At 43.7% G+C, this 72,089-nt stretch overlaps 3 protein-coding genes across 4 annotated transcripts; all 3 read right to left on the reverse strand.

Annotated features, from left to right (window-relative positions):
- Nucleotides 1-2,512: 2,512 nt before the first annotated feature.
- LOC121531654 (aurora kinase B) lies at nt 2,513-9,846 on the reverse strand. The gene is made up of 9 exons (XM_041837009.2): nt 9,732-9,846; nt 9,435-9,473; nt 5,933-6,017; nt 5,749-5,797; nt 5,401-5,589; nt 4,982-5,120; nt 4,579-4,727; nt 4,072-4,246; nt 2,513-3,870 (listed from the first exon to the last, which is right to left on the reverse strand). The coding sequence occupies exons 1-9, from the start codon at nt 9,738-9,740 to the stop codon at nt 3,697-3,699; spliced, it is 1,008 nt and encodes a 335-aa protein (XP_041692943.2). The 5' UTR covers nt 9,741-9,846; the 3' UTR covers nt 2,513-3,696.
- Nucleotides 9,847-16,002: 6,156 nt separating this feature from the next.
- On the reverse strand, nt 16,003-51,010 carry LOC121531288 (alpha-1,3-mannosyl-glycoprotein 4-beta-N-acetylglucosaminyltransferase C-like). 2 transcript variants are annotated; one of them, XM_041836528.2, is made up of 6 exons: nt 50,823-51,010; nt 47,675-47,747; nt 45,865-45,973; nt 19,364-19,503; nt 19,137-19,284; nt 16,003-17,412 (listed from the first exon to the last, which is right to left on the reverse strand). In XM_041836528.2, exons 4-6 carry the CDS (start codon nt 19,487-19,489, stop codon nt 16,226-16,228), a joined length of 1,461 nt encoding a protein of 486 aa, XP_041692462.2. In that variant the 5' UTR covers nt 19,490-19,503; nt 45,865-45,973; nt 47,675-47,747; nt 50,823-51,010; the 3' UTR covers nt 16,003-16,225. The 2 variants fall into 2 exon arrangements, with proteins under 2 accessions (XP_041692462.2, XP_041692461.2); XM_041836527.2 differs by having other exon boundaries at nt 50,819-51,010.
- Nucleotides 51,011-65,353: 14,343 nt separating this feature from the next.
- LOC121531655 (BLOC-1-related complex subunit 5) lies at nt 65,354-69,517 on the reverse strand. The gene is made up of 5 exons (XM_041837010.2): nt 69,307-69,517; nt 69,077-69,177; nt 67,107-67,250; nt 66,768-66,925; nt 65,354-66,496 (listed from the first exon to the last, which is right to left on the reverse strand). Exons 2-5 carry the CDS (start codon nt 69,132-69,134, stop codon nt 66,263-66,265), a joined length of 594 nt encoding a protein of 197 aa, XP_041692944.1. The 5' UTR covers nt 69,135-69,177; nt 69,307-69,517; the 3' UTR covers nt 65,354-66,262.
- Nucleotides 69,518-72,089: the final 2,572 nt, after the last annotated feature.

Raw genomic sequence — 72,089 nt, forward strand, 5'->3', positions numbered from 1 at the left:
TCAGTGCCCTTTACTAAGCATTCTGCCACACACTCAAACCCTGCAGATGCTAACCAGGGGAAGAAGTGAACACAGATACAGGCCGGCCAATGGATATCATGGGGATTGTCAGTTATTCATGTGAACAAAGAACACATAGCAATTCTGTCATCTGTAAGAAGAAGAAGTGAACCCAACTACGGAGCCAATGGATATTATGGGCTGTGTCAGTTCGCTTTTAATGTGTGGTATCAACAAAAAACAAAATAATTTTTCTCTTTCAGTAATAAACACCTACTGGTTAATACTCAGTAGAGCTGATGAAACAAATAACCCTCTCACAAACCCAGAGACATTTAAGACTTTAGGGCGGTTCATGATGTCATGATTGCCACAGCAGTCAGGCATACGTTGGTAATGGACAGGAGGTGGCTGGTGTGGTGTTTCCAGTCTATATAACTCAGCAGGGCACCTCCACAACATCAGTCCTCCTCATAATGCTATTGACCCCTGTGTGACCCTATGTTCTGCTTCAGTAGGAACCATATTAATCCTGATAGCATTCCATCACTGCCAGTAGCAGGTTTTGTCAACCTTATAGGACAAGCTCTTCTAGACAACACACTTTATTACTGAGAGCTCAGTTTGTGGTGTCCAATTCACAGAACTAGAATGAGATTATATTTATATGGTCCAATCCCCCCCAGAAACACATTTAGTTGCTTATTTGTTTACCAACAACCCCGCAATCTTCTACAAATCTCTCCCTTCCCGTCACCAATGGATGACCTCCCCAGTGGAATCTCCTGTATCATCTCAGCCACAGCGAATACACCCATAGACATACATGTTTATATACATCATTGGAATACACGCTGGAGGTCTATCTGTCCTTGGGCCAGGCAATGGTTTCCTTTATTACCCCCATCAGAGCAATATGGCCTCTGTGCATTGACTGCACGGCCCAGCAGAGTACAGCCCTCATCTGTAATTTAAAATGTAATTTCACAGTCCGCTGCTGCCTCACTTCACCTGTAGCGGAGACATCTGTAGGGAGAATTACATCTGACATTATCTCCCATGATGTAGCCTCCTTGCTACAATGCTGCAGCCACAGCTCAGCTCAAGGACCATTTCCTCCTGTTTTGTTAAGTGTTCTTTTTACTTGATGGTTGGACCACTGGATGACTGTGATTGTGTAGCTGTGTGACTGTGATAGTGACGGTATATGTGACTGTGATAGTGATGGTATAGCTGTGTGACTGTGAGAGTGATGGTGTGTGACTGTGAGAGTGAGCTTCAGACCCACTGACAGGATGAGTGATTACTGTGTACGTACTCAGAGTCTCTAAAGCTCCCAGCAGAGGTAATGAGACCCAGGAGGCATTGGGACTTCATTTATCTTCTATTTGCCCCTCTCCTCACACATACACACAAACCGAGCAAACGGTCTTGCTGAAAACTGGGAGGCAGACACACACGACTAGACTTATTGAGGTTAGTCATCATTGGATAAAAGGTAGCACACTTGAGTTGTACCAACTCATTTGGGCCACTCCCATTGTAGTAAAAGAGAGCGAATACATGAAGGTACTCCTAAAGCTATGTTAACTTCATATTCAAGCATGTAATACAAATGGGAATTGTTATTCTGAATAGAAATAAAAAGACGGATCTGCATACATTTCTATTGAGCTTATAAGGTTGGTAATTTCCTCTAGATCAAATTCTGGTTCCGAGGCGTAACCCATTTTCATCACAAACTACAAATCATTATTTTTTAGTTTCACACTGTATCACGGCTCATTTACAGATGACTGCATGATGCATTGCCACACTTTCAGCTAGTTAAAGACTGAGGCTGTGGTCATTCAGCCAATGTGGTACTATTCATTACATATAAATTGGGCAGAAATATTGTACCTCAGATCAAAAATGTAAAGTAATGTCAGTTTTATGAAAGCTTTGGATATAAAGTCAATCTAGATGATATTTCACCAAAATAATTACTGCAAACGTCACCATGTAGGCTTTGAGTTTAAGTTTAAAAGAGGGCCTTGTTAGAGAGCTGAGAGTCCTCCAGACCACAAGTATGGATGGGAAAAGACATCAGCAGAGGTCTTTCCTCCAGCTATAGAAAAATAACTTGCACACCCATTGGATTACCAGGTGCACGGAGAGAACTGATTTTTCCTATAGACATACAATAACAACAGAACGGTGTAATAGGTCAAGCTAAAAAATAAAGAAAACATGGGTCCATTCATAAGGTATAGAACGTGCCAGTGGCACTCTGGGGTTGCTTTTAATTGAATCTCCCAAATGGCCTTTTCTTTTTTTTAACACAGCAGCCAACTGAATACACACATGACCTCTCACTGGGTACTGACTGGGGGATGAAGTGTGTTTGTGCTTTGGTTGGGGTGTGAATAAAATAAAGGCTGTTTCAATGAGCATTGCTTTCACTTCATAGTCTCCGTATTCACCAATCTCTGCATTATTCTGTTATCGTGACAGCCAGACTGTGTTACCAGACAGTATAATTACTCACAGCCCTGAGTGTTTTTATTACAGTCACAGCCATGCTTTACAATGTATTACAGGTATCCTTATCTTCTGTCAGTGTTCCAGGCTGCGTATGAAATGGCACCCTATTCCCTATAGACAGCACTCCTTTTGACCACGGCTGTGGCCATTTCAGATGCACCCCAGAGACAACAGCCCAGGGAAAAACTGTCACCCCATGACAGGAGTAATTTGCAGGACTGAGGATAATGCTACTCCCAGTGGACCACAGAACACCACTGACATCAGCTGGCACAAGGGGGTAAGACATGGAATTTCACCCGCTACATTCATAACCTCAATTGATCCTTGCCACCCTTTTCCATAAATTAATTTGGCATCATCCTGTGAAGCACCCGATGCCATTTTTATTTCAAAACCGTTGCAAAAGGAACACAGATACAGAATAAGCTTTGTAGAGGATCTTTCATGCAGGCTGTACAAAAAGGTGCTTTGAAAACAGAAGATAGGAAAGCAAAGACAAAGTAAATACATTTATAAAATCTATTTAAGAAACGCAAGAAATAAGGAATCATCTTTCTCACAGTAGAGGGCGCCCTTGAATTGTTCTGGGAATGAATGGAAATAAAAATGACAGTAATCTATAGTCGTTTGGTTGTCCCAGCTTAACAGATCTGGAGATCCATCTATATCTGCGGGTGAAACTAAAAGTTTGTGGATGAAGATTGTCCGGATAACTAAGAAATGTGAAAATCCCTGAAAGTGGGAAAATCAAAAACACGTATCTCCACAGTCCCTCCCAATCAGCAGGGTAAGAGTCAGTCCTCCACCCAGGTAGAAGGCAGGCTGGAACAGACTTGGTGGTTTTCAATTATTTATAATCATGAATATTCAATTATTTATAAACATATGAATATGTATGTCTATGGTGGTTTTGGGGTTTCTTGGCAGCGTAGACAGGCTGGAACATTGGACAGTTAGGGTTTCTTAGAAGCGTAGACAGGCTGGAACATTGGACAGTTAGGGTTTCTTAGAAGCGTAGACGGCTGGAACATTGGACAGTTAGGGTTTCTTAGAAGCGTAGACAGGCTGGAACATTGGACAGTTAGGGTTTCTTAGAAGCGTAGACAGGCTGGAACATTGGACAGTTAGGGTTTCTTAGAAGCGTAGACAGGCTGGAACATTGGACAGTTAGGGTTTCTTGGGAGCGAAGGCGGGAGGTAGGACCCGTCGGGAGTTGCTTTTCACCCAGGGGTGGTTGATGACGCCCTGCAGCGGGAGCCGCATAGAGGGACTGTGGCGGAGCAGCTTAGAGACCAGGTCCCGAGCACCATCAGACACCACCTTGGGGAACTGCAGGTCAACCTGAGAGATGGGAGGGAGGTCATTCATCACTGTTTAAAGCTGTGCCTTGGTTGAATATCTAGCTACTACATGTATGCCTATTCCATTGAATTAACAGATGTCAGTCAGAAATCACAATGGAACTACTCAAGCGATTACACTTGAATTAGGGATAATATTACTACTGGATACACAAGTAATTGATGATAAAAAAATGCAAACCTTTGTGATGCGCTTGTACGTGTCGGAGTGGCTGGCAGTTTCAAACGGGGGGTTTCCAACAAGGCACTCATAGCAGAGCACCCCGATGGACCACAGGTCCACCTTCTCATCGTGGATCTTCCCCTCAATCATCTCTGGGGGCAGGTAGTCCAGTGTTCCACACATTGTACGGCGCCTAGAGGGGGTAAGACAGCAACTAGATTGGTGACAGGGTTTTTAACGGCAACATACCTACAAATAGACAGTCAAGATGAAGAGGAAGGGAAAACACCGTGAATTCGTGACCTTCAGGAGATCCGTTTGAGCAAGGCAGGGTGCAGAATCTCTAATCTTGTTCACATAAACAAGTCGTTATTTGGGATGCAACAAGGTGATTTGTAGATCTGTGATTCTGTACAATCTGATGGTAAATGTAGTCAATCTCAAAACATACAAATTGACTTCACAGTATTTATTTGTGAAGCAAACATATGAGGCTGTAGAGGGTTCAGTTCAGGGTTCGCTCACCTTAGGGATGGTGCATGGACAGACCAGCCGAAGTCTGCTATCTTCAGCTCCCCACGGAGCCCCAGCAACAGGTTCTCAGGCTTGATGTCCCGGTGGATCACCTTCTTCTCATGGCAATACTGCAGCGCATCAGCCAACTCCTCCATGTACTAACAAAGGACATACAGATACTAGATATGACAAATTTGCACAATGGAATTCAAATGCAAAGAAAGTAATGGCAACTTAAATCTCAATGCCAAAACGTAGCTACCATTATCAGACCAAATTATTTATATTAGCGGCTATCTAACAACCAAATGTTATGATTGGAGATCATGGGTAAAAGAAGCAAAGGATTCTGATTATTCAGAATAGATTAATCAGCTTGTCTATACAACAATAAAATGCCAACTTCTCTTACCGTAGCAGTGCGCTGGTCATCGAAGCGACCACATTTCTGCAGCTCTTTGTACATCTCACCCCGGGGGGCGTACTCCAGGATCAGGAAGACCCTGGTGCGGTCATGGAAGTAGTTGTGAAAGCGGAGGATGTTGGGGTGTCTAAAGGAACGGGAGGGAGGAATGATTGATTTAAATCTCCTACCTTCCCCAATCTGAGAAAAGAATGCACCCTGAATTATAAAGGGAATACTGGTCAGTTTCAAACGCCAGCTGAAATCCGCTCACTGAAGTATATTTCATGATGTTGGTGTTAACCAGCATGTCAAATCATTTCCCGCAGAGAAATCATAATATTAAGGCAACGTCAACCAATACCCCCCCCCTAGGTTAGGCTAGATTCTAAAAGTTGAGGAAAAGTCCAAATCAGGGTACTACTGACCTAAGATGGGACTGAATCTCAATCTCTCTTCGGAGCTGGTGCTCCACACCTTCCTTCTCCATCTGAGACTTGAAGAGCACTTTCAGCGCCACAATGAACTTCAGCTTCTTATCCCGCGCAAGGTACACATTCCCAAACTTGCCCTTGCCCAGGGGCCGCCCGATGTCAAAGTCGTTGATGGTGAATTTCCTGATGAGGAGAGACGTAGGAGGTTGTAAAACCACACATTCATGACACATCTAGTTGATAAACCCTAGAAATGTTAACGCCATTGACCCTTTTTCTTAAACAAATTCCAAATGCACAACGTCAGGGTCAAGTGACGATATTACTGGACAGAATACTTACTTTGCTTGAGCTGCACTGGATGAAGATGTCGCAGGCTCTCTCCCAGGACCTGTAGTGAGATCATGGTGATTCAGAATTGAGCAAAAAACATTTGGTATATTGTTTACACCATTAAAGTGGTGTGATGTACCATTTGAAAGTGTATAGAAACACCACAGGCAGAATGGTAGCTATAGAAACGTACCTGTAATTGCGTTTTTGTCTGTAGCCTCTGGGGCAGAGGGCATTTGAACTCTCTGAGGACCCACAGAAGCCATTGAAGTTGCCATCTATCAGGTAGAAAAACATCCTGGATCAAACCTAATTGCCTCCATGTCCCCAGTACTGGTTCAAAGTTATGAATTCAAAAATGGTACCAAGCTAGATAGACAGCCAAATGGGCAACTTTCTTTTATGGGCACCTAGCTAGCTAGGAATGGAGTAGATGCCATCTACTAGATGGGTTTCTCAACTCCATGATGTACATATCAGAGGAGTTGGGTTGCGACGACTGTGGGCGGAGTGTACCTCTGACTACATCGAGTTGCTGTCAGTCGATACGAGGAAACAGTTGGTGGTTGTATTTGATTAACGCTTTATTATAAAGTACGGATTTCAGCAAACAAAAAAGCTACTGAGGACAAACATTAGGTACACGGTAAGGGTTGTACTTTTTTTTTTTTACAATTTACATTTTAGAAGTATCGACCGACAGCGACTCGATGTAGTCGGAGATACAGGGTTGTCACTAGTTACCACAAAGTCGTAATTATGGCTAAACCTCGACTTATTCTACAATGTCTCTTCTTAAACATTTCAAAATTGTCATGAAAAGTAGATGTCCTAACCGACTTTGTTAACTAGAAATTTGTGGAGTGGTTGAAAAACGAGTTTTAATGACTTCAACTGTATGTTTGTGTGTGTTGATGTTAGGGTGGTGCTGGAGATGATGTATATGGAGTTCAACAATTTTGAAATGTCCCTTTAAGAAGAGACACACACAATAACAATCATTCTCAAACCTGACTCAGTTACACCAGCTCTGTCAGGAGGAATGGGCCAAAAGTCACCCAACTTATTGTGGGAAGCTTGTGGAAGGCTACCCGAAATGTTTGACCCAAGTTAAACAATTAAAAGGCAATGCTACCAAATACTAATTGAGTGTATCTAAACTTCTGACCCACTGGGAATGTGATGAAAGAAATAAAATCTGAAATAAATCATTCTCTCTACTATTATTCTGACATTTCACATTCTTAAAATAAAGTGGTGATCCTAACTGACCTAAGACAGGGAATTTTTTTACTAGGATTAAATGTCAGGAATTGTGAAAAACTGAGTTTAGATGTATTTGGCTAAGGTGTATGTAAACTTCCGACTTCAACTGTATGTGGACACCCCTTCAAATGAGTGGATTCGGCTATTTCAGCCACACACGTTGCTGACAGGTGTATAAAAACGAGAACACAGCCATGCAATCTCCATAGACAAACACTGGCAGTAGAATGGCCTTACTGAAGAGCTCAGTGACGTTCAACATGGCACTGTCATAGGATGCCACCTTTCCAACAAGTCAGTTCATCAAATTTCTGCTAGAGCTGCCCTGGTCAACTGTAAGTGCTGTTATTGTGAAGTGGAAATGTCTAGGAGCAACAATGGCTCAGCCACGAAGTGGTAGGCCACACAAGCTCACAGAACAGGACCGCCAAGTACTGAAGCGCGTAAAAATCGTCTAACACTCACTACCGAGTTCCAAACTGCCTCTGGCAGCAACGTCAGAACAAGAACGGTTCATCTGGAGCTTCATGAAATGGGTTTCCATAGCCGAGCAGCCGCACACAAGCCTATGATCACCATGCGCAATGCCAAGCATCGGCTGGAGTGGTGTAAAGCTCGCCACCATTGGACATTGGAGCAGTGGAATCATGCTTCACCATCTGGCAGTCCGACGGATGATTCTGGGTTTGGTGGATGCCAGGAGAACGCAACCTGCCCCAATGCATAGTGCCAACTGTAAAGTTTGGTGTAGGGGGAATAATGGTCTGTTGTTCCTGGTTCGGGTTAGGCCCCTTAGTTCCAGTGAAGGGAAATCTTAACGCTACAGCATACAGTGACATTCTAGACGATTCTGTGCTTCCAACTTTGTGGCAACAGTTTGTTTCAGCATGACAATGCCCCCGTGCACAAAGCGAGGTCCATACAGAAATGGTTTGTCGAGATCGGCGTGGAAGAACTTGACTGGCCTGCACATAGCCCTGACCTCAACCCCATCGAACACCTTTGGGATGAATTGGAACACTGACTGCAAGCCAGGCTTAATCGCCCAACATCAGTGCCCGACCTCACTAATGCTCGTAGCTGAATGGAAGCAAGTCCCCGCAACAATGTTCCAACATCTAGTGGAAAGCCTTCCCCAGAAGAGCAGAGGCTGTTATAGCAGCAAAGCGGAGACCAACTCCATATGAATACCCATGATTTTGGAATGATGTTCGACGAGCAGGTGTCCACATACGCTACAAAAACCAAAAGTATGTTGATGTTGGGGTGGTGTTAGAGATGAATATGACGCTGAAAAGTTTTGAAATTTGATTTTAAACCTAACCACACTGCTAACCTTATGCCGAACCCTGCCCTAGCTTGTGGGTTAGAGATCTAACGCCCAGGAAGCGCCGATTCAAACTCCCAACATTAGACAGCTCTGCAAGCATTTTCATGTCAAAATAAGTTAGTTACTCACCAAATAATAAGGTCTGTGGTAAACACAGGCTTAGGTGATCTTATACATTTTATTCTATGAGAATCTTCAACAGAAGCATTTATATACACTTTTCATGTTAACTGACTGATATCTCATAGAACAAAACATATAAGATCTCCTAAGCCTGTGTTAACCTCAGACCTTATTTTCTGCATTTATCCCAAAACCCTATTCTTTCCCCATAGGGATAGCTGAACGAAACAGACCAAGATGCCCATTTACAGGTTTTAGGACAAGCTGGGGCGCTCCGAGTGATTTACATTGGAGGTGCCGGTAGCTTGTACATTTTTATTTAGACCTTTTCTGGAAGTACACTGAACAAAAATAAACACAACATGTAAAGTGTTGGTCCCATGTTTTACGAACTGAAATAAAAGATTAGACATTTTCCTTACACACAAAAAGCGTATTTCTATAAAACTTTGTGCACAAATGTGTTTACACACGTTAGTGAGCATTTCTCCTTTGCCAAGGTAATCCATTCACTTGACAGGTGTGGCATATCAAGAAGTTGATTAAACAGCACGATCATTACACAGCTGTGCCTTGTCCTGGGGACAATAAAAGGCCACTCTAAAATGTACATTTTTGTCATTTAGCAGACGCTCTTATCCAGAGCGACTTACAGTTAGTGAGTGCATATTTTTTTAATAATGTGCAGTTGTCTCACAACACAATGCCACAGATGTCTCAAGTTGAGGGAGCATGCAATTGGCATGCTGACAGCAGGAATGTCCACCAGAGTTGCCAGAGGATTAAAATGTTCATTTTCCACCATAAGCAAGTTCACATCTTGACTGACTGTGGTAACTAGTGACACCCGTAGTCCACACGCTCGTCTTCACTCAACTCCATTGATGTGATGTAACTTCACCGTGGAGTTGAGAAAAACTCGACTAGGACAGGAGGGAATTATAAAGAGAAAAGGGACGAGTGTGGCGAAACCTACCGGTCTTTGTAGGCCTTTAGGATCACAATTCTCCTTATTCTGCAAAGAGATTTAATAGTTTAACAAGCTAAACTGGCTAACGTCACCATTGGCACTGCTCAGAAGTTGACGTTAGCCATAGATAATATTTGTGTTAGCTGCCTTAGCTAACTAGCTAGCAACTTTGCTAACGTTAGCTAGCCAAAGCCATTTTTCAAACAAAGTTAACGCTAGCTATTAGCTACAGTGTTAGTTAGCTAGAGACATCAGTAATGTAGGACGAAACTTGACTAATTTAATTAACAATTAAACTCTTACCTGCATCATACTAACGTATTTAGCTATATGTGACGTACAATAACTTTAAAATCAAACGGCACCCTATTCTTTGCGCTTCGACCGCCAATCTTTCGAAGCCACTGTTGTTGTGTGTGATTGGCTAGACCAAACGTACAACTCCTTGTCGATTAGTCAGCTCAGCAGTGACGCGCTTCCGTTTTACTTCCTATTTGCGTGTGTTTTTCTGTTGTTGATGTTTGTTTGTGGTGTCGAGGTACCTAGCTAGTTGTTGTGGTGAATTCTACACAAAAAGGCGAATATGATGACCAATGTAAAAACAATATTTAGATAAATGACGCGAGGGATCCTCTGATTATTGTTGAGTCCCCTTTTGCTCTGTCTCGGCAAGCAACAACTCAATGATGTATAGTACCAGTCTAAAGTTTGGACACACCTACTCATTCCAGGGTTTTTCATTATTTTTTAGTATTTTCTACATTGTAGAATAGTGAAGACATCAAAACTGTCATCAAGGCAAAGGGTGGCTATTTGAAGAATCTCAAATGTAAAATATATTTGGATTTGTTGAACACTTTTTTGTTTACTACATGATTCCATATGTGTTATTTCATATGTTTGATGTCTTCACTGTTATTCTACAATGTAGAAAATAGTAAAAATAAAGAAAAACCCTTGAATGAGTAGGTGTGTCCAAACTTTTGACTGGTAGTGTATATAAACCCTGGATTGCTTCTTCTTCTTCGATGAGGTTTAACGGCGGTTGGCATCCAATAAATGTTGCATTACCGCCACCTACTGGACTGGAGTATAACTCCCTTATACTTTGCTTTAAAAAATACCACAAATACCGTACCATCTAACACTACACTCACAAAAAAACAAGTAATAATAATAATAACTACCATACTCCACTATTTAAATCTATTTATTCCTACTTCAGGCCAACAGCCTGAAAGGATGGAACACCACCACTTAACGCCCCCTTCCCTGGTAAGAAGCAGTTGGAGTCTGCAGTGCTGCACTGCCTGTCTCTGCTGGACCTGGCCCTGCAGAAGACCTGGCCCTCCACTGCATTCTCCCGAGTGGCGCAGTGGTCTAAGGCACTGCATCGCAGTGCTAGCTGTGCCACTAGAGATCCTGGTTCATATCCAGGCTCTGTCGTAGCTGTCCGTGACCGGGAGACCCATGGGGCGGCGCACAATTGGCCGGCAGGGATGTAGCTCAGTTGGTAGAGCATGGCGTTTGCAACGCCAGGGTTGTGGGTTCGATTCCCACGGGGGGCTAGTATGAAAAATAAAAAAATTTATGTATGCACTCACTAACTGTAAGTCGCTCTGGATAAGAGCGTCTGCTAAATGACTAAAATGTAAATGTAAATGTTAACACACCCTGTAACTCTTCTGATGTCAAGACTGGCACACCCAAATACCTCTCTACAGCTGCCACCACAACCTCTATTTTCTGCGACTTACGTTCCATCTCTGCAGTACAGTTGATTACCATTGCTATAAATGAAAAAATTTAATCTGACTGAAACATATATCACTTGTTGGTTTATCCCTCTGTACTGGTACAGATCTACTCCTCCCACCATTCCTCTCAGGATCCCTCCCCCTTGACCCATCCTCCTCTACTTTCTTCACTGCCTCCGCATATGACAACTTCTGCACTACTCTAACCCTGGAAACCTCAACCTGCCTCTCTCGCACCGGACATTTCGTATCCCCAGCCACATGGTCACCCATAAAATTAACACATACCACTACTTTCCCCAATGCTCCACATTCCTTCGTCTCATGCCATTCTGCACACTTCTCACACCTAGTAACCTCCCTCCTATACTCTGCTGCCACATGCCCATAACATGCCCATAAGCTTGACACCTGTAACAACGTAATGTATTCGGCACAAAAGCTCGTACCGGAAAACTTATATATCCTAACATCACTTTGTCGGGCAAAGACTCAACATCAAAACTCAAAAGAACAGACAATGACTCTTCTGTTTCTCCACTCACGCCACCCTGTCTGCGTCGCACCAAACGACAAGCATCACAAACACCGGGAATCTTCCCCTTCAGTTGGTCAGCTTTCACATTTACCGCTACCCCAGTAATCACACCTTTCAATGGCACCCTTTTCTTGAGAGCAAAACAATTCACATCTCTTGCCCCCATTCGTTTAACACGGAGCGCCTGCTCCCTCTGACCAGCAGAAACACAAACAATTATCACCAGACCACTTCTGGTTACCCTCACCGATTCCACAGCACCCAACTCTGTTTTCACCCACCCTGAAACCACAAATGGATCAGCCAAAATGCAAGGGTCCACTTTTTCATCATGGGCATTAATATGGAGATGCTGAAATAGCCAAATCCACTAATTTGTAGATGTTGTAACATTGCTGCGGGGACTTGCTTCTATTCAGCCACAACAGCATTAGTGAGGTCGGGCACTGATGTTGGGCGATTAGGCCTGGCTCACAGTCGGCGTTCCAATTCATCCCAAAGGTGTTTGAAGGGGTTGAGGTCAGGGCTCTGTGCAAGCCAGTCAAGTTCTTCCACACCGATCTCGACAAACCATTTCTGTATGGACCTCGCTTTGTGCACGGGGGCATTGTCATGCTGAAACAGGAAAGGGCCTTCCCCAAACTGTTGCCACAAAGTTGGAAGCACAGAATCGTCTAGAATGTCATTGTATGCTGTAGCTTTGAGATTTCCCTTCACTGGAACTAAGGGGCCTAGATCGAACCAAGAAAAACAGCCCCAGACCATTATTCCCCCTCCACCAAACTTTATAGTTGGCACAATGCATTGGGGCAGGTAGCGTTCTCTGGCATCCACCAAATCCAGAATCATCCATCGGAATGCCAGATGGTGAAGCGTGATTTATCACTCCAGAGAACGTATTTCCAATGCTCTATTATCCAATGGCGGCGAGCTTTTCACCACTCCAGCCGACGCTTGGCATTGCGCATGGTGATCTTAGGCGTGTGTGCAGCTGCTTGGCCATGGAAACCCATTTCATGAAGCTCCCGACTAACAGTTCTTGTGCTGACGTTGCTTCAAGAAGCAGTTTGTAACTCGGTAGTGAGTGTTGCAACTGAGGACAGACAGTTTTTACACGCTACGCGCTTCAGCACTCGGTGGTCCCGTTCTGTGAGCTTGTGTGGCCTACCACTTCGCAGCTGAGCCGTTGTTGCTCCTAGACGTTTCCACTTCACAATAACAGCACTTACAGTTGACCAGGGCAGCTCTTGCAGGGCAGACATTTTTATGAACTGACTTGTTGGAAAGGTGGCCACGTTGAAGGTCACTGAGCTCTTCAGTAAGGCCATTCTACTGCCATTGTTTGTCTATGGAGATTGCATGGCTGTGTGCTCGATTTCATACACTTGTCAGCAACAGGTGTGGCTGAAATAGCCGAATCCACTAATTTGAAGGGGTGTCCACATACTTTTGTATATATATAGTGTAATTTAAAAGTATGCATCAAGGTGTCTGTAATAGAATACAAATGTTTTTTTGTTTTTTTATGAATCACTATAGCTTCCAAAATATTTTTTACAACTGAGGAGGAGTGCCCCTTGTCAGTCATCCAGGGTTTATACACATCATTGGTACAACTCCACGGTTAATTTTCACACTCCCTGTAGATGAAGAAGTCAGGAAAAAGTGGCTCGTCAAAATAAAAAGAAAGAAGTTCACTAAACACCATAAAGTATGCAGCACTCATTTTGGTGACCGCAGTAGGGGAACGTAGACGCCTCAAGAAAGGTGTTCTTCCTACCTTGTTCCATTGGAATTGTATCATTCCGGCCAAGCAGAGACCTGCGTGAGAAAGGGTAGAGAGACCCCCTTCCCCTAGACCTCCTTCCCCTAGACCTCCTTCCCCTAGACCTCCTTCCCCTAGACCTCCTTCCTCTAGACCTCCTTCCTCTAGACCTCCTTCCCCTAGACCTCCTTCCTCTAGACCCCCTTCCCCTAGACCTCCTTCCTCTAGACCCCCTTCCCCTAGACCTCCTTCCCCTCCCCCTGCAGTCGAAGTGAAGCAGGAGGATACTTCCAACTGATGTGTCCAGATTTGTCTTCTCCTCCTTCTGTAGATTTGCAAGCTACAAGCACCTGATGGCCTTCTGGCATTTGACTTAACCAGCAGCAACAACAAAGTCAGAGTCAACAACGCTAAAACATCTACGGCTAGCCTACCTGGAAGAAAAGCTGTAAGTGACTACTCACTTGAGTATAGTACAGTATAGTACATATTGTATGTTATGATGATCCAGTCTGGCCCCAGATCTGTTTGGGCTCTTGCCAACTCCATTGCTGTCATTGTCAAGCCAAACATTATTTGGCATGATAGTACACACACAATGGCACTGCTAATGAGGCAAGTGCTTTCAGGCTATTAATGATCCAGGAGGTCATATAGCGTAATCAGGAAGTCTTGAGGAAGTAATGCTGCCATTGAACCCATTTTCCCAACAATGAAACAACATTTCTGCTAATGATAAACATAATGTTGATTACTACTGATTTCAAGAGTTACGTAAATTAAGGTAAATCTTTTTGACTACCAATATGTTTTGCTTTGTGTTCAATAGACCCTGCCACAGATGGATGAGTGTTTCCTGTTCATGACTCGTCTTGCACTGGGCCTGAAGCAGAGGGACCTGGCCAATCGCTTCAGTGTCTGCCAATCCACCGTGAGCTGCATCATCACTTCCTGGGCCAACTTCCTGACCTGCCTGCTTGGCTCCGCCTCCATCTGGATGTCACCAGAGAGCTTCAGTGCCCACCTGCCCACGGAGTTCAAGGACTACGCAGACACTAAGGTTCTGGTAGACTTCACAGAGCTCCGCTGCCGCTCACCGTACTCCTATCAGCGGTACAGTGAAGAGTCTTCCTACACCTTCAAGGTAATGGTGGGGATGACACCACACGGCACAGTCACGTCTGTATCTGCACTCTATCCTGGAGCTGTAAGTGTCGAGGAGATATTCCTGCAGTGTGGCATCGTTGCTCTAATCACCACAGACACGGCCATTATGGTGGATAAGGGCCTCCGTGTGGACGACCTTGTAAGGTCAACTTCCTGGTCAAAGGACACACAGATTCCAGCATGGCGCAATATGAAGGAGGATGAGACACAGATCATTGCAAAACTGAGGGGACCGGTAGAAAGGACAATGCATAGAGTCAAAGACCTCAAACTCTTTCAGACAGTGATGCCCCTGTACCTGTCAGATACAATCATTCAACTGTTCACAGTGGCATGCCTGCTGGTCAACTGCCAACATGAACAACTACCAGCAATTAAAGTACCAAGGCGCAGGCGGAAATGAAGTGAGGGGGAGTTGGGCCTCTTGCTATGTCTACTCCTATCTGGCCAGATACTGTACTGCTGGGATGGGTTTTGAAGAACCAGTAGGGGGCACTACTCTCCTCTCCTTGGTCTAAGTAGCACACAATACACCCACAAATGATACAGTTCTTCAAAGAGATGTTCAACCAGTGGAGGCTGGTGGGACGAGCTATAGGAGTGGTCGGGCTCATTGTAATGGCTGGAATGGAATTAATGGAATGGTATCAAACACATTAAAACATATGGAAACCACACGTTTGACTCCGTTCCATTTATTCCATTCCAGCCATTTCAATGTGCCCGTCCTCCTATAGCTCCTCCCAACAGCCTCCACTGTGTTCAACCAATGCTCAAGTGCTTCACTAAGTTGTTGTTGTTGGGTTGTTGTTGTTTTTTACACGCATTTGTGTACTGCACTTTCTGTAAAATTCTTTGTCTGAATTCACCTTTCCTTTCCTGAGAACACGTTTTGATATCATTTTGTTGAAGGGTTGTTAAAAGAGAAAATGTTTAATGTAATTCTAGGAAGAGAGGACCAAACATCACCTAATTCACTGTATGTGCAGAGAAAGAAAGCTCTACCTCATTCCTCTGAGTGTATTGGACTGTATCACAGCTCCTCTGAAGATGGGCAAAAACAAGTGTTTTGTTCTCCACTTGACAATAAAATAACACAGTAATCTTAAAACACTCTTGTGTCAGTATAATTGCTGCAACATTAAACACGTGGTTGCTATATATCGGCTATTGAGGAAACATATGAAGAAAAGGCAATCACAGGTCATTCCTCTGCAAATTAGATATTGACTGGTTTATGAACAGTTTGTTATGATAGAGATAGTGTTTTTCACAGTTGTGCTCTTTTAGAAACAGAAACACATTTTGTCTGCATTTTATTTTACAACAAAAATACAACGTTGACAACCCAATTAACTTTCAAATTCTCAAAAATGTGCTGTGTCAAATATAATGGATAATCAAGATGTGGTTGTCCCACTGGCTATCCTAAGTTGAATGCACCAATTTGTATGTCGCTCTGGATAAGAGCGTCTGCTAAATGACTTGAATGTAAATGTAATAATAAAATAAACCATAGAGCATCCAACATATAATCAATATAAATTAATAGGCACATTAATAAAAAACTTTAGTCCAAACGGTATGGTCCCTCAGTGTACCATTGACTGAGTGGTTGTGTAGTCCACAGACTTATAGTCATAATGATCAGCCATTCTTTCTGACTGGCAGTCACCACAATACGAACACACTCAATGTCAAAGGCAATCTTGTGGTCCACGTCTTGAACCACAATGTTGCCATATTTAAACTCCCCTAAAGTGATGTAGGAAGAACACTGCCTTCCTCTCTTTGTCCCCACCAGCTTCTCTCCTACTTCCAGAGCTCCATGGTGCAGGATATCGTTCTGACGATCTTCCGTTCCTGTCACGATTTTGATTTTGCTTATTTTAGTTGATTTGTTAAAGACGATGACAAAGAAGTCTCCGGTAGAAGGGGGTTTCCCCCAAAAGTATTCGTCCACACTGCTGTAAGCCTTGGTGGTGTCATAGTTTTCAAATACATTAATGCTTGTGTACAGGCTGGCAGGAGGGTTGTCAGGGATATCAATGGAGTCTTCTTCAAAGTCATCATCCTTCAACTTGTTCTCTGCCCCCTTATATGAGGAGTAGTGGCCCATGTGCTGGAACAAGGAGGGCTTGAAGCGTATCACGTCTTTCTGGGCAAGTAGGTCCCGGAAGTGAATGAGGAGCCAGTCACAGGGCATTTCCTGGTAGAACATGAGCAGGAAGTGGGCCAGGCGCGGCAGGTCTCTTGAGTGGTAGAGCTTCCCTATGTAGCCAAGCTTGGAGAACTCCAGCATCACCCAGTAGGAGCCTTCCCTGGAGGTGACCACCTTCTTCAGGGATGTCAGAAAGTTCCGTGAGCAGCGCACATCGTCCTCCAGCATCATGTAGAAATCAGAGAGGTTGGTGCAGAAGTTGAGGAGAAAGGCGTAGTCCACATTCTGCTTGGAACGGAAGCGTACCCTGTCATCTGGGTCATTGTAGTTCCTTTTTAGCCCAACCAGTGATGGATAGTACTCCTCAGGGGCATGGATCACCAGGAGACGCCCAGCGATGATGTGGTGGGCAAACTTCCTGGAGATGTCCTGCACCAGGTTTTCACACCAGGCCAGGTCAAAGTCCGCCAGGTGGACCACCACCACAATCTCTTTCAGCTCCTCATAACTGGACTGGTCAAAAATGGATTTGATCGTCTCCATAAGGTAATTCCCTCTTTTTCTTTTCACAGATGACAACCCAATGGTTAGATATTCTAGAAACAAAAACATTGATATGATTATACATAAAATAAAATAAAGACAAATAAATGACTTTCAGGATGAAATACATTTGTATCTACATACAGTGGGGGAAAAAAGTATTTAGTCAGCCACCAATTGTGCAAGTTCTCCCACTTAAAAAGATGAGAGAGGCCTGTAATTTTCATCATAGGTACACGTCAACTATGACAGACAAAATGAGATTTATTTTCTCCAGAAAATCACATTGTAGGATTTTTAATGAATTTATTTGCAAATTATGGTGGAAAATAAGTATTTGGTCAATAACAAAAGTTTCTCAATACTTTGTTATATACCCTTTGTTGGCAATGACACAGGTCAAACATTTTCTGTAAGTCTTCACAAGGTTTTCACACACTGTTGCTGGTATTTTGGCCCATTCCTCCATGCAGATCTCCTCTAGAGCAGTGATGTTTTGGGGCTGTCGCTGGGCAACACGGACTTTCAACTCCCTCCAAAGATTTTCTATGGGGTTGAGATCTGGAGACTGGCTAGGCCACTCCAGGACCTTGAAATGCTTCTTACGAAGCCACTCCTTCGTTGCCGGGCGGTGTGTTTGGGATCATTGTCATGCTGAAAGACCCAGCCACATTTCATCTTCAATGCCCTTGCTGATGGAAGGAGGTTTTCACTCAAAATCTCACGATACATGGCCCCATTCATTCTTTCCTTTACACGGATCAGTCGTCCTGGTCCCTTTGCAGAAAAACAGCCCCAAAGCATGATGTTTCCACCCCCATGCTTCACAGTAGGTATGGTGTTCTTTGGATGCAACTCAGCATTATTTGTCCTCAAAACACGACGAGTTGAGTTTTTACCAAAAAGTTATATTTTGGTTTCATCTGACCATATGACATTCTCCCAATCCTCTTCTGGATCATCCAAATGCACTCTAGAAAACTTCAGATGGGCCTGGACATGTACTGGCTTAAGCAGGGGGACACGTCTGGCACTGCAAGATTTGAGTCCCTGGCGGCGTAGTGTGTTACTGATGGTAGGCTTTGTTACTTTGGTCCCAGCTCTCTGCAGGTCATTCACTAGGTCCCCCCGTGTGGTTCTGGGATTTTTGCTCACCATTCTTGTGATCATTTTGACCCCACGGGGTGAGATCTTGCGTGGAGCCCCAGATCGAGGGAGATTATCAGTGGTCTTGTATTTCTTCCATTTCCTAATAATTGCTCCCACAGTTGATTTCTTCAAACCAAGCTGCTTACCTATTGCAGATTCAGTCTTCCCAGCCTGGTGCAGGTCTACAATTGTGTTTCTGGTGTCCTTTGACAGCTCTTTGGTCTTGGCCATAGTGGAGTTTGGAGTGTGACTGTTTGAGGTTGTGGACAGGTGTCTTTTATACTGATAACAAGTTCAAACAGGTGCCATTAATACAGGTAACGAGTGGAGGACAGAGGAGCCTCTTAAAGAAGAAGTTACAGGTCTGTGAGAGCCAGAAATCTTGCTTGTTTGTAGGTGACCAAATACTTATTTTCCACCATAATTTGCAAATAAATTCATTAAAGATCCTACAATGTGATTTTCTGGATTTTTTTTTCTCATTTTGTCTGTCATAGTTGACGTGTACCTATGATGAAAATTACAGGCCTCTCTCATCTTTTTAAGTGGGAGAAGTTGTACAATTGGTGGCTGACTAAATACTTTTTTCCCCCACTGTATCTACAGGTATATTAAAAGGTATATTTACTCTTTCGGGGCAGTGGGGTCCCAGCGAGGTAACGATATGTGACGTTTATGGTTCCAGAGAAATTAGTGAGGTCTCTGAAGGTGTGAACATATCTCTCAGAGTTTGAAGGTTGCATTGATGTCTCTCTCAGCGGTCTTTTACCCGCCTCCTAAAAAACGACAGCATTGTTACTCAAATGTAAAATACAAATATGACATCATAGGAAGGAAGATCCAAAGACAGCCTACCAACATGTATCCATCCTCCATGTAGAGATTGAGGAAGAGTAGACAGGTGATCAGGACCCCCAGGAAGGGGATGGTGGAGCGTTTACGGAAACACATCTTGTCCAGGGACTTCCACACCAGCCTCATGATGGTGACACTCACTAGAGGAAGAGAAACGACAACATTAAAACAGAGCCAAATCAGTTAAAGCAAAGGATATCATTGATGCACACCGATTTCCTGTAGAGCTCACTGGAAGATTTGTATTTAATCCCCTAAAGCAAATTGTTTGAAAAAATTCGCAAAATACTGTCTGTGTACGCAGGCGAATTCGATCTACATCCCCCAAAGTCAATCCAGTTTTGTTGAATGTACAGTATGTCTGTGCGAGTGTGTATACTGTGTACACAGAACTGCCTTTACCATGTTTGTTGATGTGCTTGTTTGAAGTCAGCAGTGCACGTATGCATATGTAAGGTATGTACAGTGGGGAGAACAAGTATTTGATACACTGCCGATTTTGCAGGTTTTCCTACTTACAAAGCGTGTAGAGGTCTGTAATTTTTATCATAGGTACACTTCAACTGTGAGAGACGGAATCTAAAACAAAAATCCAGAAAATCACATTGTATGATTTTTAAGTAATTAATTTGCATTTTATTGCATGACATAAGTATTTGATACATCAGAAAAGCAGAGCTTAATATTTGGTACAGAAACCTTTGTTTGCAATTACAGAGATCATAGGTTTCCTGTAGGTCTTGACCAGGTTTGCACACACTGCAGCAGGGATTTTGGCCCACTCCTCCATACAGACCTTCTCCAGATCCTTCAGGTTTCGGGGCTGTCGCTGGGCAATACGGACTTTCAGCTCCCCTCCAAAGATTTTCTATTGGGTTCAGGTCTGGAGACTGGCTAGGCCACTCCAGGACCTTGAGATGCTTCTTACGGAGCCACTCCTTAGTTGCCCTGGCTGTGTGTTTCGGGTCGTTGTCATGCTGGAAGACCCAGCCACGACCCATCTTCAATGCTCTTACTGAGGGAAGGAGGTTGTTGGTCAAGATCTCGCGATACATGGCCCCATCCATCCTCCCCTCAATACGGTGCAGTCGTCCTGTCCCCTTTGCAGAAAAGCATCCCCAAAGAATGATGTTTCCACCTCCATACTTCACGGTTGGGATGGTGTTCTTGGGGTTGTACTCATCCTTCTTCTTCCTCCAAACACGGCGAGTGGAGTTTAGACCAAAAAGCTATATTTTTGTCTCATCAGACCACATGACCTTCTCCCATTCCTCCTCTGGATCATCCAGATGGTCATTGGCAAACTTCAGACGGCCTGGACATGCGCTGGCTTGAGCAGGGGGACCTTGCGTGCGCTGCAGGATTTTAATCCATGACGGCGTAGTGTGTTACTAATGGTTTTGTTTGAGACTGTGGTCCCAGCTCTCTTCGGGTCATTGACCAGGTCCTGCCGTGTAGTTCTGGGCTGATCCCTCACCTTCCTCATGATCATTGATGCCCCACGAGGTGAGATCTTGCATGGAGCCCCAGACCGAGGGTGATTGACCGTCATCTTGAACTTCTTCCATTTTCTAATAATTGCGCCAACAGTTGTTGCCTTCTCACCAAGCTGCTTGCCTATTGTCCTGTAGCCCATCCCAGCCTTGTGCAGGTCTACAATTTTATCCCTGATGTCCTTACACAGCTCTCTGGTCTTGGCCATTGTGGAGAGGTTGGAGTCTGTTTGATTGAGTGTGTGGACAGGTGTCTTTTATACAGGTAACGAGTTCAAACAGGTGCAGTTAATACAGGCAATGAGTGGAGAACAGGAGGGCTTCTTAAAGAAAAAACTAACAGGTCTGTGAGAGCCGGAATTCTTACTGGTTGGTAGGTGATCAAATACTTATGTCATGCAATAAAATGCAAATTAATTACTTAAAAATCATACAATGTGATTTTCTGGATTTTTGTTGTAGATTCCGTCTCTCACAGTTGAAGTGTACCTATGATAAAAATTACAGACCTCTACATGCTTTGTAAGTAGGAAAACCTGCAAAATCGGCAGTGTATCAAATACTTGTTCTCCCCACTGTACAGTTGAAGTCAGAAGTTTACATACACCTTAGCCAAATACATTTAAACTCAGTTTTTCACAATTCCTGACATTTAATCCTAGTAAAGATTCCCTGTCTTAGGTCAGTTAGGATCACCACTTTATTTTAAGAATGTGAAATGTCAGAATAATAGTAGAGAAAATGAATTATTTCAGCTTTCATTTATTTCATCAAATTCCCAGTGGGTCAGAATTTTATATACACTCAATTAGTATTTGGTAGCATTGCCTTTAAATTGTTTAACTTGGGTCTAACGTTTCAGGTAGCCTTCCACAAGCTTCCCACAATAAGTTGGGTGAATTTTGGCCCATTCCTCCTGACAGAGCTGGTGTAACTGAGTCAGGTTTGTAGGCCTGCTTGCTCGCACACGCTTTTTCAGTTCTGCCCACACATTTTCTATAGGATTGAGGTCAGGGCTTTGTGATGGCCACTCCAATACCTTGACTTTGTTGTCCTTAAGCCATTTTGTCACAACTTTGGTCATTGTCCATTTGGAAGACCCATTTGCGACAAAGCTTTAACTTCCTGACTGATGTCTTGATATGTTGCTTCAATATATCCACATAATTTTCCTTCCTCATGATGCCATCTATTTTGTGAAGTGCACCAGTCCCTCCTGCAGCAAATCACCCCCACAGCACGATGCTGCCACCCCCGTGCTTCACGGTTGTGATGGTGTTCTTTGGCTTGCAAGTAACCCCCTTTTTCCTCCAAACATAACGATGGTCATTATGGCCAAACAGTTCTATTTTCGTTTCATCAGACCAGAGGACATTTCTCCAAAAAGTACGATCTTTGTCCCCATGTGCAGTTGCAAACCGTAGTCTGGCTTTTTTATGGCGGTATTGGAGTAGTGGCTTCTTCCTTGCTGAGCGGCCTTGCAGGTTATGTCGATATAGGACTCGTTTTACTGTGGATATAGATACTTTTGTACCTGTTTCCTCCAGCATCTTCACAAGGTTCACAAGGCTGTTGTTCTGGGATTGATTTGCACTTTCGCACCAAAGTACATTAATTTTTAGGAGACAGAACGCGTCTCCTTCCTGAGCGGTATGACGGCTGCGTGGTCCCATGGTGTTTATACTTGCGTACTATTGTTTGTACAGATGAACGTGGTACCTTCAGGCGTTTGGAAATTGCTCCCAAGGATGAACCAGACTTGTGGAGGTCTACAATTTCTTTTCTGAGGTCTTAGCTGATTTCTTTTGATTTTCCCATGACGTCAAGCAAAGAGGCACTGACTTTGAAGGTAGGCCTTGAAATACATCCACAGGTACACCTTCAATTGACTAAAATTATGTCAATTAGCCTATCAGAAGCTTCTAAAGCCATGACATACTTTTCTGGAATTTTCCAAGCTGTTTAAAGGCACAGTCAACTTAGTGTATGTAAACTTCTGACCCACTGGAATTGTGATACAGTGAATTATAAATTATAAACTTACACACACTTGTACAGTGTGTTGTACGGCCCTCCATCTCCAGCCCTCCCCAGTGGGCCTCTGGTGGAGCGCTAATCTGGGTCAAAGTGCAAGCTGCTGAGAAGGGCCTGAGAGAGGCTCGCTCACACATGAATCATTCCTCCCGCCTCCCGTCCTCATTACGCTCGCCACTGATGGAACCACAAAGCCTTTCATGTTTCCTTCTGATCTTAAAGGTAAATATCCAGAGAGCTTTCACTCTGGAAGCAGCCTGGATCAAAATCCTTATTCAATAGGAGCATATTGTTCCCCTATAGCACAGAAGTAAGAGAGAGGTTGGTGTACCTGGAAGTGTTGCTGAGAGACTTGCACTATATTTGTATCAATATGAGGTGTGCTATTGCAGGGTTCTCTGATTGCAAATTAACATTTTATGTCATGTATAAACAGCCTCTGAGATGGATTTATGTTGACAGGAATGAATTGATTGTACTCTGCCCATAAAAAACATATTATTGAAGAGGTGAACATTTTCTTTACAGACAGATAACTGGTCTCTTTTCAGCGTGTGCCTGGCACTGCCTGCACACCAGCCGAGTTCCACCCTTGGCTCACTTCCTAACAATTTCCAAGCTTCCTGTAAAATGAATATGAATATGCATCGCTGTTCAAGTGAATCCATTTGCAAGACAGAATGATAATGAAGAGAAAGTCCTTTCATAAAAGCCAATTCATTTTATGTGAAACGGCTGCTCAATGCGGCTAATGAGATGCCATTTTAATAAGCGGGTGTGTTGTACAACAAAGCCATTTGGTAAACACTGCTGTTCATTTGTTTGATGACAACATACAGGTATCATGCAGCCTAGCTTTCTGCATCAGCCAACTTGTTGTTGCCTTGTCAAACATGGGGACCAGTGAGTCGAGTTTAAAGTTCTCCAAGCTTTGTACCGGCCTCTTCAAATATTAATGCCCAACACTGTGTGTTCAGTCTTCAGCACATTAAGTTAATGTAGGCTATCCCTCGCCACTGATACAGTGGGGGCTGAAGCACTGCAACCAGCCAGGCACAAAATAGCTTCACTGCTCTTAAACCTACAATTTCATCAAATCCATCACTAAAAATTATACTACAAATGACAGTCACATTTACCCTGTAACAATGACAAGTAGCCAATACATGACACCATGTGACACCAATCTCTTCAACCAGCCCAGTCAGCTACTTGATCTATGAGGCCCTTACTGGATGTATGATGACTGCGTTATTGTCCATAGTCTTAAAATATTCAACCTATGATCATAAAATAGGATAATGTTGTACATAAAGCTACGCCATTTATTCACTCAGCTGTAGCAGTCACATCTCTCTCCTTCCAAATGGCAGTGATGCTGAATGTGTTTACGGTGTCATTGAGTGTCCTCTCACCCCCCTCAGTGCTGCTGGGCTCTGACTGGGGAGTCCATTTTGTCACCTTGTGTCATTCTGCCTTAGATTGGACATGTATGGAGGATTATTGCCTTGTGTGTGATGATGGGCACTGAGCCTGGCCTGGCCTGCTCTTTCGCTCATCTTGTTTGTGTGGGCTGTCAAAGCTCCGCTGGAGGAAGGAGAAATCGATTATCTGGGTTATGGGTGTTAGTGGACATTTCAGTTTGTTTTATTGTGTCTCGGGGAAAGCATCCATAACGTCACTAATAATAATAGCAATGACTATTGAGACAACAAAGAAGATGAAATAGGGAAGGAAGATGGAGTACTTCTTCCAAATGATATGGATATATCCATCAGACATGCACACAGGTATGAGGAGCTGCAAATGCAGCTGAGATTGTCTGGCCAATATGTACGTAACCATATTCATTAAAACCTCTTAGATATAAGGTCCCCTTTCTGTAATCGGTTCCGACCGTCATTTTTGCTTAGAAATCGACCTGTGGACACCGTAGATCAAAATTGAGCGAAAGCCCTGGTTCCCACGGACACAGTAATGTTTTTTCTGAACCTGTGTGACATAGTATGTCAAATCTGAAACCACTTGAAGCTGGGATGTCCCTACTACCATTTCATTCGCTCTTCCGACTGTCTATCAACTCCTGGCTCCTACATCTCAGCCACTGACAAAGCATATGCCTGTAATCGTTACATCGTAGCGCAGCAGGAGAGAGTGTTTTCATCAGGGTAGCGCATTCAGAGATTTATAGCATCTCAAATCATTCATAGATTTTAAACAAAAAAACACTTTCTGTTTGTGATACACAGAGATGAAAGGTGAGTTCCTACCGAGTTCAGGAAGCCAAGCTAGAGCTCTGTGAGACGTTCACAGCAACGGGGGAAGACGTTTTGACCAAAAGAGACCTTTAGAAAATATGTACATTTCCTCTAACACTAAACATACAAATATGTATTTTACAGTTATAAGGAAGGTGAAATCTTACAGTTAGTGGTTTTATAATTTTATTATACTATATTTAGAAAGTATATAAGTCATTTCAAGCCTTATTCATACGGTTTTGTTGAATAGGAAATACATCATATAAAATATTTCGTATATTCATATTTTTTTATCATATTTGTACTGTGTACTTGAGCTTGTCCTCAAAAGTGACTACATCTCAGCATTTAAATTATTTTTTAATCATTTCTTTGAGTATGCAGCATTACTAGTTATTGTTTATTGCCCCCTCATAATAAATAATTACTACATAGATGACATTTTAGATTACATTTAGTTACATTTAACTGGTTAATTACATCATCTCTGTTTTTATCTCATGCTGTTCCACTTGAATGTTTCCAGTGCAACTGTTGATATTTGATGTCAGATTAAATGTCAGTTCCTAGGGCTGATCACTTGGCTACTCTACATTATTTTACAGATTGTAAAATCTAGAATCTAGAACTAGTGGAGCAGTGGATCCATCCAGACCCCTGTGTTTCTACACAGGGAGAGAGTTAGTGAACAGTGCAGTTCCACTGGGCACAAACTGGTTGAATCATCATTGTTTCAACGTAATTTGTTAAGTATTGTGACGTGGAATCTATATAGAAAATACATTGGATTTGCAAAAAGTCATCAGCGTAAACTGTTTTTTTTTGTTGGGTGAAATTCCAACCACAGAATTATGTCATCATGGTAACCAATTTTCAACATAGACAAACCTTGTATAAAATATATTGAATTTGTACCTTTGAAACAACGTCAGATCTTCAACGATATATCAACTAGCAGAAAAAAAAACTATAGGCTGGGCAACACCTCCTACTGGAGATTTGACCTATCTACAGCTGTCCATTTGGTCTCCAATCCAGGGTTTTAACCAAGCCCTGTTTAGCTTTGATATTTGTCACTGACTACTACCAATGTGCTTTCGTGACAAAGATTATTAAGAAATCTCTTAATAACCAAATAGATTTACTGTTGCTATCAAAGTCATTCCAAAGGTTTAACAGAGCAAATTAAATCTAACCATACTCTATAAGTCATATATCATCAATGATACTGTTTAGGCCTATATAGCATTTGCGAACTCATCAACAGCTATTGTTTCAATTCAACCCAGGGTTCAACTAAAAATAGGCAATACATATAGGCCTAGGGTTTCAAGCTTTGGTTGATGTCAAATTTTATCTTCAAGTTAAAGGAAAAGTCCACCCAAAAACTATCTTTTGGTATTTGTTTTATTACTACATTGTTGACACAGTCCCAAAATGTTTTGCTTTTCACCAATCAAGTTTTCAAGATATGTAACTTTCAAAACAGAAATCATCCCCGTATGATGCATTTTGCATCATAAAATGCTGCGTTTGCATCATATGATGCAAAATGCATCATACAGGGATTATGTCTGCATTTTGAAAGTTACATATCTTGAAAACTTAATTGCTGACAAGCAAAACATTTTGTGACTATGTCAACAATGGACTAATGAAACAAATACCAAAATATAGTTTTGGGGTGGAATTCTCCTTTAATAATGAATATGTTGGATTCATGTCTCCATTTCAACTAAAATCTAAGTTAAAGAATAGGAGTAAATCAAATCAAACTTTATTAAAAGTGCATTTAAAGTTTGATTTGATTTGATGTAGTCCTATTCTTTAACTTAGATTTTTGGTTAAGATGGAGACGTGAATGCAATATATCAATTATACATTTGTAGACAAACTGGAATTAAAGTCACACTAAGTCAGTGGCACAAAATATACAACTCCTTCAAATGTTGATATTTTGTTGCATTGACAACCAAACACAATTCAATATCACTTTTGCAAATACAGTAAATAGCCTATTAACTTGTCAACCAGTTATCAAATGATATGTTGGATTCACATCTCCAACTAAACCAAAATGTAAAAAAAAAAAAACTGAAATATAACATTTACATAATTATTCAGACCCTTTACTCAGTACTTTGTTGAAGCACCTTTGGCAGTGATTACAAGCTTGAGTCTTCTTGGATATGAAGTCTACAAGCTTGGCACACCTGTATTTGGGGAGTTTCTCCTGTTCTTCTCTGCAGATCCTTTCAAGCTCTGTCAGGTTGGATGGGGAGCGTTGCTGCACAGCTATTTTCAGATCTCTCCAGAGATGTTAGATAGGGTTCAAGTCAGGGCTCTGGCTGGGCCACTCAAAGACATTCAGAGACTTGTTCCAAAGCCACTCTTGCATTGTCTTGCCTGTGTGCTTAGGGTCATTGTCCTGTTGGAAGGTGAACCTTCGCCCCAGTCTGAGTTCCTGAGCGCTCTGGAGTGGGTTTTCATCAAGGATATCTCTGTACTTTGCTCCGTTCATCTTTCCCTCGATCCTGACTAGTCTCCCTGCCGCTGAAAAACATCCCCACAGCATGATGCTGCCACCACCATGCTCCACCGTAGGGATGGTGCCAGGTTACCTCCAGACTTGACGCTTGGCATTCAGGCTAAAGAGTTCAATCTTGGTTTCATCAGACCAGAGAATCTTGTTTCTCATGGTCTGAGTCCTTTAGTCCAAGCGGGCTGTCATGTGCCTTTTACTGATGAGTGGCTTCCGTCTGGCCACTACCATAAAGGCCTGATTGGTGGAGTGCTGCAGAGATGGTTGTCCTTCTAGAAAGTTATCCTATCTCCACAGAGGAACTCTGGAGCTCCTTCAGAGTGACCAATAGGGGTTCTTGGTCACCTCCCTGACCAAGGCCCTTCTCCACCGATTGCTCAGATTGGCCAGGTGGCCAGATCTAGGAAGAGTCTTGGTGGTTCCAAACTTCTTCCATTTAAGAATGATGGAGGCCACTGTGTTATTGGGGACCTTCAATGCTGCAGAAATTTTTTGGTACCCTTCCCCAGATCTGTGCCTCGACACAATCCTGTCTTGGAGCTCTACGGACAATTCCTTCGACCTCATGGCTTGGTTTTTGCTCTGACATGCACTGTCAACTGTGGGAACTTATATAGACAGGTGTGTGCCTTTTCGAATCATGTGTAATCAATTGAATTTACTACAGGAGGACTCCAATCAAGTTGTAGAAATATCTCAAGAATGATCAATGGAAACAGGACGCACCTGAGCTCAATTTCGAGACTCATCGCAAAGGGTCTGAGTACTTATGTAAATAAGGTCTTTCAGTTTTTTATTTTTAATACATTTGCAAACATTTCTAAAAACATGTTTTGCTTTGTCATTATGGGGTATTGTGTGTAGATTGATGAGGAAACATTTTTATTTAATCCAATTTAGAATAAGGCTGTAACGTAACAAAATGTGGAAAAAGTCAAGAGGTCTGAATACTTTCCGAATGCACTGTACATCTCCTTTAAATGTTGGTATTTGGTTGCATTGTCAACCTAACACAATTCAATATGACTTTTGTAATACAGTAAATAGCCTAAAGTTAAGGCTATCTTACAAACTAATGTAACAACCTTAAAATGAGTAACTCATCCATGACCACATTTTGAGGTTACTGTAACTATAAAAGTCGTATTATGTAATCATAGAAAGCATGCATGTTCAAGATAGCATGCAAAGGTCGCAAGTCTGAGGAGATCTTCACAATATAAATATCTGTCAGAATCTCCAACAGCATTGATCACTTGCACTATGTACTTTTAATGTAATCTCAACTGCCATCCAGGTCATTTGGTTGTGATATTAGATGAAGCACAGTGATAACACATTAAGTTGTTGTATAAATATAAAATGTTTGTATTCCCAATTTGGTTGTGCTTTTAAATGGTTGAAAGCATACAGTGGCTTGCGAAAGTATTCACCCCACTTGGCATTTTTCCTATTATGTTGCCTTACAACCTTGAATTAAAATGGATTTTTGGGGAGTTTGTATCATTTGATTTACAAAACATGCCTACCACTTTGAAGATGCAAAATATGTTTTGTTGTGAAATAAACAAGAAATAAGACCAGAAAACAGAAAACTTGAGCGTGCATAACTATTCACCCCCCCACCCCACCCCCAAAGTCAATACTTTGTAGAGCCACCTTTTGCAGCAATTACAACTGCAAGTCTCTTGGGGTATGTCTCTGTAAGCTTGGCACATCTAGCCACTGGGATTTTTGCCCACTCTTCAAGGCAAAAATGCTCCAGCTCCTTCAAGTTGTATGGGTTCCGCTGGTGTACAGATTCTCAATTGGATTGAGGTCTGGGCTTTGACTAGGCCATTCCAAGACATTTAAATGTTTCCCCTTAAACCACTCGAGTGTTGCTTTAGCAGTATGCTTAGGGACATTGTCCTGCTGGAAGGTGAACCTCCGTCCCAGTCTCAAATCTCTGGAAGACTGAAACAGGTTTCCCTCAAGAATTTCCCTGTATTTAGCGCCATCCATCATTCCTTCAATTCTGACCAGTTTCCCAGTCCCTGCCAATGAACTTTGTATCCTGGCGCCGACGAAGATGGCGGCCTCGCAACTAGCTCTTAGGAAACTTTGCAGTATTTTGTTTTTTATGTATTATTTTTTACATTATTAGCTCAGAAAGTGTTTTGCATCATTACATACAGCCAGGAAAAACTATTGGATATCAGAGCGGCGGAAACTCACCAGCATTACGACCAGGAATACAACTTTCCCGAAGCAGATCCTTTGTTTGCTCTCCCCAGGGCAACTTAACTGATTCCAGCGGCTGACCCAAAACATCGACGGCGGAGGAGAGGCACTCGGAGCGGCCTGCTGGTTCAACTTAGGAGGCGCGCACACCACCCACTGCTACCAAGTATACTACTCGCTAATGTTCAGTCTTTGGTTAACAAGGTCGACGAACTACGGGCAAGGATTTCTTTCCAGAGAGACATCAAGGCCTGTAACATACTCTGTTTCATGGCTCTCTTGGGATATTCTGTCGAAATTGATCCAGCCAGATGGGTTCTCAGTTCATCGCGCAGACAGGAACAAATATCTCTCCGGGAAGCAGAAGGGCGGAGGTGTGTGTTTCATGATTAACGACTCATGGTGTAATTGTAGTAACATACAGGAACGAGTCCTTCTGTTCACTTGACCTATAATATCTCACAACCGTATTATCTCCCAAGATAATTTTCTTCCGTTATATCCCCCCTCAAGCCGATACCACGACGGCCCTCAAAGAACTTCACTGGACCTTATGCAAACTGGAAACCACATATCCTGAGGCTGCATTTATTATAGCCGGGGATTTTAACAAAGCAAATTTAAGGACTAGGCTCCTGAAGTTCTATCAACATATCGACTGTTGTACTCGCGCTGCCAAAATCCTCGACCTTTGCTATTCGAACTTCCGGGATGGTTATAAGGCCCTCCCCCGCTCTACTTTCGGCAAATCTGACCACGACTCCATTTTGCTTCTCCCTTCCTATAGGCAGAAACTCAAACAGGAAGTACCCGTGCTAAGGACTATTCAACGCTGGTCTGACCAATCGGAATCCACGCTTCAAGATTGTTTTGATCACGCGGACTGGGATATGTTCCGGGGAGCTTTCGAAAATAATTTAGACGAATACACTGAAACGGTGACTGAGTTTATCAGGAAGTGTATAGGTGATGTTGTGCCCACTGTGACTATTAAAACCTACCCTAACCAGAAACCGTGGATAGATGCCAGCTTTTTTTGCAAATCTGAAAGCGCGAACCACCACTTTCAACCATGGCAAGGTGACTGGGAATATGGCAGAATACAAACAGTATAGCTACTCACTCCGCAAGGCAATTAAACTGGCAAAACATCAGTATAGAGACAAAGTGGAGTCGCAATTCAACAGCTCAGACACGAGACGTATGTGGCAGGGTCTACAGACAATCACGGACTACAAAAGGAAAACCAGCCATGTCGCCGACACCAACGTCTCGCTTCCAGACAAGCTAAACACCTTCTTCGCCCGCTTTGAGGATAACACAGTGCCACTGACGAGGCCCACTACCAAGGACTGTGGCCTCTCCTTCTCCATGGCCGACGTGATTAAGACATTTAAGCATGTTAACCCCCACAAGGCTGCTGGCCCAGACGGTATCCCTAGCCGCATCCTCAGAGCATGCCCAGACCAGCTGGCTGGTGTGTTTATGGACATATTCAATCTATCCCTTTCCCAGTCTGCTGTTCCCACATGCTTCAAGATGGCCACCATTGTTCCTGTACCCAAGAAAGCAAAGGTAACTGAACTAAATGACTATCGCCCTGTAGCACTCACCTCTGTCATCATGAAGTGCTTTGAAATCATATCACCTCTACCTTACCTGTCACCCTAGACCCACTTCAATTTTCTTGCCGCCCTAATAGATCCACAGACTATGCAATCGCCATCACACTGCACACTGCCCTATCCCATCTGGACAAGAGGAATACCTATGTAAGAATGCTGTTCATTGACTATAGCTCAGCATTCAACACCATAGTACCCTCCAAGCTCATCATTAAGCTCGAGGCCCTGGGTCTGAACCCCGCCCTGTGCAACTGGGTCCTGGACTTCCTGACGGGCCGCCCCCAGGTGGTGAAGGTAGGAAACAACATCTCCACTTCGCTGATCCTCAACACTGGGGCCCCACAAGGGTGCATGCTCAGCCCCCTCCTGTACTCCCTGTTCACCCATGACTGCGTGGCCAAGCACGCCTCCAACTCAATCATCAAGTTTGCAGACGACACAACAGTAGTAGGCTTGATTACCAACAATGACGAGACCGCCTACAGGGAGGAGGTGAGGGCTCTGGGAGTGTGGTGCCAGGAAAATAACCTCTCACTCAACATCAACAAAATAAAGGAGATGATCGTGGACTTCAGGAAACAGCAGAGGGTGCACACCCCTATCCACATCGACAGGACCGCAGTGGAGAAGGTGGAAAGCTTCAAGTTCCTTGGCGTATACATCACTGACAAACTGAAATGGTCCACCCACGCAGACAGTGTGGTGAAGAAGGCGCAACAGAGCCTCTTCAACCTCAGGAGGCTGAAGAAATTCGGCTTAGCACCTAAAACCCTCACAAACTTTTACAGATGCACAATTGAGAGCATCCTGTCGGGCTGTATCACCGCCTGGTATGGCAACTGCACCGCCCGCAACCGCAGGGCTCTCCAGAGGGTGGTGCGGTCTGCCCAACGCATTACCGGGGGCAAACTACCCACCCTCCAAGACACATACAGCACCCGATGTCACAGGAAGGCCAAAAAGATCATCAAGGACATCAACCACCCGAGCCACTGCCTGTTCACCCCGCTATCATCCAGAAGGCGAGGTCAGTACAAGTGCATCAAAGCTGGGACCGAGAGAATGAAAAACAGCTTCTATCTCAAGGCCATCAGACTTTTAAATAGCCATCACTAGCACATTAGAGGCTACTGCTGCCTATTGAAATCACTGGCCACTTTAAGAAATGGAACACTAGTCACTTTAATAATGTTTACATATCTTGCACTACTCATCTCATATGTATATACTGTATTCTATTCTATAATTGTAAGGGAGCGGGGTTTGGCTGGGTCTAGACAGAGTCTGACACTTCCCCGATCTACAGAGAGGGGGAGTCATCAGACTCGATCTGGTTCACCTGAGTTCTGAGCACACCTGTCAGTAATTAGTGTAGGATATAAGGTGTGCTCAGAAGTTCAGTCGGTGCGAGGTATTGTTCCATTGTGACTTGCTAAGCGTTTTGTTCCGAGAGAGAGAGAGAGTTTGTTGTTTTTGATTACCCGTGTATCCGACCTGTGCCTTGTTGTTTGACTCCCCGAATTGCTTAATCCTCTGCTTGTCTATCCCAGTGATTACCGTACTCTGATCCTGTGCCTGTGCCCTCGACTACGACTACGCCCGCTCCCTTGGTACCTCTGCCTGTCTCTGCCTGGCACGGTTTTGACCACAGCTCGCACGACCACGATTAAGCTATTCCCTTGTCTGTACTCAAATAAAGCATCGCAATTCTGCGATTGGATCTTACCACTCTGTCCGAGTATTCATTACAGAATACCTCGCCATTACCATGGATCCAGCGGAATTACAGAGGTGATGGGAGATACAGGAGAAACGGATGGATGAACTCCTACAGCTACTCAACGCTGGTGCGGCTGAAGGCACCACCCCGAGCACGGTCAGTCCTCGTCATGCACCTCCGATTTCTCTACCGACAAGGTACGACGGGGAACCTGGCAAATGTCAGGGGTTTCTACTCCAGACGTCCCTGTATATGTCGTATAATCATACTATGTTTCCCGATGACCGTAGCAGGGTGGATTTCATGATTTCTCTGCTAATGGGAAGAGCACTGGATTGGGCTACTGCGCTTTGGGCAGCTGAGGTCCCCGAGTTGAATGCGGAAGTTCAGTTTAAGAGACTGTTCCAAGAGGTGTTCGACCACCCAGTATCTGGGCGTAGTGTGGGAGACCAACTATGCGAACTTCAGCAGGGCCGTCGCACAGCAGCCGACTACGCTTTAGAGTTCCGTACTATAGCAGCCGGTAGCGGATGGAGCGAGACTGCTTTGCTCACTGTTTTCCGAAGAGGGCTGCGCAAAGACGTACAGACTGAGTTGGCTTGTCGAGGAGATATCACTGCGCTACATGAGTTTATCAAAATAGCCATCTCTATTGATAATCTTATAGTGCAACACAAGGTATCCACAGTCCGGGAGCCCTCGGTCACTGGTCCTACGCAATCGTCAGAGCGGAGGAGAGAAGCTGAGGAGGAACCTATGCAACTGGGACGGTCACCTCTACAAGGTTCGGTGAGACAACAACGTCGGCAAGACGGACTATGCCTGTATTGTGGTCAGTCGGGTCATTTCGTTCGTCAATGTCCGGTACGACCAAACCGTAACCCAGGATATCGCCTCGGAACTGCCAAACCGGTGAGTGAGACTCAAGTGTTCAACATTACATCTAAACAAATGTATGTGCCAGTTACCTTATCTGTCGGAGAGAAAGTGCGCAGGTTGGAGGGTCTTATTGATTCCGGAGCGGCTGCCAGTTTTCTGGATATGGGTCTCGCTGAGGAATTGGGAGTTCAACTTATCCCAATTCAACCTCCCCTGCGAGTCAACGCGCTAGACGGTGAGCCCATGGGCACTGGGTTCATTACGCACCGTACAGAGGTAATCAAGTTACAAGTGGGCTCCATACACCATGAGGACATCATTTTGTTCGTCATCTCCGCTCCACGGGAGCCGCTAGTTCTCGGCCACCCCTGGCTCGTCACTCATGATCCGGTCATCTCCTGGAAATCTGGCGATATCACTGCTTGGAGTGAGGTATGTAGGGCAGAGTGTCTCAAGTTACCTTGCAAAACGTCTACTGTGGAGGATGCGCAGGGTGCGGTGTCTACTGTTGTTCCACCAGAATACCAGGATTACGCGCAGGTGTTCTCCAAGGAGAGGGCTACCGTGTTACCACCTCATCGGGCCTGGGACTGCGCGATTGATCTGCTATCCGGGGCTACACCTCCTTGTGGAAGAATCTACCCGTTGTCACAGCCGGAACGAGAATCGATGAGCAAGTATATTGATGAGGCGCTACAGCAAGGGGCCATTCGCCCATCTACGTCTCCCGCCGCATCCAGTTTTTTCTTCGTGAAGAAAAAAGATGGCGGACTGCGTCCTTGTATAGACTATCGAGGGTTGAACGATATTACCATAAAAAAACGTTACCCTCTTCCTTTGATCCCAGCAGCCCTCGAGCAGGTGGGGCAGGCCTCTATCTACAGTAAACTGGACCTCAGGAGTGTGTACAATCTGGTGCGCATTAGAGAAGGGGATGAATGGAAGACCGCCTTCATCACACATCGAGGACACTATGAATATTGTGTCATGCCCTATGGACTTACCAACGCGCTCTCAGTATTCCAGGCGTTCATGAATGACATTTTCAGGGACATGATTGATCGCTTTGTTATAGTGTACATTGATGACATCCTAATCTATTCTAACTCTCTGAGGGAACATGTGTCCCATGTACGACAGGTTCTGGATCGGCTCCTACACCATTCTCTGTTCGTGAAGGCAGAAAAGAGTGAATTCCATGTCACTACGATTTCCTTCCTTGGGGTCATACTCACTCCCGACGGGGTTAAACTGGATGAATCCAAGGTACAAGCGGTACAAGACTGGCCTCAACCCCAGACGGTGAAAGAGCTCCAGAGATTCTTAGGGTTTGCCAATTACTATAGACGGTTCGTGCGTAATTTCAGCACCACCGCAGCTCCCCTGTCGGCGATGACCAGCTACAAGGGTCGCGGTCTGAACTGGACGGAGGGGGCAGTGCGTGCGTTTGAGACGTTGAAACAACGCTTTACCACCGCTCCTATTTTGTGTCAGCCGGACCCTACCTTGCCGTTTATCGTGGAAGTGGACGCCTCGGAGGTTGGAGTTGGAGCCGTGCTATCCCAGCGCCAAGGTGAGCCGCCTAAAACACGACCCTGTGCTTTTTTTTCTAAGAAGCTGAATTCGGCCGAGCAGAACTACGATGTGGGAAATCGGGAATTACTGGCGGTGAAGTTAGCACTGGAGGAATGGAGACATTGGCTGGAGGGAGCAGATCATCCGTTTCAAGTGCTCACGGACCACCGCAACCTGGAGTATCTTCACAGTGCTAAACGACTGAACTCCCGACAGGCAAGGTGGTCTTTATTCTTCAACCGTTTCCGATTCACTGTCTCTTATATCCCTGGGTCCAAGAATGGTAAGGCGGACGCGCTTTCCCGACGGTTCGAGCGCGCGGAAAGACCCGTGGAACCAGAACCTATCCTTCCCATGAGTTGCCGTGCTGGTCCTGTGAGGTGGGCCATCGATGACACTATTCAGGAGAGCCTACAAGCGGAACCAGCCCCTCCTGAGACCCCGGTGTCTAAGGTGTTTGTACCAGCTCCGCTTCGACCTCAACTGATGGAATGGTGCCACACGTCGCTGGGATCTGGTCATTCCGGAATCACTCGAACTACACGACTCATAAGCCGAAAATACTGGTGGGATTCCCTCACAGATGACGTCAGAGACTATGTATTATCCTGCCCAGTATGTGCACAGTCCAAGGCGCCTCGTGCACTACCGGAGGGTAAGCTGATGCCATTGTCAACTCCTCAACGACCCTGGTCACACATTGCTATGGACTTTGTTACCGATCTACCAGAATCAGAGGGCCATACTGTAATTCTCGTGGTCATCGATCGATTCTCCAAGATGTGCCGGTTAGTACCCATGACCCGTTTAGCTAACGCCACTCAGATGGCGGAGACTATGTTTAACCAGGTGTTCCGGCAGTTTGGTGTTCCGGAGGATATTGTTTCCGACCGGGGACCCCAGTTTGTATCCCGGGTATGGAAGGCCTTCTGCGAACGCTTGGGCATCTCGGTGAGCCTCACCTCCGGATATCATCCCCAGGCTAATGGGCAGACAGAACGGCTCAACCAGGAAATTGGGAAATATCTACGGCAACAATGTTCGCGGCAGCCGCAAGAGTGGAGCCGATTCCTGCCTTGGGTAGAGTATGCTCAGAACTCTCTCATTCACACCTCCCTACGTCTAACGCCCTTCCAGTGTGTTCTAGGGTATCAACCACCCCTGTTCCCGTGGGATACCGCACCCGGGATGGTACCGGCTGTGGACGAGTGGTTCCGTCGGAGTGCGCAGGTCTGGGAGACGGCCCATCAACATCTCAGTCAGGCTTCACAACAGCAAAAAACCTACGCCGACCGACGCCGGAGACCTACTCCCACTTATCAACCCGGGCAACGAGTGTGGCTGTCTACCCGAGACCTGCGGTTCCGACGGCGCTGCAAGAAGCTCCAACCCAGGTACATCGGGCCTTTCAAGGTACTGAGACATATTAACCCTGTCACCTACCGTCTGTTACTCCCTCGACACTACAGGATAAACCCTACGTTCCACGTCTCCCTGTTGAAACCTGTCCACTATAGCCCGATGTACCCCCCCATCGCTCAACAACCTACTACACCACCTTTGGAGGATGAACAGGACACCACCTATACAGTCCACGAGATACTGAAGTCAAGACGGAGACGAGGGGGCATCGAATATCTCGTGGACTGGGAGGGGTATGGACCTGAGGAACGGTCCTGGATCCCTGCTAAGGACATACTGGATCCCGCTCTCAAGGCCACCTTCCACGCTGAACACCCAGATCATCCAGGACCCCGACCCAGAGGAAGACCACCCGGTAGAGGTAGAAGGCCGTCAGGAGCCGGCCCTGGGGAGGGGGATACTGTAAGAGAGCAGGGTTTGGCTGGGTCTAGACAGAGTCTGACACTTCCCCGATCTACAGAGAGGGGGAGTCATCAGACTCGATCTGGTTCACCTGAGTTCTGAGCACACCTGTCAGTAATTAGTGTAGGATATAAGGTGTGCTCAGAAGTTCAGTCGGTGCGAAGTATTGTTCCATTGTGACTTGCTAAGCGTTTTGTTCCGAGAGAGAGAGAGAGTTTGTTGTTTTTGATTACCCGTGTATCCGACCTGTGCCTTGTTGTTTGACTCCCCGAATTGCTTAATCCTCTGCTTGTCTATCCCAGTGATTACCGTACTCTGATCCTGTGCCTGTGCCCTCGACTACGACTACGCCCGCTCCCTTGGTACCTCTGCCTGTCTCTGCCTGGCACGGTTTTGACCACAGCTCGCACGACCACGATTAAGCTATTCCCTTGTCTGTACTCAAATAAAGCATCGCAATTCTGCGATTGGATCTTACCACTCTGTCCGAGTATTCATTACAATAATATTCTACTGTATCTTAGTCCATGCCACTCTGTCATTGCTTGTCCATATATGTATTCTTAAATCCCATTACTTACTAGTTTTGTGTGTATTGTGGATATGTTGTGAAATTGTTAGATATTACTTGTTAGATATTACTGCACTGTCGGAGCTAGAAGCACAAGCATTTCGCTACACCCGCTATAACATCTGCTAAACACGTGTATGTGACAAATAACATTTGATTTGATGAAAAACATCCCCACAGCATGATGCTGCCACCACCATGCTTCACTGTGGTGAAAACATCGCGTTTTCCTTGATGGCCAAAAAGCTCAATTTTAGTCTCATCTGACCAGAGTACCTTCTTCCATATGTTTGGGGAGTCTCCCACATGCCTTTTGGCGAACACCAAAACGTGTTTGCTTATTTTTTTCTTTAAGCAATGGCTTTTTTTCTGGCCACTCTTCCGTAAAGCCCAGCTCTGTGGAGTGTACGGCTTAAAGTGGTCCTATGGACAGATCCTCCAATCTCCGCTGTGGAGCTTTGCAGCTCCTTCAGGGTTATCTTTGGTCTCTATGTTGCCTCTCTGATTAATGCCCTCCTTGCCTGGTCCGTGAGTTTTGGTGGGCGGCTCTCGCTTGGCAGGTGTATGTTGTGGTGCCATATTCTTTCAATTTTTAAATAATGGATTTAATGGTGCTCCGTGGGATGTTCAAAGTTTCTGATATTTTTTTATAACCCAACCCTGATCTGTACTTCTCCACAACTTTGTCCCTGACCTGTATGGAGAGCTCCTTGGTCTTCATGGTGCCGCTTGCTTGGTGGTGCCCCTTGCTTAGTGGTGTTGCAGACTCTGGGGCCTTTCAGAACAGGTGTATATATACTGAGATCATGTGACAGATCATGTGACACTTAGATTGCACACAGGTGGACTTTATTTAACTAATTATGTGACTTTTGAAGGTAATTGGTTGCACCAGATCTTATTTAGGGAATTCATAGCAAAGGGGGTGAATACACATTTCACTTCACCAATTTGGACTATTTTGTGTATGTCCATTACATGAAATCCAAATAAAAATCCATTAAAATTACAGGTTGTAATGCAACAAAATAGGAAAAACGCCAAAGGGGATGAATACTTTTGCAAGGCACAGTAGTGATAACACATTGGGAATTCAACAAACTTCTGGCTGTCTTTTTGAGTGGGTTATTAAAGGTTGAAATCTCATTGATCAACGTGTCAACCAAAAATTACCCACATTTCTACAGTACGTTGAAATGACATGGTGTGCCCAGTGTTTTTGTTTGTTTTGTTTACTCAATTGTTTATCTCGGCAACCAGAACCAAATTGCTCAATTGTTTATGTATTTGTCTCATGAATCATCCATTGGCCCAATAAGCATCGATGGGAGGTGATTCCTATCTTGGCATGTGGGGGGGGGGGGGGTACACTACTCACAACACATTTGACTGAGGTCACTGCTCAGTCTGGTCTCCAGCGCAGATATAATCAATTCCCTATTATTGCATTATTCCAGTTGTTGGAGGCCCTGGGCGATCAGGCTGTGGAATATGATATTGCTGGAGACTTTCCCAGCGTGATGACTTTCTGTCAGCGGTGCACCAGAGGGGGGATTGGGAACTATCCAGCTAGTCTGAGTCCCATTTCCAATGACGAATTGCCCTCTTGTGACAAGTCAACAATGCCCTGAGGGACCATACTTGCCATAGATCATTCTGGAGACATGACAATGTGTGTTGTTGCACAAACACCAAGAAGAGAATAAGGGGTGATATCAGACTGCGGGAAAAGCAGTTATTTTGATTTCAAATGATATTACATGTGAGAGAATGGCTGTAGATACAACAGGGAAGAACATTATTAGGTAGGATATTATTACAGATGAAGATGACCACTTTTGCTAAGTACAGCACATTTACATTGATGTGAACACTGAAACGTTGTGTAATGTGCCCTGCCCGTGTCCAATAAAACCTGTATTCACAAGCCTAGTGTCTTGTAACCACCTCACTTCCCTCCCTTACACTACCTAGTAGTAAAATTCACTGGACATGTTTTGTTAGTGTTTACAACTCGAAATAATACCAATAACAATCACTGCAGTCTTGAGGTGAACATTTCAGGAGATAGTAGAAGATTCAAGGATGCAGTAAACAGGCCTGGATTAGATGTTGGTCTCCATAGTGACCACCAGAGTAATGGTAAGGTAGCATCAATAAGAGGGTCCTGCAGGGTTGATCTCAGTGGTATAGCTAAAGGAAAAAACTATGTAATGACTGATAAACATCGTTATATACAATTGTTTCCAACAGGCAGTGTTGATTAATGACACATGGGGTTGGTGACAACAGACCCAACTCTCTCTATTGGAGCTGGGTAGTAAGGCTGCAGGGGGGGGTGCTCTAGACCACAGTGACACTGTGGCTCAGCTGACAGGAGGGGTGAACATGTCATCTTTCCAGGGAACCTATGAACAGACAGAATGACAGACAGATTTGACAGACTGAGGGATGTGAAGGGATGTCGTAGCAGAAGTATCTGAGTTGGGTTCAGGATCAGGATCAAGTTCAGGGACAGGATCAGGTTCAGGATCAGGATCAGGATCAAGTTCAGGGACAGGATCAGGTTCAGGATCAGGATCAGGATCAAGTTCAGGGACAGGATCAGGTTCAGGATCAGGATCAGGATCAGGTTCAGGATCAGGGACAGGATCAGGTTCAGGATCAGGATCAGGATCAGGATCAATATCAGGGACAGGATCAGGTTCAGGATCAGGATCAAGTTCAGGGACAGGATCAGGATCAGGAGCAGAGTGTGTCAGGCAGCAGCAGTTATTGGTAGAACACTGATGAAGGGGTGATATTCCCCCTACTACTTGTCCTGTACCACAGAACGCGCACTGTCTGCTTTGCCATTACAAACACAGCTTGGGTGGAACTAAGTGTGGAAAACACAATCACCTTTTATTCTACTAGGATTACTTGTAGGAAGGGCTGCCAAATAGTTCTGCAGAGAATGATGAGGTAACCTAATGGCCAACTCTGCTAAAACGACACCAACAACTAGCTGGCACTGAACAGCCAGACTCAACTAACCTGAGTAATTCTATCATGGCAGGTATCACATACACAGACGAAATCTCACTTAACAAGAATCCCTTTCTTTTCAACCCAACTGTCTATCGAGGGGCATTGAATCTTAATACAGCCTGTCTGTCTAATTCCCAGTCTGCTCCTCTGCAGACCAGTCTAATGAGAGGCCAGTACTACCACATAGATTTCCCCCAAGACCACTGGATTACTAATTCACTACAGGCGGTTGGAAAGTCTACCCCTGTTCTCACCAAATCAATTCTAATTGGTTTCTTTCGGTCGATAATCTGCTCATTGCTCTGCTATTTAAGTCTGAATGCAGCTCAATGCATCAATCTACAGGTTATGTGGTTAAATCAAATGTATAACAGTCGTATAACCTTGTAACAATGTGGGGAAAGTGTGGGGTGTTATAAGTGAACAGGGCTATGGTTGCCTCTGTGTGCCTCTTAAAAGGTTCACCCACAGGTTCACCCACAGGTTCACCCATTGATTCACCCACTGGTTCACCCACAGGTTCACTCACTGGTTCACCCACAGGTTCACCCACTGGTTCACCCACAGGTTCACCCACAAATTCACCCACTGGTTCACCCACAAATTCACCCACTGGTTCACACATTGGTTCACCCACAGGTTCACCTACAGGTTCACCCACAGGTTCCCCCATTGGTTCACCCACAGGTTCACCCACTGGTTCACCCACAGGTTCACCCTGTTTAAAACAGCAGCACTCAGATGAATAAGAGCATCACTGAAAGGCCAGACAGGGGATGGGAGTCCACAGACAGACAACATGTAGACTGTCTGGGACATGGTTTTGTTCCTATTTAGACATCACATCAGAGATGTGTGATTCCCCCAGACCATATAGCATATAGGAGATGCAGCCCGTCTAGCACTCAAAAAGCTCAGTCAGTGATGATTTCAGAGAATGTGTGAATAAATGCTATGAGTCAGACGTATATACCTCCAGCTAAGACAAAGCTGCAATGTTGGAGATTGTCCACGTAAGCAGAAAAGAGAAACATGCCATACATATGCTAGCTCCCTGTGATGTTGTGACAAGGGAATGTGTAATTTATGTGATAACGACTGTTTATGAGAGCGCTAAGCCAAGGCATTGATGGGCTCTGCGATGCTGGAGAGAGGCCAGACAATAAAGCGCAGTCAGGATCAGTAGAGCTGGTCTCCACTGACCCTCTGCAGTCAGGATCAGTAGAGCTGGTCTATACTGACTCTCTGCAGTCAGGATCAGTAGAGCTGGTCTGTCTCCACTGACTCTCTGCAGTCAGGATCAGTAGAGCTGGTCTCCACTGACTCTCTGCAGTCAGGATCAGTAGACCTGGTCTGTCTCCACTGACTCTCTGCAGTCAGGATCAGTAGAGCTGGTCTGTCTCCACTGACTCTCTGCAGTCAGGATCAGTAGAGCTGGTCTCCACTGACTCTCTGCAGTCAGGATCAGTAGAGCTGGTCTATACTGACTCTCTGCAGTCAGGATCAGTAGAGCTGGTCTCCACTGACTCTCTGCATTGTTGGATGCTTCGCTCCCTGGGAGTCTTGCTATGTTATCAGTGATCATCAAAGGCACTGTCAAGAAAATGTGAAACTGGGGCTTCCAGAGACTGAAACTGGGGCTTCCAGAGCTGAAACTGGGGCTTCCAGAGGCTGAAACTGGGGCTTCCAGAGGCTGCCTGCGACGCTAGACATGCTTATTCATTCTTCAAACCCACACAGCTTCCTTTTCCCTAAGACTCATTTTGTTACACTTAAAAAGTGTAGAAGCTCGGTTTATGTAAATTTGACTTGAGATAAACCTGAGAGCGTGTTTTATGGTTATGGGGTCAAGGAAAGAACCTTGCACAATGCACATCTACGTACATATGAAGTGTGAAATCTACATCTCAACTCCACAGCAGAGCATGTGATTGTATCTGAAACATCAAAGCTTTAGCTATCTTTATGATTTCAGGATTGCAAAGTAGATATACTCTTTAAAAACAAGAGAGAAGAAGCCAGTACTTAAAAATGCACATAATTTAATACCATCAGATATTTAATTGGTGAATTAATTTGAACTTTAGAGGCTTTAATAATCGGCATGTTTGTACTTAGAGTAGTTCTCTCTCTCTCTCTCTAACTCTCTTTCTCTCTCTCTCTCTCTCTCTCTCTCTCTCTCTCTCTCTCGCTCTCTAACACTCTTTCTTGCTCTCTCTCGCTCTCTCTCTCAGCAAAAATCAAATAATCTTGAGAAAATCTTGTTGACCATTTCCTTGGTCCTGTGGTGTGCTTCTCTTGCCAGTAGTAGCATTTCAGCTCAGGCCCTGTTTCAGCAGTGTCACAGACTCTACTTCAGCTAGAAGAGCACTTTGGAAGGGAGGATGGAGATGTTGATAAGCTCTTGGCCTCCCTCTCCACAGGAAAATATAATTGTCTTCTCCTTACCTGGAGAGATGAATGTATTTCTACCAGGGGCTGTCCCCTCTTACAGAGCCCTTGAAGTCAGTGTGGTTTTTGAAAATATCATCAAAACAAAAGGGAAATGTCAATCTCACTAACTTGAAAATAATAATAATATAATGTGGTGGGTGCTTATATTTGTCCTATTTCACACATGCACAAGTGTGTATTAATATGCATGTGTGAATTGGAGATGTGAATTGGAGTGTCTCAATCTGACAAAGGAACTGAAACAGAGCTCATTCCAAACCGACAGATCATCTACTCTACACTCCAAATCCCGATGCTTGCAGTCACTCAATTATCACATGTTTGGTAAGTTAGTCTAGTCAGCTATCTAAACTTGTAGTAATCATGGTTGAATTGAATTACCGACCGGGCACACCGGGCACGTGCCCAGGGGCCCTGACCTCCAGGGGGCCCACATTGATTTTTTTGTTAGTCTCACACAGATATCATATTAACATGGCATAAGTCCTGGCAAAATTAGTAGAATTGCAGGAAATTTGCTGTGAAATTAGTTATAAAATTGCAAAATCTCTAAATTCTGTTTAGGGCCCAAAAATGTTTTAGGACCCATACACACACTCCCTCCCTCCTCACACCCCTTCTCTACTCCATGCCTGGAGCCAGACTCTTGTGTTGTCTACCTCAGAGAAGCTGGTGCTTGGCATGAAGAAGAGGCTCCAGTGGATTCTGTGCTCCACCTGCCAATGGGCTCTTTTGATCAGCCGCCAGGTGATGACAGGTGATGACAGACAGGGGATGACAGACAAGGGATGACAGACAGGGGATGACAGAGAGGTGATGACAGACAGCCGATGACAGACAGGTGATGACAGACAGGTGATGACAGACTTGTGATGACAGACTTGTGATGACAGACAGGTGATAATCTCTCTGATCTCTCTGTCCCTTTCTCTCTTATTCCCTTTCTCTTTGTTTTTGTATTCTGTATTCTCTCTCTTTCTCTTATTCTCTCTCTCTTTTATTCTCTTTCTCTCTCCTATTCAATTCATTTCAATTCAAAGGGCTTCATTGGCATTGGAAACATATGTTTATATTGCCAAAGCAAGTGAAATAGATAATAAACAAAAGTGAAATAAACAATCAAATGAACAGTAAACATTACACTCACAAGTTTTAAAGGAATAGACACATTTCAAATGTCCTATTATGGCTATGTACATTGCAAATAGTTAAAGTACAAAGGGGAAAATAAAAAAACATAAATAGTGGTTGTATTTACAATGGTGTTTGTTCTTCACTGGTTGCCCTTTTCTTGTGGGTTCTGTCTCTCTATCTCTCTCTCTACCCCCTCCCCCCTCCCCCCCTCCCCCCTCCCCAGTCTTTCCTCACTGTGGGTAGTACAACGAGCTGTTATATCTAAACGGGAAAAACATGTATAGCCCACTTCCTCTCTCTGTCTCCCTGATTGGGAATGTGAGCACACTGGCTTTGATTCCTGCTGTCTGTCCTGTAGGAAGAACAGCTGTTTGCATGAATCTTTAATGCACATCGCCCACATCAGTGTTGCTCCATTCTAGCAGATGTAGATCTGGTTCCCTTCACTCTCACTTTAAACTGTTTCAAGAGCTGGTTATTCATAGTGCTAAAATCTGTATTCACTCATCGTTTTTTTATTCTATGGGGATTGCTCAAGTTGAACTCTTGACTTTATCATTAAAATATTTTAAAAGCTTTTCAACAACTTGCCAGTGGTAGTGAGACAAAGTAAGCTTAAGAATAACAATGTTCCTCAAGATATCACAATCACACCTGCATTTACCCAAAGTCTGATACTATTAGTGGCTTTTGGTTGTCCATAAATATAATAGTCAAACATATTTATTTTGCCACATGATGGGGTTGTGTGCTTAACCCTGTGTTGTTGCCTGCGGCAAGTCAACAACATACCCTGATGGTATAGCGATGCCTCACTGCACTGAGATGCTTTCGTACATGGAGCAGATTAGTTGTCTTTCCTTTGGGATGTAGTTCAGTGGATTTTTCAAAGACTACTTGGTATAATCTTATTACTACTGTGTAAGTGTGTGTATGGTGCTGAAAGGACATCTCTGCTAACCGGCCAGTGGTCCTTCGAGGCAGAAGGACTTAAGCCGTTCCAGGCTCATTATGGCAAATCTCCAAAAGCATAGATGGAAATAAAAAATGTTCTTATGACTTTAGATGAGGCTTATTACTGAAGAAATAAATCCAAAATGTATACATGGCATTTAGGCATGTATCAGAAGTCATACCTGCTTGCTAAAGTCAATTGACTTTGTGGGTTGTAGGAGAGCCTCTGTTGGTTTTGAAGGCTGGTATCATAGATGGATACATATTCTCTCTGTCATTGGTTGTGGCAGACTGTAAAAACAAGAGCAACAATCAACAACACAACCTCATTACCTTGGTGTTTTCAAAAATCACAAGTTTTGCATGCCTCGTTCCCGAGACCCTGGGATCTTCAAAGGAAAGTGACTGGGATCTTCACAGGGAAGTGACTGCGATTTTCACAGGGAAGTGACTGGGATCTTCACAGGGAAGTGACTGGGATTTTCACAGGGAAGTGACTGGGATTTTCACAGGAAGTGACTGGGATCTTCACAGGAAGTGACTGGGATTTTCACAGGAAGTGACTGGGATTTTCACAGGAAGTGACTGGGAACTTCACAGGAAGTGACTGGGATCTTCACAGGAAGTGACTGGGATCTTCACAGGAAGTGACTGGGATCTTCACAGGAAGTGACTGGGATCTTCACAGGAAGTGACTGGGATGGAGGGAGAAGAAGGAAGGGTAAACTGGAGAGAGGGAGAAGGAGAAAGAGGGGGGTCCACAAGGCCACGCTCATTATTCAGACAGACACTCGAGGCCACAGGAAATAGCGCACTTCATTTTTCTTGTCAAACTCCGTCCGGCTTAATGACGTGTTCAGTTCTTAGGGCCTCAGCTAGTGGAGAGATAAAGGGTGGTGTGGCTGGGCCAGACGTAAAGAGAGAGAGAAGATCTGATCACCCTGTTTCATACACAGTGCTGCCTGACCTCAACACAGTATTCTGATATTAACTCATAGCCATAGATGTAGAATTGATATATTGTCTTTGCTCACAGCTCACAGCTCTAAGTATAAATGTTACTGCACGACTTCATAAAAAAGCCATTACCAGAGACTTTATATAATGGATTCTGGCCTAAACAAAGAGGGAAATGTGGTCTAAAGTAGATATAAACTGGTAATGACATTAGGAGGACACTCTTTAACCACACGTCTGATACATACATACAGTAGAACATTTCCAACCCACACGTATTACGATAAGATCCCAACTTAAAAATACAGTGATGCTCAGGCTAATTCTTAAGCTGTTGTTTGTTTCCACAAAGTGATAGGCCACTACAGATTTCTTGAACACACTACCGTCTCTGCCACCCCTTAGTGAAATAGATTGGCTTGTAACTCTGGATGCTACTTCTCTCATCACACTTCTAGAGCTCACAAAGGGATCCATTTAAATACCTATTTTTTTTAGGGGGGGGGGGGTATTTTATCCCCTTTTTCTACCCAATTTCGTGATATCTAATTGTGATCTTGTCTCATCGCTGCAACTCCTCAACGGGCTCAGGAGAAACGAAGGTCGAGCTTCTTATCACACGCTCGCTTAACCCGGAAGCCAGCCACACCAATGTGTCGGAGGAAACATTATTCAATTGACGACCAAAGTCAGCCTGCAGGTGCCCGGCCCACCACAAGGAGTCACTAGAGCACGATGAGCCAAGTAAAGCCCCCCCAGCCAAACCCTCCCCTAACCTGGAAGATGCTGGGCCAATTGTGCACCGCCCTATGGGACTCCCGGTCACGGCCGGTTGTGACACAGCCTGGGATTGAACTCTGGTCTGTAGTGACGCCTCAAGCACTGCAACGCAGACGACACAGTGCACCACTTGGGAGGCCCCCATTTAAAAATCTTAATAGGATCTGTGTCTTCAGAGCTTACAGAGTGAAACACAAAATCAGATCAGATCGTATTGAAATAAAATGAGTGAAAAATCCACCAAGAAGCTCTTACTTTGTCATCTTATCCTTTGTGCCAATATGTATGACCCGCTGGCCGCTCTTTCACAGATCAAACAGTCACGCATCTGAAAAACAAAAAAACAAACATAGATGTTAGCCTAAAAGCCATAGACACATACCAGACACATTTTCAGCTGTATATTGGTGGGGAAAGAGGAATGTGTTATTTTTCCATTAGACTAACTGGGTGATACACAGATACTGGGTACCTGTTCAGCTTGTTCAACCTGAGGTCTTCCAGCCCTACTCCCCAGTTGAAGGTTTTTAGAACGTCATTTGTGCCTAATGGCCACACTCATTAGCTGCATCTCAAAAACATTGTGGTCATTACCGAAACACATTTATAGTCTGACTTCAACCATCAATCACCCTTCATTCCATGGAAGTTGGTTGGCACAATAGATTTAATGCAAAGCTGAAATTTTCAAATATTCTGTAATGCGCTATCCTTGTTGGGAGTTGAATGTGCAGGAAAAACCAAAATGGACCAAATAAGAAGGTAACAGGTGAGTGAGTACACATAATAAAAGAATAAAGTTCTGTTATATTCTACTCCATTCTATTCCTTTCCATTTCATTCTATTCTACAGCTTTTCCATGCCATCTAGCATGCATTTGATGTCTCTATGGAAGAAGCATTGGGGTCAACAGTTGCCTCTGATCATGCATATACGTTTATTACTACTTTATCTGTGAAAGATAACATATGCTAGGGGCAGCAGTGGCAGCTTTGATATAGATACAGTTTGACCATGGGAAGTCACACATCTTCTGGTGTGGTTGGGAGAGATTAATGTGTGAGCCAATTAGGACCGAATCCTAACTTGACATCTGAACACACAGCAAATGTGCGGATTTTAAAACCTCGGTGTTGAGGCACTAATGCACTCACTTGGTGAAGGCTACAGGACTGCAACCCATCTGTCACTAGCAAACACAGTCATGGGTGGTACTGGTTCCTCAAAAATTCACTCGAAAAGCACCCTCAGAAATAAATGTGCAAATAAGGCTTTATACCCTACAGTGTTAAAACAACCCCTAAAAATGAGTTAGTGTAAAATCACAGGTGTTAATTCCTTAACACTGAGAAAATGTAACATCATCAGCTCTAATAAAATGTTAATTTAAGTTGGAATTTGCAACATCCATGGTGTTAGGGAACCAACACTCTTGGGGTGTTAGTTTATCAACACTGAATAGTGTTAGTTTAACACTATTTTGGTGGGTCACTTACACACACCAAGAAAGCATTAAATGTAACACTGTGGGTGTTAAAATTCTGATCTCAAATTTGCTGTGCACCTAACTTGAACTTTTGCGAAATCTTCAATTGACGTCAACGCATGACAGAATCTTTTTCCATCTCCTCTACTGATAACTGCCTCCCAGGTATGACATTTGTCAGTGTCACTTTCTCAGATAATCTAACAGGTCCACCTCAGTGCTAGACTACCTCCCCACATAGTGCCCATCCAGCCGGGGCACTCTCTCATTACACCCCACACAGATCAACAAAGAAAAAGGTGGCATAAATATTTATTAGATCTTTTTTTTTTAAGTCAATGTTTCAATCAATGTATCAACAGGTCTGGCCCTGACCAGAGTCAGTCAATACACTCCTGTTACAGTGCAGCTCCATCCCAGCTTTAATGTGTGGTCTGTGGTGAGACCGATAGAAAGGGAACAATAAAAGAGATAAGCTACATTTGCAATAAGAGCCACAGTTGATAAGTATCCAGTGACCAGGCCAAAATACATAAGAATAGCCCCAGGGATGTCCATTACCGAAACATGTTTGCGTCTCAAATAGCACCATATTTCCTATTTGGTGCACTACTTTTGACCAGGACTGATAGGCCAGTATGAAAAATGTATGCACTCACTAATTGTAAGTCGCTCTGGATAAGAGTGTCTGCTAAATGACTAAAATGTCAACAACAAAAAAAAAAATCCAAAGTAATGCACTATATAGGAAATAGGTTGCCATTTGGGATGCACACCAAAGACTGATGGACAGCGGTTTCACTGTCTGACTGACTGTATCTCCAATCTGCAATAACATTTCTTTATCATTTAAAAAGTGATGCTACACAGGTTTTATATAATTTCAGCCAGTAGTTTTGAAAGTAGCGCTCATGAGCCAAAACGGATCCCCAAACATTGTGCACAATTGTGTACAACGTCATACATTTCGTTTGATACGTCCTGCCAAATCTATATATATATTTTCTCCTGAAAGTTGGATGATATGTTACGAATTCCAATTTGTACAATATGTTACGAATTTGTAAGTGCTTAAGATCCCGTTCAATCTCTTTAAGGGCTCCATAAATTATTGTCTAGCACCAGAGAGAGCCATATATAGAGATGGCTGCAGGTGAAGCCCAAATGTCACCCTATTCCCTACATAATGCACTACTTTTGACCAGGGCCAATTCTTCCCTTTTGGTCAAAAGTAGTGCACTATGTAGGGAATAGGGTGCCATTTGTCTAGCGCCTCGATTAGTACGGGAGGCGTAGGGGGTCACCAACATAAGTATCAACTGGTTTGGCACGTTCTAACATGATGTGCTTAGTGGAAGCCGCTCAAATCTGTGCAGTCTGACAGGGAGGAGAGCACATCCTCTAGGACACAACATAGGATACCATTAGATGATGCTATTATAGGTCGAGCCAGCCACGAACACCCTGGCTGACAGAGGTGAGATCAGTAGTGCACCAGCTCAGTGTAATCTGGCGGGGAGATGAGAGCAGGTTATTCCCACATCACTGAGAGGAAGGGGATTTGTGTCACCAGCAAAGCCATGATAAAACCTGGGACATAGTGCCATCATTCAGGATAAAGCGGCTGCAAGTCACAGTTAGAGTAAAGTGGGTTTTTACAATGGAACAGTAGTTCAATGTTCAATGCAACCAACATTTACCTATGTTAGCATTTTTACATTACAGCACAAAATGAAGTGGTAATGACATGGTAATAGTATGATATAAGTTATAGTTACTCACAAAGAAAGAAAAAAGAAAGAAAGAAAGACAGAAAGACAGAAAGACAGAAAGAAAGAAAGAGCAGCATTACAGCATAGAATAAAAGAGCAGAATCTGCTTCAATAGCCCATGCAACTACAGGCACACTTACCTACCTGCTGTATGTCTCCTGTTGTCTGTGAGAAGCGTGAGGGAGTTCTGCCGATGTTGTGTGCTGCACGCTGCCACCTGTCTAAATGATCTCCATGACTCACACAAGAGCAGATCATTGGCTCTCAAAACAGTGCCGTAAACACTCATCACAACGCCAGTCTCCTGCTACTAGCCTCTCTCTCTGTCTCTCTATGTCCATTCCTCTCTCTCTCTCTCTGATCTCCCCCTCTCTTTTCCAGCCCTCTCCCTCTCTTCCTCCCTCCCCCTTTCCCTGACTCCCCTCACCAAGGTGTCACTGTGTCTGCACACCCTGCATCTCATTGGTTGTCAGTTTTCCCTTCTCCTGACTCCCCTCACCAATGTGTCACTAACTGTGTCTGCACACCCTGCATCTCATTGGTTGTCAGTTTTCCCTTCTCCTGACTCTCCTCCCCTTTACAATTGTCTGTCTTAAAGTCACAACACACTGAAATGCGCCCCTCAGCCTCAACTCCCTGTGGCTTGAGATACGCCTCTCACTCTCAGTCAGACAGAGGTTTAAGTCAATCCAAATTCAGCCTAAGAGCATATTTTAAGGTCGTTAATGGACAGATTTCAGTGATTGTAAAGAGAGTACTGGTGCATGATTGAAAGTAAAGAGCCAAGAGTTATACAGCCACCGTACTTATAATTAAAATGAGTCTTTCTACACCTTAAAATGTAGATATATACAGTACATATTCTACTGTGCCATCCATGGTGTGCTCTCTCTCATGCAATATTTATAATGCCTAGATATGAATCCTAGATTAATGTGTGAATATTGAATAATAACAATGCCAGTGGAGTAGCTTTGTGGTGTAAAATGCCCCACTCTGCATACTCGCTGTGTTACTAAGGCATTTCAAATGAGCTGCTGCAGTTTAAATGGAACAGTCTTGTCTAAATCATTCAAAGCACACCATGTAGCAAAATTACAACACAATGCCTAGGATATTACATTGCTCGTCTTGAACACAACGACACACAAGTGAAGTTCACTGTTGTAAAGCAGGAACCCAATTTAACTGAGCTTCATTTGAAGTGAAGAAACCATGTTACCCTGCCTACCACAGGAGCATCCTCTAATATATTCTAATACTCTAATATAATGCAATGTTCAAAAGAAGTATTAGGTAAAATGGTCACTCTGATTTCAACAGTCTGGGTTGAAACTTCAGGTTGAGCCCAGGGGCAAATCACCCTGGGGTGAAATTGCCAGTAGTGTGAAAACGCCTAAAGGATACTTTGTCTGCACTTTACAGCAATGTCACCCTCAGCAAGAATAGAAAACAAGCTCCAAACAATTACCATCCCTGATTATGAGCGACAGACAGCTCTGCAGTCTATTGGTTAAACTGGGGCTCTATGTGTACTTAGGATATTCTTCATGTGTACTTTGGAAATGAGCTTGGCTAAGTTAATGAATAGATGAATAAATACATTAAAAATTAATGTTGTGATATCAAGTTCTCTCAAGGGCGTCCATGGATGACTAACTCACCTTGCAACCTAAATCCAGCACACTGGGCAGAAACTGGTTGAATCAACATTGTTTCCACATCATTTTAACCCCCAAAATTTGGAAAACTGATTGGATTTGCAAAAAAGTCATCAACGTAAGGGCATTTATTTATTTCACCCAACTTTTAACCTAAATTCAATGACATGGTGACATTTGTTGTTGATTTCACGTTGAATGCACGTTAGTTGAAAACTCAACCAAATATAAAAACCAAAAGTAGACGTTGAACTGACGTCTGTGCCCAGTGGGAGGGAGTTTAAAGCATTGGCTGCCTCCCCCTCATCTTTCACCAATAAAATCAAATGGTAAAATAAGGACAGAGGACAGGAGGAAGGCTTTGACAAGAAATTATGGCTTGGCCAACGAACATACAACTACTAACAAACCTGTGCTTCACTGACAAATCAAATCAAATCAAATCAAATTTTATTGGTCACATGCGCCGAATACAACAGGTGCAGACATTACAGTGAAATGCTTACTTACAGCCCTTAACCAACAGTGCATTTATTTTAAACAAAAAAAGTAAGAATAAAACAACAACAAAAAAAGTGTTGAGAAAAAAAGAGCAGAAGTCAAATAAAGTGACAGTAGGGAGGCTATATATACAGTAAAATAAAGTGACAGTAGGGAGGCTATATATACAGGGGGGTACCGTTGCAGAGTCAATGTGCGGGGGCACCGGCTAGTTGAGGTAGTTGAGGTAATATGTACATGTGGGTAGAGTTAAAGTGACTATGCATAAATACTTAACAGAGTAGCAGCAGCGTAAAAAGGATGGGGTGGGGGGGCAGTGCAAATAGTCCGGGTAGCCATGATTAGCTGTTCAGGAGTCTTATGGCTTGGGGGTAGAAGCTGTTGAGAAGTCTTTTGGACCTAGACTTGGCACTCGGTACCGCTTGCCGTGCGGTAGCAGAGAGAACAGTCTATGACTAGGGTGGCTGGAGTCTTTGACAATTTTGAGGGCCTTCCTCTGACACCGCCTGGTATAGAGGTCCTGGATGGCAGGGAGCTTTGCCCCAGTGATGTACTGGGCCGTACGCACTACCCTCTGTAGTGCCTTGCGGTCAGAGGCCAAGCAGTTGCCATACCAGGCGGTGATGCAACCAGTCAGGATGCTCTCGATGGTGCAGCTGTAGAATTTTTTGAGGATCTGAGGACCCATGCCAAATCTTTTTAGTCTCCTGAGGGGGAATAGGCTTTGTCGTGCCCTCTTCATGTGAAGTGCATTATTATAAGGAGGTCATGTATGATTTTGACCGTTCTTACAATGCATTTATCACTGCATCATAATGCATTACACCTAAAGGCTAATCAAAGCCTAACCAACATATTGTATTGATTGCTTTGAGTGAGCCATAGCCTTCTTGACAGACAGGTATGTGATTACTAGTCTAGAGGGTCAGGCATTGAGGTGTCGGAGGTCAAAGACATTACATTTACATTTACATTTTAGTCATTTTTGCAGACGTTCTTATCCAGAGCGACTTACAGACATGTGGGTGATTACTAGTCTAGAGGGTCGGGCATTAAGGTGTTGGAGGTAAAAGGAGTGGTTAGGAACACCTCATCTTCCCCAATATACCTTCCTCTGTTGTTCCTGCAATGCATTAGTAATTCCCCAGTCAGACACAAGCCGTCTGACAACCTCCAGTCAGTCCAATCACTCTCACAGTAACCTCCAGTCAGTCCAATCACTCTCACAGTGTGGATGGATGTAAACTCATTTACATGCCGTTCTCTCTGCCTGAAAGTCTTTTATACCAGCAGGTACAGCAATGAGGCAACCTTATCTGTGTAATTGCCTGTCAAGTGATAAAATGGCCACTTTTAAATGTCGGTTAAGAGTCACTCTCAGAAGAAAATGACCATGTAGAGAATCAGAGAAAAGCTTCAGAGGGCATTCAGGTTGACAGGACCTGTATGTCAATCTTCTATCGGCACAACCAAATCAAATCAAATCAAATGTATTGGTCACATACACATGGTTAGCAGATGTTAATGCGAGTGTAGCGAAATGCTTGTGCTTCTAGTTCTGACAGTGCAGCAATATCTAGCAAGTAATATCTACAGTTCCACAACACAAATCTAAGTAAAGGAATGGTTTAAGAATATATAAATATATGGATGAGCAATGTCATTATCAGAGTGGCATAGGCTAAGATGCAATAGATAGTATAGAATACAGTATATACATATGAGATGGGTAATGCAAGATATGTGAACATTATTAAGATAGTAATATCCAGCATTGTAGGGCCATTCAGCTTTTCAGAAAAGCCATTTTTGACAGATATCAGGTTGAAAAAAATATTTTCTCCTTCATCCACAAAACAAGTGAATTGTCACTACTACCATTGTTGGCCATGGTTATGGCAATGAGCCACCATGACGACCATGTGTATTGGCAGGAATACTAGTTGGTCAGATCTGTGTCTGGGTCCCTCTACAAAATGAACAAAACTACTACTTCATTTACTTTTCTGATCACGAAAGAGGAACATTGGGTCTTTAAGGCCAAGATGAGAGCAATGACATTTTTCTTTCAATCACTTTGATACATTTTTCAGATGTAAGTGGTATATTTTCAAAACTCTTAAGTGTGTGGACGTGTTGTGAGTGTGGGAAATGTGAGTGTTATTGAGGGTTCATTCAGGTGAGAGATTGTTCGCATCAAATCCATCACAATCCCATGCTAGGTAGGCAGGACAATTCAATTTTACAGCCCGCCCGTTTTCTCAGGCTTGGGAATATTCAGGGTTGATAGGATGTTCCCGTGGCTTCTTCACATACCAATGCGAGACAACCAGGATGAAAGTGAATATACGTCCTTTCCACAGACCTTAGAGCAAGGGAATACGATACCTTATGATGCTTACCTATCCAGTGGATAGCAAAATGGAGTGCCCTCAAATTGTGTCAAACTCTACTGTCGTGGTTTTGAACTGTTTTAATGATATACTGTATCTATAGGAATGTAGGATAGGAAGCTGCTAATCATAGGTCCTTGTATTTATTAAAAAATTTTGCAACAAGGAATCATTGTAATACAGACTGGAGATGCCAGGGAGTAAAGCGCCGAGGTGCATTTGGTACCTATGCCATCACACGATCTCGAGTCAGACGATGAAGGACATTATGAGTGTGTACAAAAAGCAATAACCCATTCATGTGGGGGCCTTTATGAATCTATGTCAAGCAGAAGTTTTAAACCTGAGGGCAACGGGCTGAAATGGGTTGTACTAGTGGCGCAGTGCTCCTGAGTGGCGCAGTGGTCTAAGGCACTGCATCGCAGTGCTAACTGTGCCACTAGAGATCCTGGTTCGAATCCAGGCTCTGTCGCAGCCGGCCGCGACCGGGAGACTCATGGGCGGCGCACAATTCGTCCAGGGTAGGGGAGGGAATGGCCGGCAGGGATGTAGCTCAGTTGATCGAGCATGGCATTTGCAACGCCAGGGTTGTGGGTTCGATTCCCACGGGGGGCCAGTATAAAAAAATATGTATTCACTAACTGTAAGTCGCTCTGGATAAGAGCGTCTGCTAAATGACTAAAATGTAAATGTACTAGGCCCCTGAAGTTCACACTCCAATTGAGCCAATCACAACTATCCTGAAAACCACTCATTAATTTCAAAATGTTTTATCCAGTTATATTTTCTTAAAGGGGGTTCGGGTGTGGGCGTGGTCAAAGGTGACCCGGTTAAAAAGAAATGGACTGGTCAGTCACTGTAGGCGATCGTGTTACAACTATTATTATAAAACCAAAGACACTGTGTATCATTAAACACCCATAGCTGATTAATGATACATAATCATAAGTAATGCCAACTACTGCGTTGTGAGAGGAATGTAGGTCAAGTCTCATACAGGTCAAATTACTTGTATGAGACAACTTTAAAATATATATTTTTTACATTCTCATTAGTGTGTGTGTGTGTGATGCATTATGTTAAACTAGAATAACTGGTTTAAACCCTCTTCTCTTTTGAAGGCGATTATTAATTTGACCTGTATGAGACATTACCTACATTCCTCTCACAACGCAGTAGGTGGCATTACTTATGATAATGTATCATTAATCAGCTAATCCTAAACCTTACCCTAACCCTTAACATAACCCTAACCCCTAAAACCCTAACCCTAACCCCAAAACCCTAAACCTAACGCTTAAGCTTAAAATAGCCTTTGAACAAATTCAGGACATTAAAAAAGTCCTGCCTTTTCAAAACAGTTCTTGTTTTCCTACCTTGTCAGGACATTAACGTGAAATGTGAGGACATTGTCAGGACATTAAGGTGAAATGGTAGGACATTGGGGTCCTGATAATGTAGGAAAATAAGTGCACACACACACACACACACAGGGGTGTCTTGGTCACTAGATCAAAAAACATAGATCAAAAACCCCCCAGATCAAATAACTAAATACCATATGGTAAGAAGCGTCTTACATAATTGTGTGACCACCTACAGGATCCAAACACCACCTGAATGAACCCCCAATAACTCTCACAGCCATTTCCCACACTCACAACACACTGACTGGTGGACTGGTGTCACTTTGGATAAAATTATCTGCTACGTAAATGGCATATATTACGTTATTAAAAAGACCCCAGCAACTTCATGTTGGATACATGTTTACGGTATAGGGGATGTATTTGTATTGTATTTATTCTGTATTACTGCACTGTAGGAGCTAGAAACACAAGCATTTTGATGGGCCTGCTGTAACATCTTCTAATCTGTGATTTGATTTTCAATATAATTTTTACAAAATGTTTTAAATAGTCATCATCATAGTAGTACTACATACGAGTATACCGTATATCATACTTCTATTGTTTCTACAGACATACATTTTTGTTATGTAGTTCTCAAAATCTGTAGTAGACAAACCAGTTTACATGTAAATTATATAGGTTTACCAAAGTTATCATCAATAAAGAGTAGTTGGATTAAGTAATAGTAAAATGTATTTTAACAGAAAAGAAGAGTAATGTGAGCATTGCATTGTGAAAGGCAATTACTTTATATGAACATGCATTGCAATGTGAAACATGTATTTCTAGATGAAACACTGATTAAGTTAGGTGAAAAAATGGCTGTGAATTTGTTTGTTGTACTCAGTCAATTGAAAATGTGCTTAGAGTTTTGAAACATGAGAAATGTTGATGATCTGTTTTGTTTTTTGGGCTTAGCGTTGTGAAAATGTACTACATACTTGTGAAAATTGCACCAAAGTGATTGAAAAAAGAAAGTTAATGGATAACTTATGCATTTTATAAACATAACTGCATTTGGGCCTGATCTGGCATCACCATCATCCAGGTTTCCTTTAAAAATGTGTATTTTGAAAGGTTAAATAGACAAATCACTAAATAAAAACTGCCTCTTATTATTTACCATATGTTTGTATTCCTGTAATGAGGTAGGATTGACATTATGTTACTGTTATAGTAGGAGGAAGTTTTAACCAGGGCAAAGTCAATGTTACGCTTCCCTGATGCTAATTACTGTCTATTTGCATACTCTGTGATTACACGCTTGGATTGACAAGCATCAAGGTTATCCTTTAGTGTCAGGTTAGTGTTAGTCAAAGGTGAATGCATAGTTGTGTGTGTGTGTGTGTGTGTGTGTGTGTGTGTGTCTGTGTGTGTGTGTGCAATTCTTTGAGAGCAAAGGACTTCTTACATATGTCGTCACTCAAATCAGCCTGCCAACCTGTCATGTAGGTTCAGGCTGGCTATCCCTTTGGAGTTGGAAGAGTCTGAATTTTTCATATCCTTAATTTGAGGTGTTGTGGGAAATCCCAGTTTCACTGAATATTCAATGAAGCAGAGCGGCACCCAGATAAGTGGAACAGGAAAAGATCCTCTCAACTTTTTTCTAAACTTTTACTGTACCACTGTTTTCCTTTGTTTTTGATGAGAATCTGAGGAAGATATGTATCTTGTTGTAACTTATCACTCTGATCTTAAAAGCTAAGGGATCATAGCTTTCACATGGATTCACCTGGTCTGTCTTATGTCATGGAAAGAGCAGGTGTTCATAATGTTTTGTAAACAGAGCATACAAAACATTAGAAACACCTGTTCTTTCCATGACCTAGACTGACCAGGTGAATCCAGGTGAAAGCTATGATCCCTTATTGATGTCACCTTGTTAAATCCACTTCAATCAGTGTAGATGAATGGGAGGAGACAGGTTAAAGAAGGAGTTTGAGACATGGATTGTGTATGTGTGCCATTCAGAGAGTGAATGGGCAAGACAAAAGGATGGGGTCTGGTAGTAGTTGCCAGGCACACAGGTTTGAGTGTGTCAAGAACTGCAACGCTGCTGGGGTTTTTACGCTCAACAGTTTCCTGTGTGTATCAAGAATGGTCCACCACCCAAAGGAAATCCAGCCAACTTGACAACTGTGGGACGCATTGGAGTCAACATGGGCCAGTGTCCCTGTGGAACGCTTTTTACACCTTGTAGCGTCCATGCTCCGACAAATTGAGGCTGTTCTGAGGGCAAAAGGGGGTGCAACGCAATATTAGGAAGGTATTCCTAATGTTTTGCACACTCAGTGTATATATTTTTTGTTTTTTGAGAGTGGTGGCAACGATTTAGCAGCGGCGGTACGCCACTACTAAATGAATATAGGGGAAACACTGACTGCACAGATCAGATGCCATCAGTGTGTATCTCTGGTTGGGAGAGACACAGAAATATAGTGAAATATTCAATACAATTATTTATATGTATTATAAGTACATTAGCACTGATTACCTTAAAAACAGTGGGAGTGAATGGGGCACCATCAGCATGCTCTAAATTGCCTGCTGCCTAAATCACCTTAAAGTAACTGGCACAAACCAAGTCATTAAGACAGACACAAAGGACCCTGGGAACTGATTTGTAATAGAAGACTATACATTTTTCTTTGCTTGAGGTTGAAATGATTTGGGCAGACAGTCAGAGCATGGGTGAACTATCTTGTCGAAGATGGCTCAAGTTTAGCTCACAAAGGTTATTTAGGGTTTTGATTCAAAGAAGTGTAATTCTTCAATTATGCAAATCTATGTATGTTGATCTCTAATTTCCACCCAATTATAGCAATTTAGTTATTTGGTTTGAACACTTAATAACAAGCATCAGCATAATTAATAATATGCATCGTGATTGGAAAAAAACCCAGCCTTTTGTTTTCCTTTCAATGTGAACTTCAAAGCAAAAAGCATCAACCATGAGGCTGTTTAAGAGGAGGGTTCTCCTCCTAAAACGAAGTAATACTCTGCATTTGAATAGAATAAATAATGGATTTCCAATCAGACATTGTTCAATAGAGCACGCTCCAACGGTAAGTGCTCCAACGTAATTATGGTTGCATTACATTAGGTTATTCCTCCTACCCAATATTGGGTGTTGTTGTCACTGATCTATTCAAGTCCATCTAAATCCAAATATTGTGTTAATGATGAATACTAAAGGCAGAGCCCAGTGACAGGTTAATGTATAAGTGGGGGTCAATGACTGTTTAAGGTCAGAATACATAACAGGACGATCACAATTCACACATTTATGACAGGATTGGTTGCACATGATTAACAACAGTGGCTTTACAGAACTTGTCTTGGTTGTAAGTAACACAGTGCCTATTTTCTTCATACATTTCAATGGTATGAAAAGACATTAACAAGAAGTAGATTCAAGTGCCATTTTATGAAGAGAAAATGGAACAACTGATCTGGTTCATTGTATTTTCAAACGGATTAACTGTTGCACTGTATAAGAAAATAGATCAACTTTCATTAATCAGGACTGTACATATGAAATGCTGTTTCTGATCACAAGAAGTGATGTGGACTTATAATTCCTCCACTACAGGCTACCAGACTCCTGGGGGCTTGACTGGCTCAGTTGTCTCTGTGAATAGCACAGTCTGACAGACATGAGTCCTGTCATGTGGGTTTTCTTCAACTCTCCTCCAACAGTATAATCACGGGCGGCAGGTAGCTTAGTGGTTAAGAGCGTTGTGCCAGTAACCGAAAGGTCGCTGGTTCTAATCCCCGAGCCGACTAGGTGAAAAATATGCCGATGTGCCCTTGAGCAAAGCACTTAACCCTAATTGCTCCTGTAAGTAGCTCTGGATAAGAGCGTCTACTCAAATGTAAAAATGTGATGCAGGCTACAGAATTCAACTAACATATTGTAGCCTTTACAGAAGAGAAGTAAAAATAAAAGAAGACTATTACAAAACCAGACTCCAGAGCAGTAATATATATATTTTTTAATGTAACTGAAGATGAATCATCTAATGTAGGACTGCTACGTGTAGGGTTGTCTTAACCTGGTGTCACAACAAGCCCACTTGAAATGTATTTCAAGGAATTTTAGCTGAATTCTGGTGAGCGGTAATACATGAAACATAAGATGACAAAGTAATTATTTTCCATTCGTTTCATTAATGTGACCCAATGTCACCTTGTTCTCAGACAGAAACAAAAACAGAAAGCAGAGCAGAGCCATAATTAGATGTTGTTTGGCCACAGGCCTTTAAATGAGCAATGATGCTGTCACTCTGCCGTCATGAGCCGTCGCAACCTTCGCTCTCTCTCTCCCGCTACTCTCCTCTTCCATCCTATCATCTCTTCCCTCTGCTAAATCCTTCTCCCTCCGATCTCCTGATTCTGCCTCCTCAACCCTCCTCTCCTCCCTTTCTGCATCTTTTGACTCTCTATGTCCCCTATCATCCCGGCCAGCTCGGTCCTCCGCTCCTGCTCCGTGGCTTGACGACTCATTGCGAGCTCACAGAACAGGGCTCCGGGCAGCCATGCGGAAATGGAGGAAAACTAGACTCCCTGCGGACCTGTCATCTTTTCACTCCCTCCTCTCTACATTCTCTTCCTCTGTTTCTGCTGCTAAAGCCACTTTCTACCACTCTAACCCTAGGAAGCTCTTTGCCACCTTCTCCTCCCTGCTGAATCCTCCTCCCCCTCCCTCCTCCCTCTCTGTGGATGACTTCGTCAACCATTTTGAAAAGAAGGGTGACGAAATCCGATCCTCATTTATTAAGTCAAATGACACCGCTGGTCCTGCTCACACTGCCCTACACTATGCTTTTTTCTCCCCTCTCTCTCCAGATGAAATCTTGCGACTTGTGATGGCCGGCCGCCTAACAACCTGCCCGCTTGACCCTATCCCCTCCTCTCTTCTCCAGACCATTTACAGAGACCTTCTCCCTTACCTCACCTCGCTCATCAACTCATCCTTGACCGCTGGCCATGTCCCTTCCGTCTTCAAGAGAGCGAGAGTTGCACCCCTCCTCAAAAAACCTACACTCGATCCCTCCGATGTCAACAACTACAGACCAGTATCCCTTCTTTCTTTTCTCTCCAAAACGCTTGAGCGTGCCGTCTCTAGCCAACTCTCCTGCTATCTCTCTCAGAATGACCTTCTTGATCCAAACCAGTCAGGTTTCAAGACTGGTCATTCAACTGAGACTGCTCTTCTCTGTGTCACGGAGGCTCTCCGCACTGCTAAAGCTAACTCTCTCTCCTCTGCTCTTATCCTTCTAGACCTGTCTGCTGCCTTTGATACTGTGAACCATCAGATCCTCCTCTCCACCCTCTCCGAGTTGGGCATCTCCGGCGTTGCTCACTCTTGGATTGCGTCCTACCTGACAGGTCACTCCTACCAGGTGGCGTTGTGCGAGAATCTGTCTCCGCACCACGTGCTCTCACCACTGGTGTCCCCCAGGGCTCAGTTCTAGGCCCTCTCCTATTCTCTCTATACACCAAGTCACTTGGCTCTGTCATATCCTCACATGGTCTCTCCTATCATTGCTACGCAGATGACACACACCTGATAACCAGGTGGCGAATCGCATCTCTGCATGTCTGGCAGACATATCAGTGTGTATGTCGGATCACCACCTCAAGCTGAACCTTGGCAAGATGGAGCTGCTCTTCCTCCCGGGGAAGGACTGCCCGCTCCATGATCTCGCCATCACGGTTGACAACTCCATTGTGTCCTCCTCCCAGAGTGCAAAGAACCTTAGCGTGACGCTGGACAACACCCTACCGTTCTCCGCTAACATCAAAGTGGTGACCCGATCCTGCAGGTTCATGCTCTACAACATTCGCAGAGTACGACCCTGCCTTAGACAGAAAGCGGCGGCACAGGTCCTAATCCAGGCACTTGTCATCTGTCATCTGGATTACTGCAACTCGCTGTTGGCTGGGCTCCCTGCCTGTGCCATTAAACCCCTACAACTTATCCAGAACGCTGCAGCCCGTCTGGTGTTCAACCTTCCCAAGTTCTCTCATGTCACCCCACTCCTCCGCACACTCCACTGGCTTCCAGTTGAGGCTTGCATCTACTACAAGACCATGGTGCTTGCCTACGGAGCTGTGAGGGGAACGGCACCTCCATACCTTCAGGCTCTGATCAGACCCTACACCCAAACGAGGGCACTACATTCATCCACCTCTGGCCTGCTAGCCCCCCTACCTCTACGGAAGCACAGTTCCCACTCAGCCCAGTCAAAGCTATTCGCTGCTTTGGCACCCCAATGGTGGAACAAGCTCCCCCACGACGCCAGGACAGCGGAGTCACTGACCACCTTCCGGAGACACTTGAAACCCTACCTCTTTAAGGAATACCTGGAATAGTATAAAAGTAATCCTTCTAGCCCCCAATAAAAAAAAAAGTGGTTGTCCCACTGGCTATCATAAGTTGAATGCACCAATTTGTAAATCGCTCTGGATAAGAGCGTCTGCTAAATGACGTAAATGTAAATGTAATGCCAACTGCCCCTGTGGCACTGAATCACTGACACCCTCAATGTCCTGTATGTTACGTAGAGGGCAAGGAGGAACTAGTTGATCTGAACATTTACCTTACCAAGTCTATTCTCTACACCAGTGGTTTGAGTTCTGATCAGTTTTTGGAATACCCACTACTTTTATGCAGTATATCATGAACAAACCAACTTATTATTGTGGCGGCGGTGGTGGCATTTCAATAAAAGGGAAATGTAATGTGTTGTCTGGCTGTGAATTTTGTTGTTTATATCTATGAGCAGAGCGTTCCCTGCTGTGTGTGATTGTAACATATACGCAGGGAGTCAGGAAGCTGGTGCAGAAGGTGAGTTTAATAATAAGAAACATGACGATTACCAAAACAGGAGAAGCGTACTGAACATAAACAGAACCAATACTGCCTGAAGACTGAGGCTACTGAGGGCTAAATAGAGGGGAAGTAATCAAGGTGATGATGAAGTCCAGGTGTGCATAACGTTTGGGAGCAGGTGTGCGTAATGTGGGTTGCCAGGACCGGTGGTTAGTAGCCCGGCGACGTCGAGCGCCGGAGAGAGGGAACGGGAGTAGGCGTGACAGTGATGACGTCACATTGCTGAGTCTCTTGGCTGCTTCTTAGTGGGTTGTGCAGCAGCTGTATCAAACACTCCAGGATGACGTTTCCCCTCGGTACAGATCTAGGATCAGATTCCCCTCCCCCAATCCTAACCAGCTAAATTAACTCTAGATCAGCATCTAGGTGCAACTTCTCCCTACAACATATCAAATAATTGAGGTGACTATGTCAAATAGCAGAAAGCACGGAATCATATTCCAACTGAAACCCTGACCGTCAATGCATGCAATTTGGCTGATCTTCATTCCTCTTCTGGCAATATATTAAAAGTTACAACCCAATAAATAATACAAACATGAAGGTATAGCCTGTTCAGAGAAACATTGAATATTTATCCAATTTGAAATAATAATCATATAACCACAAGGTATTTGACTTAAAGGGGTTCTCTACCACAGCAGAGAGTATTCAGGCAGCTAATAGCGCTGCTCATTAGTATGCACCTAGTCCAGCCTCAGAGAAAGAGAGAACCATGGTTCTGTACATTTTACAGAAGGCCATTTCAATAGATGAGAAACCTCTCCCACTCATATTCCTAGCTATGGATCGATTCTGAATACAGAAACAAAAACTGTCCCTTTTATATTCAAATGAGAAGTAGGCCTATATTGGATTTCTCAGAAATGAAATTCCTGACGGCAAATTATATTGGATTATCTTGGTGTATTAATAATCAGGCTATGAGGATCAGTTGGCTAGGCCTATTCTTCATTTCACAGCACAAAGGCAGGTAGAGTAGGAAGGAACTGCACAAGAATGAACATCAGCTCTCTGTTCTCTGTCTGTGTGTAGACTGACATACATTTCCATTCCAGTTTCAATGTTCAAACAATTCCCCTTAAGCACTTTAAGGGATTTCGTCCTTGTTAATTTACACATGAAAAGGCACAGACGGATCACTAGAATTAGATGACGATTTCTGACATTAGAAAAGGTCCCAAGAATGTCGATATGCCGTCCTCTGCCAGAGAGACAGAGGCGATCATAATTCAAAGGAGGATACATTGAACGTTACAGAGAGGGAGAGAGAACTTTGCTCCACAATGTTAAGTATTTCTGCTCAGATCAAAATTTAACGGCCACATCCTCACAGAATAAGTGGAATCTACACCGAGTGTACAAAACATTAGGAACACCTTGAGTTGTACCCCCCCTTTTCCCTCAGAACAGCCACAATTTGTCAGGCATGGTATCTACAAGGTGTCGAAAGCGTTCCACAGGGATGCTGGCCCATGTTGACTCCAATGCTTCCCATAGTTTTGTCATGTTGGCTGGATGTCCTTTGGGTGGTGGACCATTCTTGATACACACTGGAAACTGTTGAGCGTGAAAAACCCAGCAGCATTGCAGTTCTTGACACACTCAAACCGGTGCGCCTGGCACCTACTACCATGCCCCGTTCAAAGGCATTTAAATATTTTGTCTTGCCCATTCACCCTCTGAATGGCACACATACACAATCCATGTCTCAATTGTCTCAAGGCTTAAAACTCCTTCTTTAACTTGTCTCCACCCCTTCATCTACACTGATTGAAGTGGAGTTAACAAGTGACATCAATAAGGGATCATAGCTTTCACCTGGATTCACCTGGTCAGTCTAGGTCATGGAAAGAACAGGTGTTCATAATGTTTTGTACACTAAGTGTATATACTATGTTATAACACCAAATGGCAATATCCTATAACCAATCATCATATCCAAGTGAGAGGGTCAGTATCTGATTATTTAACTGATTCTTCAAACGGAACAGTATAAAGAACCTTTATACATTTTGCAATAAATTGAAATGATAAAAATTTCTCTGCTATGTAAGCCATTTAAAATACTCACAGAGAATCCAACATATTCAATCAGCTAACACTCAAAATAATTTAGCGTAATAAAAAAGAAATCCCCCAAACAAAAATACACTGTCAGTTCAAGCTCCAGGAGTTATTTTATGGGAGTCTTCTGAGCTCATCTTTGATTAATATTACTTCTGGAGATTCAGTCATTTTTGGAAGTCATTTTTGTCACCACACTCTTTGTGGTATCTACAAAGTACCAGTAATCAAAGATACAAGTAGGTTCCCTTCAGTGCATCATCATGTAAACTTCTATTTTACCGTCTTCCAATTCCTTGACAGAAGGGGGTTAACACTCACTGCCATGTAAACCCCTGCATGGGCTGTAACTCTCCCAGTAGCTCACTATGTCTGCTGGATGGGGTGGGGACTGCAGAGTGTGTAATGCTTATGGTGAGTGGATGGGCTAAATGTCCAGGGCTGGTGGGATGGTAAGTTGTGGATGTGAAGGGTTCAGGATGGCTTGGGGAGCTGGCTGGGCAGTCTTTCTTTCCTCCCTCCCTTGCTTCTGTTCAACATGAATGGTTTAATAAAGAGCTTTTAAAACTCTCTCTGGGATGGCGGAGGCATTGAAGGCTAGACTAGAGGGCCATGACAGTGAATGTATCAGCGTACCCAGGCAGGGATATTACTACTTGGCTGCGGCGTTCCCGTCCGGCCTCATGCTGAAGGGCTCCAGGCGTTCGCTCTCCGGCAGCAGGTTGTTGAGCCTCTCCATCAGGGGGACGGTCTGGTCGATGCCCATCTGGATACGTCTCAGGATCATGGACATCTCGTTCACCTTCTGGATCTGCTCAGCGTACTTAGCATAGCGCTTCTGACGCTGCTGCATGATGCTGAACAACGTCTCCACAGACAGGTCCATCTGGGAGGGAGGGAGAGAAAGATGAGAGATATAAATATGTGAGATCATTCTACCAACTTCACATCATCCATATTTCAACAGACTAGCGTAGCTTCTTCCCCTCTTATCTATGCGCATATGAAAACCAAAGACAAATGAAAGAAGATGGAGGCCTATTGGGGAATCTACTTTCACCGGTCTCTGTTCTGTCAGACTAGCGCAGATGAAGGAAAGGAGCGAAGGAGAGGTGCCTGCATGCACAGACAGGTGAGGTGAGTAGGGCATTTGTTACCTCTTTGATCCTCTTGACCAGGGCGTTCTGGTCGAAAGCCACGGCCTCGGCACACTGGTGCAGGTGGTCCTGGTAGCGGATGCAGAGCTGCAGCACCTGGGCAGAGTCCAGCCTCTCTAGACACAAACTGCTGGGGGACATCTGTCCGCTCAGCACACCTAGAGACATGGACAGACTGCCCTCAAAACATCATCTATGATCACTCTTTCTGTGGACTTCAAGGTCATAAAGGAATGTCTAGCCCTACTCATAATTGTACACATTCTCATATGGAACATTATTACAATACTGTAGAGACAGAGGATAGGTCTAGATCTTGGTGAAAGGCCCTTAGCTTACCTTTCAACAAGGGCTGAAAAGTGGGGATTTCCTGAAGCTTGATGACATCAGGGTCGTTTTGGATGTTGCGCAATGACTGTGTCCCCTGAGCCACCACCACAATGTCGTCCATTTTAGCCTTCTGCTTTGCTGGAGAGGGCACCACTGCAACAACAAAGCATTTTAATGAATTTTTCCATCTATTAGTACTTGTTTTATGTTGAAAGATAGCTAACAGCTAGAGAGGCTCCTAAAAAATGACATGACACTATGGGCCCTGGTCAACAATAGTGCATTATATAGGGAATAGGGTACCATTTGGGACATCCTACAAATATGAAACACTGCAGTTGTAACCAATGTTCCCTCTAATTTTTTTTCAGCACTGAGATAATTTCAGGTCTGCTGAGCGCAAACTTGAACGTTTACTGTGAACACTGAGGCTATACCTGCTTTAAGTTACAGTTTTAACAATGGCCATGTAGGCTACTGTGGCTATTTGATCATAATGTAGGCCTACCAGAGTGGCCTACCATCAAAAACAATGGAGAAAATGCATTCCATAACATTTTAACATTGAAATAGCTATTCTATCATTCAGCCTACGGTAGCAGCCAATGTGTGGTGCTCAATGTAGGCCTACATTCCATGAGATTTTTGAGAGAAAAAAACATGCATGGCTTGCTTGACATTACCAGTTTATCCACTTGTCCTGAAAATGTTGTTGTGTTGTTTGATGCAAGAAACCACTTTACAATATAAAATGCATTATTATTCCCATACCATTATTACAGAGAATCAGAAAGATTATGCTACCCTCTGCCTATTGACTACTTAGTTTATTCAAGCCTGTCTCAAAACAAAACACTGCCCCTTTAAGACAAAAAAAAGCTCTTTACCTGAATTGCTTTTCAAAGATGTCTACAAATGTACACGTTTTGTGCTCTTGTAGGAAGCAATCACTCCCCTATTGCGGACTACAAATGATCTATAACTGGGCTAATTACTCACTAACTAGCAAAGGATATGAACAAAATGTGCACGTGGCTACATGCAGCTCTTGCTTTGATCACAAAACAAGCACATCTACTCACAATCACAGCTGTAAACACAGTCCAGATCAAAGTAAATGGCACAGATCCACATATTGTAATGGTCTATTTGCATATAGGCCTACTGCAGCTCTGATTGGTTATGCCGCACCGGTCTGTGTAGAGTACGGGCTGAGTCATGCCCAATAGAATCCTCCTCTGATGCGTTCTGCCTACAACAGAATATCTTGCATAGTTTGTTTTGTTTCGGTAGGTTGCATTGAAAGTGGCTATAATTGCGTTGATTCAATCACAATTGTCACAGTAAAGGGAAACGTTGATAGTGTTAACTAACAGGGAAAACTCTAGAAAGTTGAGTGAAGTTCAATCTTGTGCTTCTCTCAGTGGGCTGATATTTATTCTGAGCTCTGCGCGGCTACTGTGCGCAGCGTAGAGGTAACATTGGTTGTAACTTAAAAAATGACAAGTACACGTTTGAGTATCCTATGTGCAAGAGTTCAAGGAATAATATAGGGTAAGCACTTTGTGCGTCACCTGCTACAGACAGGCTATGTCCCTCTCCTTCCTCCCAAAGTATGCACTTGTTCACCTCCTTTCACTGATTTGAAAGGAAATGACTGGTATAAGGAATATGGTTTGGGGAAGTAGTGAACGTAAACATTTCAGAAGAAATAACATTACTGGGATGCACACACAGACAACCAGTGGTGTAAAGTACTTGAGTAAAAATATTTGAAACTACTACTTAAGTCGTTTTTTAGCAATTACATTTACTTTTGATTCTTAAGTATATTTTAAACCAAATACTTTCACTGAAGTAGTATTTTACTGGGTGACTTCCACTTGAGTCATTTTCTATTAAGGTATCTTTACTTTTACTCAAGTATGACAATAGGGTACTTTTTCCACCACTGCAGACAACCTGCCTGTCCTCCATACCCGAGGAACTGTAGTCGGAGTGCTTGTGCTCCGAATCACCACTTTGCTCGGCCCCCATGGTGTCAGTTATGCGATGTCTTCAATTCACCACCTCAGGAGACCTACATCCAAACATAGATAAGTTAGTTAGCTCTCAAGCGAACGTTAGCTGTACCACGCAAACAGACGGTCGACTGATAAACAAGCCACGCTAGCTAAGTTACTGTTAGCTAGCTTAGCACATCTATTACCTTCGTTGTGTTTATCTTGTTCTGTTAGACCACGCCTGTTGATTTGATTTCTATTACATTTTTACCATCATGATGATTTCATGATGTCGCAAACGATATTTAATTTAGGTAAATATGTTAACAAACAGTAGCTAGCTAGCTACATCCGTAAATACACGTCCACTCTTCTTCTTCTTCTATGCTGATATCATGGCGGTCGCAAACAATCGTTTAAGTGCATGCCGCCAACTACTGTGGTGGAATGTACGATCAATCATATGATCTGCCCGTTTCTGTACTACCATGAAAATAAAATAAAACCCAAATAAATCCCTACTAACTTCTACCACTACCCTCCCCTCCCCCACCCCATTAAACTTGATCTATATCATGCTGAAACACTCCACCCTTAGGATTGTTCAGCATGTCAACAACTATTTAAACAGTAACTGTTACCCCCAATATCTCTTTTGCCCTCTCCACAATAACCTTCAACCTGGCATTAATGCTTTCCACAACCCGAGTCGTATTGATAACCTTACCAATAAAAGCTATGAAGTCAAATTAATTCATTATCTAAGTGTCCTTTGACACCACACATTCATGAGCACAATATTTCTGAATAGGCCTCTAAACCATGCCAGGACCAGCAGAAACACCAGCCCCGACACTAGGTCAACTTACTACAGGAGCAGCCATGGAAGCTCCATCATTCCACACTGTAGTTCTACCAATCTGTCTTACAGCCTCTGCATATGATACATCATGACTAATTCTATATCTCTGAGCCTCTCCAGCCTCTCTCTGCACCTGGCATCCACCAAATGCTGCACTATGTTCCCCCCCACAATTACAACACTTAACCTTTACATTGCTCCCACATTCACCGTAATCATGTTCCCCTCCACACATGGCACATCTTTTCCTTCCTTTACATTGAACAGCTACATGTCCCATTCGTTGGCATTTAAAAAACTGCAATGGGGATGGGACAAATTCTCTGACATGGGACAAATTCTATCTGTACTTTTCCAGGCATAACCTTCTCAAACCTCAGCAGCACTGATAGGCTTTCACTTCTTTGACCTTCTTTCCTACTGATCAAACTTTTGTCCTCAATCCCTCTTCCTCCCTTTACATTGTCTTTAATATCATCTGTGGACATAGATATTGTGACCCCAGTGATGACTCCCCTCAATCTAGCATAAGCACCAGGGACATGGCTTTTAATCTTCTTCCCATTAAGCTTTTCCATTTTCAGTATCTTCTCTTGCTGAGCCTGGCTACCACAAAATATTAACAATCTACCATTTCCAATGAACCAAGTTAATTTGACTTCACCTACAGTGAGGGAAAAAAGTATTTGATCCCCTGCTGATTTTGTACGTTTGCCCACTGACAAAGACATGATCAGTCTATAATTTTAATGGTGGGTTTATTTGAACAGTGAGAGACAGAATAACAACAAAAAAATCCAGAAAAAACGCATGTCAAAAATGTTATAAATTGATTTGCATTTTAATTAGAGAAATAAGTATTTGACCCCTCTGAAAAACATTACTTAGTACTTGGTGGCAAAACCCTTGTTGGCAATCACAGAGGTCAGACGTTTCTTGTAGTTGGCCACCAGGTTTGCACACATCTCAGGAGGGATTTTGTTCCACTCCTCTTTGCAGATCTTCTCCAAGTCATTAAGGTTTCGAGGCTGACGTTTGGCAACTCAAACCTTCAGCTCCCTCCACAGATTTTCTATGGGATTAAGGTCTGAAGACTGGCTAGGCCACTCTTCTTTCTTGAGCCACTCCTTTGTTGCCTTGGCCGTGTGTTTTGGGTCATTGTCATGCTGGAATACCCATCCACAACCCATTTTCAATGCCCTGGCTGAGGGAAGGAGGTTCTCACCCAAGATTTGATGGTACATGGCCCCGTCCATCGTCCCTTTGATGTGGTGAAGTTGTCGTGTCCCCTTAGCAGAAAAACACCCCCAAAGCATAATGTTTCCACCTCCATGTTTGACGGTGGGGATGGTGTTCTTGGGGTATAGGCAGCATCCCTCCTCCTCCAAACACGGCGAGTTGAGTTGATGCCAAAGAGCTCCATTTTGGTCTCATCTGACCACAACACTTTCACCCAGTTCTCCTCTGAATCATTCAGATGTTCATTGGCAAACTTCAGACGGCCCTGTATATGTGCTATCTTGAGCAGGGGGACCTTGCGGGAGCTGCAGGATTTCAGTCCTTCACGGCGTAGTGCAGGGTTCTTCAATTCCGGTCCTGGAGGGCCGAAACACTTGTTTTTTATTTCTACCTGGTTGTTAATTGCACTCACCTGGTGTCACAGGTCTGAATTAGCCCCTGATTAGAAGGAGAGGATGAAAAACAGAGGTGTTTCGGCCCTCCAGGACCGGAATTGAAGAACCCTGGCGTAGTGTGTTATCAATTGTTTTCTTGGTGACTATGGTCCCAGCTGCCTTGAGATCATTGACAAGATCCTCCCTTGTAGTTCTGGGCTGATTCCTCACCGTTCTCATGATCATTGCAACTCCATGAGGTGAGATCTTGCATGGAGCCCCAGGCAGAGGGAGATTGACAGTTATTTTGTGTTTCTTCCATTTGCGAATAATCGCACCAACTGTTGTCACCTTCTCACCAAGCTGCTTGGTGATGGTCTTGTAGCCCATTCCAGCCTTGTGTAGGTCTACAATCTTGTCCCTGACATCCTTGGAGAGCTCTTTGGCCTTGGCCATGGTGGAGAGTTTGTAATCTGATTGATTGATTGCTTCTGTGGACAGGTGTCTTTTATAC

This window comes from Coregonus clupeaformis, chromosome 19, assembly GCF_020615455.1.
Source record: "Coregonus clupeaformis isolate EN_2021a chromosome 19, ASM2061545v1, whole genome shotgun sequence".
Taxonomy (NCBI): domain Eukaryota; kingdom Metazoa; phylum Chordata; class Actinopteri; order Salmoniformes; family Salmonidae; genus Coregonus; species Coregonus clupeaformis.

Excerpts from the sequence above, each read along its gene's own strand:
- LOC121531655 (XM_041837010.2), bottom strand. The coding sequence starts at position 69,134 with ATGGGGGCCGAGCAAAGTGGTGATTCGGAGCACAAGCACTCCGACTAC. Across the intron at positions 67,251-69,076 it reads CTCCGACTACAGTTCCTCGG|TGGTGCCCTCTCCAGCAAAG; the intron begins GTATGGAGGACA and ends TTGTTGTTGCAG. Across the intron at positions 66,497-66,767 it reads TGGTCAAGAGGATCAAAGAG|ATGGACCTGTCTGTGGAGAC; the intron begins GTAACAAATGCC and ends CCTCCCTCCCAG.
- LOC121531288 (XM_041836528.2), bottom strand. The coding sequence starts at position 19,489 with ATGAGGCTGGTGTGGAAGTCCCTGGACAAGATGTGTTTCCGTAAACGC. Across the intron at positions 19,285-19,363 it reads TGGAGGATGGATACATGTTG|GAGGCGGGTAAAAGACCGCT; the intron begins GTAGGCTGTCTT and ends GTCGTTTTTTAG. Across the intron at positions 17,413-19,136 it reads GACCCCACTGCCCCGAAAGA|AATATCTAACCATTGGGTTG; the intron begins GTAAATATACCT and ends TTTTGTTTCTAG.
- LOC121531654 (XM_041837009.2), bottom strand. Across the intron at positions 6,018-9,434 it reads CTAAAGGCCTACAAAGACCG|ATGGCAACTTCAATGGCTTC; the intron begins GTAGGTTTCGCC and ends TCTACCTGATAG. Across the intron at positions 5,798-5,932 it reads AGACAAAAACGCAATTACAG|GTCCTGGGAGAGAGCCTGCG; the intron begins GTACGTTTCTAT and ends ATCTCACTACAG.